This window comes from Gadus morhua, chromosome 23 (genome assembly GCF_902167405.1).
Source record: "Gadus morhua chromosome 23, gadMor3.0, whole genome shotgun sequence".
NCBI classification, from domain to species: domain Eukaryota; kingdom Metazoa; phylum Chordata; class Actinopteri; order Gadiformes; family Gadidae; genus Gadus; species Gadus morhua.
In genome coordinates this window covers 8,907,420-8,978,651 of record NC_044070.1, presented here as the reverse complement: position 1 = coordinate 8,978,651, position 71,232 = coordinate 8,907,420, and the positions used below count along the sequence as shown (strand labels likewise).

The 71,232-nt window shown below is 42.1% G+C and overlaps 2 protein-coding genes across 2 annotated transcripts; both read left to right on the top strand.

Moving 5' to 3' along the window:
* The first annotated feature begins 17,708 nt into the window (after positions 1-17,708).
* Positions 17,709-18,965, top strand: LOC115537655 (N-acetyllactosaminide beta-1,3-N-acetylglucosaminyltransferase 3-like). The gene has a single exon (XM_030349700.1). The coding sequence runs from the start codon at positions 17,709-17,711 to the stop codon at positions 18,822-18,824; it is 1,116 nt and encodes a 371-aa protein (XP_030205560.1). The 3' UTR covers positions 18,825-18,965.
* Positions 18,966-31,074: 12,109 nt separating this feature from the next.
* On the top strand, positions 31,075-33,963 carry LOC115537417 (N-acetyllactosaminide beta-1,3-N-acetylglucosaminyltransferase 3-like). The gene is made up of 2 exons (XM_030349339.1): positions 31,075-31,211; positions 31,990-33,963. Exons 1-2 carry the CDS (start codon positions 31,193-31,195, stop codon positions 33,108-33,110), a joined length of 1,140 nt encoding a protein of 379 aa, XP_030205199.1. The 5' UTR covers positions 31,075-31,192; the 3' UTR covers positions 33,111-33,963.
* The last annotated feature ends 37,269 nt before the right edge of the window (positions 33,964-71,232 follow it).

Below are 71,232 nucleotides of genomic sequence, written 5' to 3'. Positions count from 1 at the left end.
AATAAAAACAACAGTGTCACCCCCTATGTTTTATTTCATGAAGACCAATAAAAAACAACAGTGTTACCCCTTATGTTTTTTTTCATGACGACCAAGAGAAAACAACAGTGTTACCCCTTATGTTTATTTTCATGATGACCAATAAAAACAACAGTGTCACCCCCTATGTTTTATTTCATGAAGACCAATAAAAAACAACAGTGTTACCCCTTATGTTTTTTTTCATGACGACCAAAGAAAAACAACGGTGTTACCCCCTATGTTTTATTTGATAAATATCGACAGTTTCACCCCTCATGTTTCATTTGATAAAAACGACAGTGTTACCCCCTATGTTTTAATTGATAAATATCGCCAGATAAAAAAGAAAAGAAAATTGCAATTTTGTTATTACCTTCAATCTTGTCAATCTTGTCCCTCATGTTTTTTCCCTGTTGACCAATAAATAACGACAGTGTTACCCCTCATATTTTATTTGACAAAGACAACAGTGGTCGTCATGTTTTTTTTCATGACGGCCGATAAAAAACAACAGTGTCACCCCTTATGTTTTTTTTCATGAAGACCAATAAAAAACAACAGTGTTACCCCTTATGTTTTATTTCATGACGACCAATTAAAAAACAACAGTGTTACCCCTTATGTTTCATTTGATAAAAACTACAGTTTTACCCCCTATGTTTTAATGGCTAAATATCAACAGTTACCCCTTATGTTTTTTTCATGACGACCGATAAAAAAGGACAGTGTTACCCCTTGTGTTTCATTTGATAAAAACGACAGTGTTACCCCTTGTGTTTTTTTCAGTGACGACCAATGAAAAACCACAGTGTCACCCCCTACGTTTTATTTGATAAATAAAACATTTATCAAATAATAAACGTTTATTAATAAACGACGACCAATAAAAAACAACAGTGTTACCCCTTGTGGTTTTTTTCATGACGACCAAAGAAAAACCAGTGTCACCCCCTATGTTTTATTTGACAAATATCGACAGTGTTACCCCTTATATTTATTTCATGATGGCGATAAAAAACGAAAGAGTTACCCCTCATGTTTTTTCCATGTTGACCAATAAATAACGACAGTGTTACCCCTTATATTTTATTTGACAAAGACAACAGTGTTACCCTTTATGTTTTTTTTCATGACGACCAATAATAAACAACAGTGTTACCCCTTATGTTTTTTTCATGACGACCGATAAAAAACAACAGTGTTACCCCTTATGTTTTTTTTCATGAAGACCAATAAAAAACAACAGTGTTACCCCTAATGTTTTTTTTCATGACGACCAAGAGAAAACAACAGTTTTACCCCTTATGATTTTTTCATGACGACCAAGAGAAAACAACAGTGTTACCCCTTATGTTTTTTTTCATAACGACCAATAAAAAACAACAGTGTTACCCCTTATGTTTATTTCATGATGGCCGATAAAAAACAACAGTTATTATGTTTTTTTCATGACGACCAATAAAAAACAAAAGATGTACCCCTTATGTTATTTTTTTCATGACGACCAAGCGAAAACAACAGTGTTACCCCTTATGTTTTTTTTCATGACGACCAATAAAAAACAACAGTGTTACCCCTAATGTTTTTTTTCATGACGACCAATAAAAAACGACAGTGTTACCCCTTATGTTTTTTTTCATGATGACCAATAAAAGACGACAGTGTTACCCCTTGTGGTTTTTTCATGACGACCAAAGAAGAACAACAGTGTTACCCCTTATGTCTTTTTTCATGACGACCAATAAAAAACAACAGTGTTACCCCTTATGTTTTTTTTCATGACGACCAATAAAAAACGACAGTGTTACCCCGTATGTTTTTTTTCATGACGACCAATAAAAAACAACAGTGTTACCCCTTATGTTTTTTTTCATGATGACCAATAAAAAACAACAGTGTTACCCCTTATGTTTTTTTTCACAAATATCGACAGTGTTACCTAGGGGTGCAACGGATCAAAAAACTCACGGATCGGATCGTTCCTCGGATCAGAGTCACGGATCGGATCATTTTTCGGATCAGCAAAAAAAAAAAAAAAAAATAGCGTTTGTGATTGCTTTAGCCCGGTCTGATTGTGGAGGAAGGGGCTGCTTAAATGCCGCGGTGATGAGCGGTTGTTGAGCCGCTTTCGGTTTCACTCCTGTCAGTGAAACACAGGGGTGATGTCGCTGTAAATGCGTGGCCAAGCCATGCTCTATGTGTTTTTCTTTATGTTAGCAATCGCTATGTCAGCTACCTGTTACGTCTGTGTGGTAACCTAGGCGACAGGTTTGTGTGGCAGCGCGAGTATATGGAAACAGACGTAGCACTGGAGGCAGCAGTTATCGCGTTACAGTAGTCACCGAAGTCTAGCCTACTTTTATTTTCCATGCCCACTGTTCTTCATGTTGTACGCTGAGGACAATAAATCACAACGAGCCATAGGACTGTTTGCTTATTGAAAAGGGAACTGTTGCAGACTTTTACCCAGAGCGTGTTAGCTCTGTCCCTGGAACTAGCAGGAATGGTTACGGCTGTTTGTGGATTTTTCATAGATCAATCCGCGGATCATGCGTGTGCCGAACCGAAATAGTTACCCCTCATGTGTTTTCCATGTTGACCAATAAATAACGACAGTTTCATGACAACCTTATATTTTATTTGACAAAGACAACAGTGTTACCCTTTATGTTTTTTTTCATGACGACCAATAAAAAACAACAGTGTTACCCCTTATGTTATTTTTCATGACGACCAATAAAAAACAACAGTGTTACCCCTTATGTTTTTTTTCATGACGACCAATAAAAAACAACAGTGTTACCCAGTGCTTAATTTGTCAAGTTGGAGCTCCCGGAGCGCTGGGGGGGGGGGGGGGGGGGGTGATTTGCCGCCCCCCACAAATATGCCGCCCCGGGCAACTGCCCGGTTCGCCCGTGCCTAAAACCGCCACTGCACACACACTCCAGCTGGCGGAGCGCCCGTCGGAGCTTCCGGAGCGCCCGTCAGAGCTTCCGGAGCGCCCGTCAGAACTTCCGGAGCGCGCTCCCCCTTGCTCCCCCTCAAATTAAGCACTGGTGTTACCCCTTATGTTTTTTTTCATGATGACCAATAAAAGACGACGGTGTTACCCCTTGTGGTTTTTTTCATGACGACCAAAGAAGAACAACAGTGTTACCCCCTATGTTTTTTTTTTCATGACGACCAAGAGAAAACAACAGTGTTACCCCTTATGTTTTTTTTCATGACGACCAATAAAAAACGACAGTGTTACCCCTTGTGGTTTTTTTCATGACGACCAAAGAAAAAAAACAGTGTTATCCCCTATGTTTTATTTGATAAATGTCGACAGTGTTACCCTTTATATTTATTTCATGACAGCCGATAAAAAACAACAGAGTTACCCCTCATGTTTTTTCCATGTTGACCAATAAAAATCGACAGTGTTACCCCTATCAACATTTTTCCGGGGACACGAACCTGAGCAGTTTAGAGTGTTAACCTCCTAACTTATCAATGCACCATCAAGACACTGAATAATCTCAACACAATGGTTATACTGGACTTTATAATTAGCATGAAATAGAGATAAGATTCTTCCTTGAGGTGACATCAAACTTGACTTGAACCCCGGTCTCCAGGGGGTTGGCTCACAGCTCTCTCCACTTCCCACTGAGATTCGTAATTTAAATGTGTCTGTGGTTATATATGACAACAGTGTTACCCCTTATGTTTTTTTTCATGACGACCAATAAAAAACAACAGTGTTACCCCTTATGTTTTTTTTCATGACGACCAATAAAAAACAACAGTGTTACCCCTTATTTTTTTTTCATGACGACCAATAAAAAACAACAGTGTTACCCCTTATGTTTTCTTTCATGACGACCAATAAAAAACAACAGTGTTACCCCTTGTGTTTTTTTTCATGACGACCAAAAAAAACAACAGTGTCACCCCTTATGTTTTTTTTCATGAAGACCAATAAAAACAACAGTGTACCCCTTATGTCTTTTTTCATGACGACCAAGAGAAAACAACAGTTACCCCTTATGTTTTTTTTCATGACGACCAATAAAAAACAAGATTGTTACCCCTTATGTTTATTTCATGACGACCAATAAAAAACAAAAATTGTACCCCTTATGTTTTTTTTCATGACGACCAATAAAAGACGACATTGTTACCCCTTGTGGTTTTTTTCATGACGACCAAAGAAGAACAACAGTGTTACCCCCTACGTTTTTTTTTAATGCCGACCAATAAAAAACAACAGTGTCACCCCTTATGTTTTTTTTCATGAAGACCAATAAAAACAACAGTGTACCCCTTATGTCTTTTTTCATGACGACCAAGAGAAAACAACAGTTACCCCTTTTGTTTTTTTTCATGACGACCAATAAAAAACAACATTGTTACCCCTTAGGTTTATTTCATGACGACCAATAAAAAACAAAAATTTTACCCCTTATGTTTTTTTTCATGACGACCAATAAAAGACGACATTGTTACCCCTTGTGTTTTTTTTCATGACGACCAAAGAAGAACAACAGTCTTACCCCCTATGTTTTTTTTTAATGCCGACCAATAAAAAACAACAGTGTTACCCCTTATGTTTTTTTTCATGACGACCAATAAAAAACGACAGTGTTACCCCTTGTGGTTTTTTTCATGACGACCAAAGAAAAACCACAGTGTCCCCCCTTATGTTTTATTTGACAAATATCGACATTGTTACCCCTTATATTTATTTAATGACGGCGATAAAAAACGAATGAGTTACCCCTCATGTTTTTTCCTTGTTGACCAATAAATAATGACAGTGTTACCCCGTATATTTTATTTGACAAAGACAACAGTGTTACCCTTTATGTTTTTTTTCATGACGACCAATAAAAAACAACAGTGTTACCGCTTATGTTTTTTTTCATGACGACCAATAAAAAACAACAGTGTTACCCCTTATGTTTTATTTCATGACGACCAAGAGAAAACAACAGTGTTACCCCTTATGTTTATTTCATGACGGCCGATAAAAAACAACAGTTATTATGTTTTTTTCATGACGACCAATAAAAAACCACAGTGTTACCCCTTTTGTTTTTTTTCATGAAGACCAATAAAAAACAACAGTGTTACACACTAAGGTTTGTACGTTTCTAGTTCTTTGAAAGTATGAAAAACGTCTCATCCGGCAGCAACTTTAGCTTTTTCCCTTGTGTTTTTTTTCATGACGACCAAAAAAAACAACAGTGTTACCCCTTATGGTTTTTTTCATGACGACCATTAAAAAACGACAAAGTTACCCCTCATGTTTTTTCCATGTTGACCAATAAATAACGACAGTGTTATCCCTTATATTTTATTTGATAAAGACAACAGTGTTACCCTTGTTGACCAATAAATAACGACAGTTTCATGACGACCTTATATTTTATTTGACAAAGACAACAGTGTTACCCTTTATGTTTTTTTTCATGACGACCAATAAAAAACAACAGTGTTACCCCTTATGTTATTTTTCATGACGACCAATAAAAAACAACTGTGTTACCCCTTGTGTTTTTTTTATGACGACCAAGAGAAAACAACAGTGTTACCCCTTATGTTTTTTTTCATGACGACCAATAGAAAACAACGGTGTTACCCCTTATGTTTATTTCATGACGTCCGATAAAAAACGAGTTATTATGTTTTTTTCATGACGACCAATAAAAAACAAAAAACTTACCCCTTATGTTTTTTTTCACGACGACCAATAAAAATCAACAGTGTTACCCCTTATGTTTTTTTTCATGACGACCAATAAAAGACGACATTGTTACCCCTTGTGGTTTTTTTCATGACGACCAAAGAAGAACAACAGTGTTACCCCCTATGTTTTTTTTTAATGCCGACCAATAAAAAACAACAGTGTCACCCCTTATGTTTTTTTTCATGAAGACCAATAAAAACAACAGTGTACCCCTTATGTCTTTTTTCATGACGACCAAGAGAAAACAACAGTTACCCCTTATGTTTTTTTTCATGACGACCAATAAAAAACAACATTGTTACCCCTTATGTTTATTTCATGACGACCAATAAAAAACAAAAATTTTACCCCTTATGTTTTTTTTCATGACGACCAATAAAAGACGACATTGTTACCCCTTGTGGTTTTTTCCATGACGACCAAAGAAGAACAGTCTTACCCCCTATGTTTTTTTTTAATGCCGACCAATAAAAAACAACAGTGTTACCCCTTATGTTTTTTTTCATGACGACCAATAAAAAACGACAGTGTTACCCCTTGTGGTTTTTTTCATGACGACCAAAGAAAAACCACAGTGTCACCCCCTATGTTTTATTTGACAAATATCGACATTGTTACCCCTTATATTTATTTCATGACGGCGATAAAAAACGAATGAGTTACCCCTCATGTTTTTTCCTTGTTGACCAATAAATAATGACAGTGTTACCCCGTATATTTTATTTGACAAAGACAACAGTGTTACCCTTTATGTTTTTTTTCATGACGACCAATAAAATACAACAGTGTTACCCCTTATGTTTTTTTTCATGACGACCAATAAAAAACAACAGTGTTACCCCTTATGTTTTATTTCATGACGACCAAGAGAAAACAACAGTGTTACCCCTTATGTTTATTTCATGACGGCCGATAAAAAACAAGTAATTTTCAGTACACTCACACCAGCAACAAAAACATCCGCTCCTTCTGGTCCACTGGGCCCCGCCCCCTTCCTCGTACAGCCCGTACGGTCAGTCCCGTCAATCACAGTGTCCTGTCCCCTCTGCTCAAAGCAACCTGCTACACTCCACTCACCTGTCTGAAACTCTGTCTGCTGAACACCAGATCCCTCAGTAATAAGGCCCTTTTGATAAATGACTTTATTGTTGACCAGAGCCTAGACATTCTCTGCCTCACTGAGACCTGGCAACAACCAAATGACTTCTCCCATCTAAATGAAGCTGTCCCACCAGGTTTTTCTTTTATTAGCAAACCCCGGGTTAATGGGAGGGGGGGTGGCCTCGCTCTCCTCCATCGTGATAACATCAAAGTCACCACTGTCACAGTCCCCCTTCACTCCTCCTTTGAATGTCTAGCTGTAAAACTCTCCGGCCCCAAACCCACTATCATTGTCACCATTTACAGACCACCAAAACCCTCCGCCGTTTTCCTCAATGAATTCTCATCACTACTTACATCTGTATGTGCAATGTCCCCCACTGTTATCCTCCTTGGTGATTTCAACATCCACATTGACAACCCATCCTGTACTTTTGCTAATGACTTCACATCACTTCTGGACTGTCTTGGCATCACACAACATGTCAACCTCCCAACCCATAACAAAGGTCACATTCTGGATTTAATCTGCTGCACTGACATCACTCCCACTAACCTTGATGTCATTGATTTCCCCATCTCCGACCACAAAGCTGTACTTTTTGACATTCATACCCAACTCCACAAAACCAAGGAACAACGGACCATCTCCTTCAGAAACATCAAACTTATCAACACCACAGACCTCTCCACCATGATCAGCTCCTACCCCAACCCTCCCCCAGCTTCCTCCCTGACTGACCTGGTGACTCACTACAATAACTGCCTCTCCTCCTCCCTCACCACCCTGGCCCCCCTGAAAACCCGCTCAGTCTCATTCACCCTCACTGCTCCCTGGTTCACTCCTCATCTGCGCCAGCTCAAAGCCACTGGTCGTCGACTGGAGCGACTCTACAATAAGACAAAACTCACTGTACACCGCCAAATGTATTCGGACCACCTCCATCACTACAAGAATGCCCTCACCACTGCCAAAACCTCATACTACTCCAACCTCATCAACACTGGTACAGGCAACAGCAGAGTCCTCTTCTCAACAGTCAACCACTTACTTCAGCCTCCTAAATCTCTCCCTCCAGATATTTCCACCACCCAATGCACTGCGTTCCTTGACTTCTTCAGCTCTAAAATCAACACCATTCACCAACAACTGGCCTCATCTCGCACCCCCTCTGATGACCCACCCTGGATGATCACCTCTGGCCAACCTCTCATCAGCTCCCTCTCTGACTTCACCCTAGTAACAGAACAGACCGTCTCAGAACTCATCCGCAAAGCCAAAACCACCACCTGTCAGCTCGATCCTCTTCCCACCTCCCTTGTCAAAGCATGTCTTCCGTCCATCTCCCCCATGATCACCAACATAATTAACTCCTCCCTCACTACTGGTACTGTACCCCTCACTCTCAAGCTGGCTGCCATCACTCCCATCCTGAAAAAACCTGGTGCTGACCCATCTGACCTTAACCATTACCGGCCCATCTCCAATCTCCCTTTCATCTCCAAAACACTTGAAAGGGTGGTTGCCGCACAACTACAGTCCCACCTCGACATTAACAATCTCCACGAACCGTTCCAATCTGGCTTCCGTCCAAAACACAGCACTGAAACAGCCCTAGTCAAAATCACCAACGACCTCCTCCTTGCAGCCGACTCTGGATTACTCACCATTCTCATCCTCCTCGATCTCAGCGCAGCATTCGACACCATCTCCCACCCTCTGCTCCTGGACCGCCTAGCCGGTATTGGGATCACTGGTGCTGCACTCTCCTGGTTTACATCCTACCTCACCGGCCGTCAACAATTTGTTCAACTAAGCAACCACAAGTCTGGGTGTTCAGATATCTCACTGGGTGTCCCCCAGGGGTCAGTCTTGGGTCCACTCCTCTTCACCACTTACCTCCTCCCGCTGGGCACACTCCTCCGTCACCATGGGGTCCATTTTCACTGCTACGCTGACGACACACAGGTCTACATCTCTACCAAACCCACCGCTGCCATCCCCCCCACCTCCCTCATCACGTGCCTGGAAGAGATCCGGAGCTGGTTGAGCAGGAACTTCCTGAAACTCAATGGAAACAAGACCGAGGCCCTGCTCATCGGATCCAAATCCACCCTCACTAAATCACAACACACCCCAGCTCCACTCATAATTATCGATGGATTCCCAGTACCCTTCTCCTCCAAAGTCAAGAGCCTCGGTGTCATCCTGGACAACACCCTCTCATTCGCACCCCATATTCACAACATCACCCGGACTGCATTCTTCCACCTCCGCAATATCGCCAGACTCCGCCCATCACTGACCCAATCCAGCACTGAAATCCTAGTTCACTCATTTGTCACATCACGCATAGACTACTGCAACGCCCTCCTCACCGGACTCCCCACCAAACTCATCAACAGACTGCAGATCATTCAGAACTCAGCCGCCCAGATCATCACCCGCACCAAATCATCTGACCACATCACCCCTGTCCTCATTCAACTTCACTGGCTCCCAGTACACTACCGTATCCAATACAAAACCCTACTCCTCACCTACAAAGCTCTCCACAACCTAGCCCCCAGTTATCTCTGTGACCTCCTCCAAGAATACACTCCCTCCCGCTCCCTCCGCTCAACCTCTGCTGGACTACTATGTATCCCCACATCACGACTCACTACAATGGGTGCCCGGTCATTCAGCTGTTCAGCACCCAGGCTCTGGAACTCCCTCCCCCCACACATAAAACAATCAGACACCATTACAACCTTCAAGTCACAACTCAAAACTCACCTGTTCAAACTCGCACACAACGTCTAACTGATCACTGTTTTGATTGTTTTTTTGTTTTTGTTTTATTTATTTCTTATTGCTTATGTTTATTTATTTTTACACAATGTCTTGTTTTTTTTTAAATAATGTATGATGACTATATGCTCTGTAAGGTGACCTTGGGTGTCTTGAAAGGCGCCTCTAAATTAAATGTATTATTATTATTATTATTATACTGGACTTTATAATTCTCATGAAATAGAGATAAGATTCTTCCAAGAGGTGACATCAACTGGACTTGAACCCCGGTCTCCAGGGGGTTAGCTCTCAGCTCTCTCCACTTCCCACTGATATTCGTAATTTAAATGTGTCTGTGGTTATATATGACAACAGTGTTACCCTTTATGTTTCTTTCATGACGACCAATAAAAAACAACAGTGTTACCCCTTATGTTTTTTTTCATGAAGACCAATAAAAAACAAGTGTTACCCCTTATGTTTTTTTCATGACGACCAATAAAAAACAACAGTGTTACCCCTTGTGGTTTTTTTCATGACGACCAAAAAAAACAACAGAGTTACCCCTCATGTTTTTTCCATGTTGACCAATAAATAACGACAGTGTTACCCCTTATATTTTATTTGACAAAGACAACAGTGTTACCCTTTATGGTTTTTTTCATGACGACCAATTAAAAACCAACAGTGTTACCCCTTATGTTTTTTTTCATGACGACCAATAAAAAACAACAGTCTTACCCCTTATGTTTCTTTCATGACGACCAATAAAAAACAACAGTGTTACCCCTTATGTTTTTTTTCATGAAGACCAATAAAAAACAAGTGTTACCCCTTATGTTTTTTTCATGACGACCAATAAAAAACAACAGTGTTACCCCTTGTGGTTTTTTTCATGACGACCAAAAAAAACAACAGAGTTACCCCTCATGTTTTTTCCATGTTGACCAATAAATAACGACAGTGTTACCCCTTATATTTTATTTGACAAAGACAACAGTGTTACCCTTTATGGTTTTTTTCATGACGACCAATTAAAAACCAACAGTGTTACCCCTTATGTTTTTTTTCATGACGACCAATAAAAAACAACAGTCTTACCCCTTATGTTTTTTTCATGACGACCAATAAAAAACAACAGTGTTACCCCTGATGTATTTTTTCATGACGACCAAGAGAAAACAACAGTGTTACCCCTTATGTTTTTTTTCATGACGACCAATAAAAAACAACATTGTTACCCCTTATGTTTATTTCATGACGACCAATAAAAAACAAAAATTTTACCCCTTATGTTTTTTTTCATGACGACCAATAAAAGACGACATTGTTACCCCTTGTGGTTTTTTTCATGACGACCAAAGAAGAACAACAGTGTTACCCCTTATGTTTTTTTTCATGACGACCAATAAAAAACCACAGTGTCACCCCCTATGTTTTATTTGACAAATATCGACAGTGTTACCCCTTATATTTATTTCATGACGGCGATAAAAAACGACAGAGTTACCCCTCATGTTTTTTCCTTGTTGACCAATAAATAATGACAGTGTTACCCCTTATATTTTATTTGACAAAGACAACAGTGTGACCCTTTATGTTTTTTTTCATGACGACCCATAAAAAACAACAGTGTTACCCCTTATGTTTTTTCATGACGACCAATAAAAAACAACAGTGTTACCCCTTGTGTTTTTTTTCATGACGACCAAAAAAAACAACAGAGTTACCCCTCATGTTTTTTCCATGTTGACCAATAAATAACGACAGTGTTACCCCTTATATTTTATTTGACAAAGACAACAGTGTTACCCTTTATGGTTTTTTTCATGACGACCAATTAAAAACCAACAGTGTTACCCCTTATGTTTTTTTTCATGACGACCAATAAAAACAACAGTCTTACCCCTTATGTTTTATTTCATGACGACCAAGAGAAAACAACAGTGTTACCCCTTATGTTTATTTCATGACGGCCGATAAAAAACGACAGTTATTATGTTTTTTTCCTGACGACCAATAAAAAACCACAGTGTTGCCCCTTTTGTTTTTTTTCATGAAGACCAATAAAAAACAACAGTGTTACCCCTGATGTATTTTTTCATGACGACCAAGAGAAAACAACAGTGTTACCCCTTATGTTTTTTTTTATGACGACCAATAAAAAACAACATTGTTACCCCTTATGTTTATTTCATGACGACCAATAAAAAACAAAAATTTTACCCCTTATGTTTTTTTTCATGACGACCAATAAAAGACGACATTGTTACCCCTTGTGGTTTTTTTCATGACGACCAAAGAAGAACAACAGTGTTACCCCTTATGTTTTTTTTCATGACGACCAATAAAAAACCACAGTGTCACCCCCTATGTTTTATTTGACAAATATCGACAGTGTTACCCCTTATATTTATTTCATGACGGCGATAAAAAACGACAGAGTTACCCCTCATGTTTTTTCCTTGTTGACCAATAAATAATGACAGTGTTACCCCTTATATTTTATTTGACAAAGACAACAGTGTGACCCTTTATGTTTTTTTTCATGACGACCCATAAAAAACAACAGTGTTACCCCTTATGTTTTTTCATGACGACCAATAAAAAACAACAGTGTTACCCCTTGTGTTTTTTTTCATGACGACCAAAAAAAACAACAGTTACCCCTCATGTTTTTTCCATGTTGACCAATAAATAACGACAGTGTTACCCCTTATATTTTATTTGACAAAGACAACAGTGTTACCCTTTATGGTTTTTTTCATGACGACCAATTAAAAACCAACAGTGTTACCCCTTATGTTTTTTTTCATGACGACCAATAAAAACAACAGTCTTACCCCTTATGTTTTATTTCATGACGACCAAGAGAAAACAACAGTGTTACCCCTTATGTTTATTTCATGACGGCCGATAAAAAACGACAGTTATTATGTTTTTTTCATGACGACCAATAAAAAACCACAGTGTTGCCCCTTTTGTTTTTTTTCATGAAGACCAATAAAAAACAACCGTGTTACCCCTTGTGTTTTTTTTCATGACGACCAAAAAAAACCAACAGTGTTACCCCTTATGTTTTTTTTCATGACGACCAATAAAAAAAAACAGTCTTACCCCTTATGTTTTTTTCATGACGACCAATAAAAAACAACAGTGTTACCCCTTATGTATTTTTTCATGACGACCAAGAGAAAACAACAGTGTTACCCCTTATGTTTTTTTTCATGACGACCAATAAAAAACAACATTGTTACCCCTTATGTTTATTTCATGACGACCAATAAAAAACAAAAATTTTACCCCTTATGTTTTTTTTCATGACCACCAATAAAAGACGACATTGTTACCCCTTATGTTTTTTTTCATGACGACCAACAAAAAACCACAGTGTCACCCCCTATGTTTTATTTGACAAATATCGACAGTGTTACCCCTTATATTTATTTCATGACGGCGATAAAAAACGACAGAGTTACCCCTCATGTTTTTTCCTTGTTGACCAATAAATAATGACAGTGTTACCCCTTGTGTTTTTTTTCATGACGACCAAAAAAAACAACAGAGTTACCCCCCTTGTTTTTTCCATGTTGACCAATAAATAACGACAGTGTTACCCCTTATATTTTATTTGACAAAGACAACAGTGTTACCCTTTATGGTTTTTTTCATGACGACCAATTAAAAACCAACAGTGTTACCCCTTATGTTTTTTTTCATGACGACCAATAAAAAACAACAGTCTTACCCCTTATGTTTTTTTTCATGACGACCAATAAAAAACAACAGTGTTACCCCTTATGTTTTATTTCATGACGACCAAGAGAAAACAACAGTGTTACCCCTTATGTTCATTTCATGACGGCCGATAAAAAACGACAGTTATTATGTTTTTTTCATGACGAACAATAAAAAACCACAGTGTTGCCCCTTTTGTTTTATTTCATGGAGACCAATAAAAAACAACCGTGTTACCCCTTGTGTTTTTTTTCATGACGACCAAAAAAAACAACAGTGTTACCCCCTATGTTTTATTTGATAAATATCGACAGTTTCACCCCTCATGTTTCATTTGATAAAAACTACAGTGTTACCCCCTATGTTTTAATTGATAAATATCGACAGTGTTACCCCTTATGTTTTTTTCATGACGACCGATAAAAAACGACAGTGTCACCCCCTATGTTTTATTTGATAAATATCGACAGTGTTACCCTTTATATTTATTTCATGACAGCCGATAAAAAACGACAGTTACCCCACATGTTTTTTCCCTGTTGACCAATAAATAACGACAGTGTTGCCCCTTATATTTTATTTGACAAAGACAACAGTGGTCGTCAAGTTTTTTTTCATGACGACCAATTAAAAACAACAGTGTTCCCCCTTTTGTTTTTTTTCTTGACGACCAATAAAAAACAACAGTGTTACCCCTTATGTTTTTTTTCATGACGACCAATAAAAAACAACAGTGTTACCCCTTGTGTTTTTTTTCATGACGACCAAAAAAAACAACAGTGTTACCCCTTATGTTTTCTTTCATGTGGACCAATAAAAAACGACAGTGTTACCCTTTGTGTTTTTTTTCATGACGACCAAAGAAAAACATCGGTGTTACCCCCTATGTTTTATTTGATAAATATCGACAGTTTCACCCCTCATGTTTCATTTGATAAAAACGACAGTGTTACCCCCTATGTTTTAATTGATAAATATCGACAGTTTCACCCCTCATGTTTCATTTGATAAAAACGACAGTGTTACCCCCTATGTTTTAATTGATAACTGTCGACAGTGTTACCCCTTATATTTATTTCATGACGGCGATAAAAAACGACAGAGTTACCCCTCATGTTTTTTCCATGTTGACCAATAAATAATGACAGTGTTACCCCTTACATTTTATTTGACAAAGACAACAGTGTTACCCTTCATGTTTTTTTTCATGACGAAGATGCGATAGGTCCGCATCTTGGGACGAAAGCAGCGTCCCTAGCAACCTGACGTCGTTGAAACATGCGAGCGAGCCGATGAAATCTTCCTAATAACTATAAAACTAAAGATCAGAGACAATCACTGACTGAAGATTATGCAAGTAAAAGTATATTTCTCGCTAGAAATGTTATTAGAAACACGTTTAACGGTGAATCGGTCCTAAAATATTGCATTTCCCATTCAGATAATAAAGATTAATAAAGATCATACACATTCACTGACTGAAGATAATGCAAGGAAAATGTACATTTCTCGCTAGAAATGTCATTCGAAACACGTTTAATGGTGTATCTGTCCTAAAATATTGCATTTCCCATTCAGATAATAACGATTAATATAGGCTACGTAACAATGTCACCAAATGCTAGGAGAACGTATCGCCCCCTGTTGGTGCTATTCCCCAATTCATTTCGAATGGAGAAGAAAGTGTTTTCAGGGGGACGCTTTGCTCGAGCAAAGCGTGACCCTGAACACGCCTTGCGATGTGGACAAACTTATCTATTTTACGCCGTGGGGTGATACCGGGTTGCATTAACACACCTTAAAACAAATACGACAACACCCACTATGCTAAAATGAGATTGACGAGTAAACTATGAACAATGCTGATAAATGACAATAAAGTCTGAATCTGAACTAATCCTTGTTCCCTGTTGGTTTGTGGCTCCAGTACGAACCCACATATCTCTACTACAAGAAGGGTAGGACATTTAACATTTCTACATATAGTTTGGGTGATCAACAGGAATATAAATCGTGGTATTCAGTAGGTACAATTTTTTTTCCTATAGGTACAAAATACAAAAAATAAGTTTAAGGCTTAATGCATTTAAGTATTTATGCATGAGTTGCATTTTGCAACTTAATACCGAAAAACACAGTGTAAGCAAACACCTGCATTCTCTGCCACATCATATCTTGTGCCATTCTGTTTTGCAACACCATTTGACTTGTGTAGCATGTAATTGCTCTCCTAAAGCTTTGAAGGTATCTTTTGGATAATGAACAACGATCTTCATTTGTATTACTTGTACACCATAGGCATATTAATGACTCAAACCTACCACACTTTGTGACTAAAACATCTCAAAGTTGTAGATGCTGTTTCATTGTTGGCTCTATTAAAGGTGCTTATTTTGTCCTGGGGTATCAACATCTTTCCATACCAGCTTTTCCTGCTGAATCTATTGGTCCAGTTGATTGGGGTCATACAGTCCCAGGTGCAAAGTTTAATCCCCTACACAACCCAATCCTCCTGTTTGTATGACCACCGTATTACTTATTTGAGTAACTTTTTTTTGCTGGGTAGGGTGGCAGTATTATCCGTCTTTCTGGTCTTACCATTTTGCGTGCCAATGTAACTCAATACATTGCAATCTTTTCTCTTTGAAAAGCTTATTACCTAGGTTAAGTGTTCATATTTACACTTCACTCAGGGGGCCCGCAGATAATTTAAAAATAATTTAAAAAAAAAAAAGAGAAAAAATATTTTTTTTCTCTTTTTATTACAGAAAACTTGATCAAGAAAAACAAACTTTTCAGTCAAGATGAGAGTATCTGTTCATAGAATTCAAAGGAAAACCAATGTCCTGAAAGATTTAGACTTAGGGCGCCACTATAACTACTACAACTGAACTGAATATGATGCTAGTTATTGCACTTGGGCCACTGTTTTTCAGTTTTGTGCCATCATTGAATGATGATGTATTTGAGCCCTGGCACTGAAAAACGACTAATCACTCATCAGGCTGTTGTTGATTCTTTCCAAACAAACTTGTTGTATTTGTCGTAACAAGAGTATAGACATGTTAAAAATGCATTTGAACATGGAAAATATGAAATTAATGTATGTTGGTTCAATTAACATATATATACAAATATTTTGTTCTTATTTAGAATTATTTTGTAGTTTCTCTCATATCCCATTTCTTGTAGTGGGCGGTCATGTGGCCCCCTGATGGTGATGATGAAAAGTTGCCCATCCCTGATCTAGAAACTATGGCTGCACAATATTAGTAAGGATTGGGTATCTGTTGTACTCTCGTGCATTTCCCACTCCAACTGAATAGTAAGGCAGCACGCAGGAGCTTATGTCCACAAAACAAGGAAATTATTTTAATACTATATTGTTTCCTAAATGGTCCAACAATTAATTAATTTTGGTGAATGCTTTCATCCACTGGTAATATTTCTGCCTTAAATCCTAAATTATTTTACACATTTTCCGCCTATTACTGCTTTTACACATTCTAGTTTTCTAGTTGGTTCTAAGGCTGCATGAATTAGAGAAGCCTTTTACTAGCTCATTTGATCCATGTGCTTTTTCACAGATATTCAAAGCTATCTGGATTTGGCAAGTGAGGATAAAGCTTCCGTTGGATGTTCTTTTGCAAAAGTAAGTCCTATTGCCACGAAATTGTTTGTTTTTAATGTTGTGCTCTGCATTTAATGATGGCTAACACAGCCACTAATTGCATGGCATCAAACAATGGGAAAATCACCGGGCCGTGAGAGATTTGTGTGCAGTCCTTATCCTTAACACCAGCCAATGTAATGCAAAAAGAGATTGCAGCTAGTAAATCCAAAACCAAAGTTGTATGGGACATGGGTTTACCATCAAACCACCCTTCTGAAACCAATGTTGCCATAGTTTACCAAAGGCATGTACGACACCGAACATGTTAAACGAGTCAGTATACAGTGAGGGTTTTCATAGCATGAAAGGCTAAATGCAAAATCTTTCTATGATGGTTTCATCCAAGTGAGTGAGTCAACACTCAGTGGCTGTGCCTCGGCCAAGTAACCGTGGCGGTAGCTGCTGTTGTAATTGAAAGTTATAATGGTTGGTGTGCAGCTGACAGATCTTGCAGATCATTTAATCAGCAGTATGATGATCAGTATGATGCGGTCAGTATGAGAAAATCCTTTTTATCTATGCATCAATTTGTGTGTGTAATGTTATTGTGTTTCTTTCTCTGCTAAAGTGATATAAAGATGACTAAGAATTAGCTCATCAATTGCAGTTATATGCCTTTATTATTATTTACGATGGTTTTCCACGTTTATTCCATTGCAGTGAGGATGAAAAGGATAAGAAAATATCTGATCCTGATCGTGGCCCCGTGCCTGATAGTGATCCTTCTCTGGACCAGCCAACATCCTCCCCCTCCACCCTCCAACGATGTTCAGCTCCTCACTCAAGACCAACTGAGTCCCAATATGCCACCCGCCGTCTCGAGACGTAGCCTCCACCTCTGGCCCCCATGCCATCGGAACCGGTCCATGGTCAACATCACTGGCTTCTCCGACCTCCCTGTGCGCCTCCAGAACTTCCTGTCTTACCGGCACTGTAAACACTTTCCCTTGATGCTCGACCTTCCCCACAAATGTGGAGTGACAGATGGATCGGACATTTTCCTTCTGCTGGTCATCAAGTCCCCGCCGGAGAACTACGAGCGGAGACAAGTGCTCCGTGAGACCTGGGCTGAGGAGCGGAAACACAACGGGGCCTGGATCCGCAGGGTCTTCATCTCGGGGACATCGGGTGCTAACTTGCAGAAGCAGAGGATGAACAAGCTCATGGAGGTGGAGAACAGGAACTATGGTGACATTCTCCAATGGGACTTTGAGGAGTCCTTCTTGAACTTGACCCTGAAGCAAGTCCTGTTCCTTGAGTGGCTGGAGGACCGCTGTCCCCGGGCCCACTTCCTGCTCAACGGTGACGACGACATCTTTGCCCACACAGACAACATGGTGGAATACCTCCAGGGCGTCAACGGAAGCCGTGACAGTGACGAGCACCTCTTTGTGGGAAGCCTTATGGAAGGCACTGGGCCTGTTCGAGAACCAAGCAAGTACTTTGTTCCCGTTCAGGTGCAGGAATCGGACACCTACCCTGCGTACTGTAGCGGAGGAGGCTACCTGCTGTCCCGCCATACGGCCAAGGTGCTATTCGAGATGTCCAAGTCGGTTGCTCTGCATCCCATCGACGATGCGTACATGGGGATGTGCCTGGCCAGGGCAGGACTCAAACCCTCCTCCCATGTGGGCGTGAATCCCGGAGGACTTCGCCTCCCGACGAAGGTGGACCCTTATGACCCGTGTTACTTCAAGGACGTTCTGATGGTGCACCGCTTTCAGCCGCACCAGATGTTCGTCTTGTGGGACCAAGTTCATGATCCTGGACTGAAGTGTTAAACTGTACAACTGAACTGAACTCTGCTGGGCCGTCAGAAAAGGATGACAATACATGGGATGACAAGATTTGGGAAGGTGTGTGTCTAGGTATGTGTGTGGGAGCTTGCATGTATGTTTATGAATGTCTTTCATATTGGTGTACACTGTTCCCCTATATTCTTGTTCATGAGTGGTGGTACACACCAAAAAGAACAAAGTCGAACGAGGTGCGCGGGAAGGCATATTGCCGTTGTCTGCTTCGATCAGATGGCGCAGCAGGCGGCCTGCAATTGATTCCCCTATAATCCCATTCCAATTTCATTGGTAATTATTTATATATTCTAATTATATTCGATTTTCCCATAAATGTTTGGCCTGTTAAGCCCTTTGAGATTGTAATGGTGATTAAGGGCTATGCAAATAAAATTGAATTTTTTGTTGAATTCAATTGTTGAATTCAACAATTGATGCAAAAATTGTGCCTATTTTTGATACTTCCTATGTACCTATACAATGTACATACAGGTGTATGCATGGCCAATGCCACTATTAAACGTTCTGTCCAGTAGAGGGCATCCTATCAATAAACATATTTTTCTTATGTTGATAATGTGTTACAGTTAGGATTTAAGATAAATGAAAAACTGATGATTTGTTTGATCTTGATTTATATATTTAAACTCAAATTCATTCATTTGCAATGATGTCGAGTGAATACATTTGAATACAAAGTACAGGGGAATACAAAGGATACATAGATTTAGGAATTTAGCAGAAATAACAGGATAAAAAATGTTAAGAGCAGAAAAAACAAACCAACAGACAATTAAAAAAAAAAAAAAAAAAAAAAAAAGATTACGTGAATGAGACAGGTGGTCCTTGAGCAATGTCTTAAAAAGGTTAAATGGAACCAAAGTGATGATGTTAGGATGTTATGCTTTTCAGGATCTTTTTACTTAAATAATTTAGTATTTTTCTCATATATATATAATTATATTAGAGATGAAGAGAGTATCATGCCTTCTCCGTCAGCTAGTATGAGTGGCTGGTAAACTCCAGCCCACCAGATAAATTGAGTCCAACCAATCACACAACGACATACTGTAGACATCAAGATAAAACACTCTTTTAAGCAATATGGCCATAGTCTCCTTTGCAAATGTAAATGAGTTTTTTATTACTGCTATTATTTGTACTAGAGCTGTCAGTTAAACGCGTTATTAACGGCGTTAACGCAAACCAAATTTAACGGCGTTAAATTTTATATCGCGCGATTAACTCAATTATTTTATATTAAAAAAAAAAAAAAAAATTTTTTTTTTTTTCTTTGGCTCAAAACAAAGAAGCAGTAGCCTGACTGCTATGTTCAAATTACATTTTTTCAAAGTCGTTTAATTGCACTATAGGCTATTTTTTTGTATCGTCCTGTTTTGATCAGTGTATATGCCAATGTTGTTATCAACAAAAAATAATTTGCACAAGGCAAGCCGATGCACTTCACCATGTTGATAAGAGAATTAAAATGAGAAGAATTATGGGACAAAAAAATCAAGGGATATTTAGCATAGAAAAATAATTTGCGATTAATCGCGATTAATTAGAGTTAACTATGACATTAATGCGATTAATCACGATTAAATATTTTAATCGCTTGACAGCTCTAATTTGTACATAATTAATTTGTCCAAGAGTCAGTCTTAGGTCATGAATTCCTATCCACAGTATGGCAGACATATATTAATTGTGCCATCTGTGGCAAATATAACAATCAGTGTCCCAAACTTAGTTGAACTCATAGCCTTAACTGTTATTTTCTTCTATTGCTAGACACCATCAACAGAGGCAGAATGGTGAACAATAGCCTTGGACTTACAAATGAAATGCGGGGTGCGCTTGAAGGAAATCACATTCAACCTCAAGGAAAAAGTGACAGCCTTTACCACATCCACACTCTGTGATAATGATGGCTGCTCTGGATGCAAACCACAACTACATCTATCCCAGTGTGGGTACCCAAGGTAGGGTATCAGATGCTATGCTGTACACTCACTCTAACCGGCGGGAGGCAAAGGACCTGAATTTTCCTCCACCTGAGCCGTTGCACCACTCTGACGTAAAAATGATGCCATACATGTTTGTGGGAGATGAGGCATATCCTTTAAGGCCTGACCTCATTAAGAGGAAACCATGCAGGCTGATGTTCCACAGACAATGGCTACTACCGTCAGTACAAGGAGAGTGGTGAAAATACATTTGGCATTAATGCAAACAGGTTGAGGGTTGCAACAGTGAAAAACCCTATAACTAATTTCGATGCAACGTGAACTTGATGGAGGGGTGTTACACCGAATTCTGCGACCCACCGAAAAGTGTGACCCCAGGGGGCGCTGTTGTACATTTTCTACAACATGCATGCGTGCATTATAACAAAAACATAAATAAAACATAAGATCTCCCCCCCACCGGTGGGTTTTTCTTTTCTTGATAGTAACATTAATTCTAAACAGCATTTTACACAGTAGTCTACAATAGGAAATGTTCAAAGGTAAATCAGCGTAATTTAACACTGATTGTAGCTTTTTAGGGGTAAAGAAGCAAAGGTGAAGGACCGTAATAAACGCCCTATCCATTGAATGGGTCTGTCAAGTGCTAATCAAATGTATTTATTAAGCACCTTTAATAAAAAGGTAATTGGTAGGGGGGAGATCTTATGTTTTCTGCATGTTTTTGTCATGCCTGTAAACTCCTACGCCACTAAGCTTGAAACTCGTGCATATTGCAGATCCCAGTCACCAGAGCACGAGGTGCACTCATGCACCTTCATGGACGGTACCAAAGCTCTCACACACCTGCACAGCATCATCCCATCAGTCAAGGTCATTCCCATCACCTGTTTCACCCATAATCCAATGGTTAAATAACAGCAATCCGCCTGCCGGGGACCGGCCATAGAACACAACTGTTACCTTGTGGTCTCCAGACATCTTTTTATCTTGGTGCCATCGTTGCCGAGTGGATCCAGCACAAGGCTCCTCTGATCTGAGGGGAAGATGACCTAGAGAAATTTGGATAAGCACATTGTGCATGTTGCACATTCACATATCCTAATAAAATCATGGATGTGCCTTGGAAATTAAAATATGAATACATAGGGTAAGATAATGCTTAATTTACTGTGAGTATCCAATGATTTGGCTCATTCACTACCCCAAGAATGACTCCATACAATGATGGATTACATTTCTAAAATAACACACAATTCACTGTTAAAGAAACAACCACAATATACAGTAAATCATCAATCAGTAAAAAAAAAACACCTGTGCCTACCCTTAGAATTGCAGTCTTTACGTTCCAAAATTTTGTCATTGTGTAAGTATCAATGGCAAGTGCCTTTTTGCCCCCTTGGCTATTATGCTTTTGGACCATCCTAAGGAGGGTGGCATTAATCACCTGGGGAAATCAAATCCATTTGAAAATGAAGTCAGTTAACTTATGGTGTACTAGCATTTGAAAATGTCCTTGTTATATATGAGTTAATTAAAGGAGAATAAAATACTGAAGCTTACCTCACTCTCGAGTTCCTGACCCGGAGTTGTCCTACAGATGTCCCAATAGAACAGCTTGTAAGGACTGATTCGGAACAGCAAGACATGAACATTTTTGCCGTCCCAAGCCTCTGTAACATCTTACATGAAAAAAAATAAAATGTTATAATTATTCAATCGATTCAATATTTTCTTTACAGAACAGCTGTTTTGTTTGAGTTACTTGAACTTTTACGGTTAAACATTTACATAAAAATTTACAATATCAGAGTGAGCCTCATAGCGTTACAAACATTTCTCTGAAGTGGAGGTGGCAGGTGGAGCTGAGCTGGCAGGTAGAGTGGAGTTGGCAGGTGGCGTGGAGGTGGCAGGTGGAGTGAACTATCCACAAGATCAACACTTTTTTCTTCAATGTTCACCACTGTGAATGGCCCAAGAAACTCAGGATTGAGCTTTCCCCCTTTCCGCTGCAGGCTACGGACATTCTTCCTCCGCACCTCCGCTGCAGGCTACGGACATGTCCCCCACCTTAAAGCACTTTCTCTTTTGCAGGGATTGCATTCTCCCTCTGGTTCTCTCCTGAACCTTATCCACATTTTGCTTGACAATGTTGACAATTTTGCCACCTTCTCTTCATTGAACTGCTCCTCAAAGGATCGACCTGTAAAAAACAAAATTGGTTATTTAATTTGATTACAGTTCATAACTATGTGACGTCATTCAATAATTGTTCAAAATAGTTTCTTGAAGAACAAGAGAATATATATAAACATTCCAACTCACCTCATAGTTTTATTGCACCTGAGATGGATACCTGCTTCCCTCCCAAACATCAGGAAAAATGGAGAGAAGCTGGTTGTGAGCTTCCTTTTGGTGCGCAAACCAAACATGACAGCATCCAGGTATCCATCCCATGTGTTTTTCTTTTGCGAGCTTCCCCAGAGCTCTAGACAGTTGAAAAAAGTTTAATGTTACCCTTTTATTTGAGTATGTTAAATGCTGTTTCTTCGATTTTTAACAAGGTAATTTGGTCATTTGATCTAGTTGTAAAGTATATCTCTTAACTTCTGTATAGTGCCATTTAATCTCCACCAACCCATTCGTCCAGGGGTGGTATTGGGAACAGAGACTCGTCCTTATCCCCAAAATGTGGCACACATAACGGTGTTATGCTGTATGAATGGTGCAGAGAACAAATTAACCCCACTGTAACATTGAATAAATAAAACATAGTAATTTGAAAGGTCAAATGTTTGTTAAAATAGCGATAAAAATACATACTTGGTTGACAAATTCTCTTCCTTGGTCAGTGAGTATTCTCTGTGGCACCTCAAATTGATATACAAATTTCAGAATGCACTGTGTGACCTCGGCTGCAGATTTGGATTTGATGGCATAGGCCTGTGTTATGACCACATGGCTCAAGCATGGCATAACAAATTGGGAGACACGCACTGACAAGCTTTTGGTATATATATTTAACAATAAAAGGCCCTAACAAGGAAATTAAGTATCAGTATAGATGGCAGCATAACTATGTGTAATGTGTTATGGACTGGTATAATGAGAATATACAACAAAACCAAAATAAAGACGATGAGGTTTGGCAGCAGCTTCAGTCACCCAGCACCGAGAGAGCGACAGGCTGGATGTCTTCCTCCTTTTATAGGCCAATCAGGCCAATCAGGTCAATCAGTTGCACCTGCTGCAGAAAGGGAAGAGCCACAAGCACAGACAAAATCCATACACACTGAACAATACACATACGACCCTGGGTCGTAACACCTGTGACCATCGAGTGAAGTAGTCTACCATTACACAAATGTACTGATTTCCCTGATCAGTCATCACAAGGTTGCCAATCAGTTCAAAAGGAACTTTGGTCTGTTTGAAAACGAAGAAAGACAGAGAAAGAGGTAATTGCTTTGTTATTCAAACATGAAATATGTTGAAAATATGATGAATGATTGAAACGTTTACCTCTATTGGTTTATACTCTGTGCCAAGCTTGAGGTCATGTCGATTTTGCTGACACACAGTGCATTCTGATACCTATGGAAGATATTTCCATGTGATTTGCCGATTTTTGTGCTGAATAAAGTAGAAAATTGTTAAATATGAAAGCAAAAACAAACCCAATTATCAATGTCGGTGGACATGCCAGGCCAGTAGAACCTTTGTGAAATCACTGTCCTGGTACGAATTTGGCCGCAGTGTGCACCAATGTCGCTGCAGTGAAATTCTTTAAATAAGGCGTCGGCCTCAGCTGCCCCACAGACCCATTTCGCCTTTTCCTCCTTATCCGAGCCCCTTTGTCTGACATAAAACAATTCGCCGTCTGGAAGAGGATTGCAATTATTGAGAACTAGAGCTGTCAGTTAAACGCGTTATTAACGGCGTTAACGCAAACCAATTTTAACGGCGTTAAAAAAATTATTGCGCGATTAACACCATTGGTTATTTAAAATTTTTTTTTTTTTTTTTTTTCCTTTGGCTCAAAACATAGAAGCAGTAGCCTGACTGCTATGTTCAAATGACATTTGTTCAAAGCAGTCGTTTAATTGCACTATAGGCTCTTTTTTTGTATCGTCCTGTTTTGATCAGTATATATGCCAATGTTGTTATCAATAAAAAATCATTTGCACAAGGCAAGCCGATGCACTTCACCATGTTGATAAGATAATTAAAATTAGAAGAATTATGGGACAAAAAAATCAAGGGATATTTAGCATAGAAAAATAATTTGCGATTAAATGCGATTAATCGTGAGTTAACTATGACATTATTGCGATTAATCACGATTAAATATTTTAATCGCTTGACAGCTCTATTGAGAACCCTTTAAACCTGTATTAATTTGGCCTACAGGCCTCGCATGAATTGCAATGCATAACTGCATCATTTATTGATAAATTATTTATTGTTATTACACGGGTGTTGCGAAAATGTGCATGTTGCAGAAAATGTGCAACAGCGCCCCCTGGGGCCAAAGATTTCGGTGGGTCGCAGAATTCGGTGTAACGGTTACACCGAATTCTGCGACCCACCGAAAAGTGTGACCCCAAATTTTTTTTTTTACAAGTAGTGGGTACAAAATCAATCATGACAAAATCTGGTGAGGACGCGTCCCCGGCGTAATCGTTGCCTATGTGTATTGTATACAGTGCATTCTGAAATTTGTATATCAATTTGAGGTGCCACAGAGAATACTCACTGACCAAGGAAGAGAATTTGTCAACCAAGTATGTATTTTTATCGCTATTTTAACAAACATTTGAACTTTCAAATTACTATGTTTTATTTATTCAATGTTACAGTGGGGTTAATTTGTTCTCTGCACCATTCATACAGCATAACACCGTTATGTGTGCCATATTTTGGGGATAAGGACGAGTCTCTGTTCCCAATACCACCCCTGGACGAATGGGTTGGTGGAGATTAAATGGCACTATACAGAAGTTAAGAGATATATTTTACCTATTGCCTATGGTGTTGTACCACACCGACGTGTGCAACCTACTCACTAGTGCCTGAGTTGTGCCCACCGACGTGGTCAATGCACTCACCGGCGTTGCCGCTGCGAGTTTTTTGATGTTGTGCCACCATCGTGTCAACGTACTCAAGAATGTTTTCTAGATGATCCACCGACGTGGTCAACTCACTCGCCGGGGTTGCTGCAGGTTAACCTTGAGTTATATAGCCAGATTTTACGCTAGAAGTTTAGTACCTGATAACCACCACACCAGTAGTTGCAAACATGTTAAGAATGCCGTTACCGACGTTACGCTACATGCCCACTGCACCTTCAGTCAACGGACGTGGGAAGGCGTGGCTGACTGATGGGGGAGTAGTCTTTGCAGAGGCATCCGTCAGCCAATCAAATCGCTTCGCCGGATTCTTCCCGCTTCTTCCTGCTTATTGCGAGGCAAGATTACCCGATTTCCCGCTTTCCAGTATCGTCAGAGCCCGAATCGCGTCACAGTGCTTAAATTTGCATACGTGATCTGATTTGATGACGGATCCGTCGCTGCCGAAAAAGTTGAAAATTTTTCAACTTCTTGACGGAGCCGAAGGCTCCAACGGAACGGACGGATCCGCAATGCATTGCGCGTCCGTCCCCATTCAAAGTCAATGGGGATCAGTCAACGGACGGAGGTAGTGGGCACGGGGCGTTAGAGTGCATCGTGTGCGCTAGAAGAAAGAACCTTGAATTCAACAGGATGTAAGATTCGTATGCTGTGGAAGACCACCTTCCCAGCCGTTTGATAGAAGCGGCTGTGGTTCGGTGGCTGTGGTTGCGGCTCCTATCCGGAAGGAGTGGCCAGTGTAGAGGGGAGATGGTAGGCCGCACCCTTCTACCACCTTAGCGAGATGGACTCTGAACCACTCTTTAGTCATTGGCAGGCCGTTGGGCAGAATAAACAGAGGTGATTCGGGGCATTGGCCGATTGCACGCACGCATGGCCGGTATCAGTGGCGCAAATAGTGGGTATGCACTATATGCAGCGCATAGGGGCGCCGCACCAGATAAGCACTGATAAGCACTGATAAGGCGCCCCCCCGCTCCTTCGCCTCCCTCCCCCCCTCCTCCCCACACGGCGCTCCAGTGGGCGCCCCCTCAACCATGCCCTGGAGGCGAGCGCCAGAATGTCTTCATTTGAACCGTATTGTCATCTGATGACACGTACCTCAATGTGGAGAGGCAGAGAAGAAGCCCTCAGGGTCACAAAATAGAAAAATAAAGATTGGGATGGAGAAAGGGTGCGCAGGGATGAAAGAAAGCTTTTCAAAGTGGTTGAAAGACAGTCGTTTTTATGTCAGTGTATCAAGAGGAGGCTTGTAAACATTCAGGTTAGCTAAATCTACTACTAGTAAAACAACAGGTTACTGTTGTCTTGCAACTGTGTGCTGATCAGAATGGAGACTACAATATAACGGATCATAACAAGAAAATTAAAGGAACTTGTTTGTGGTTATTTTGTTTTACTTCAATCTCTATGTAAGTCTTTGTTTTATGTCAATAGACCCAGCAAAAACGGAGTTATAAAGTTGATACTTTATAACTCCGTTAATAATCCAAAAATTAATAAATTAATAATCCCCAAAAAAAAAAAAGATTATTATCGTATCTGAATCGTTCTACACAGTGTTGCGATGCATCGAAGAATCGATTATTTTCCCACCCTTATTGGTTATTGTACATTGTACTCCAACAGTTCTAACAGAGTTTATTGTTTTGCATGTAAGCTTTTTGGTGAAGCTAGAGTTGCTGACACGCGCCTTGTGGTGGGGTATAATAACTGGCAGTGTCATTCAAAGATACTGAAGCACCATGAAACAAGTGGTTACCACATGAATGCTTATCTGATGTGGAAAGAATTGGCATCCGGCTTATGCTTATAGGTAAAACTATTGATAGGGAATTGCAGAGAGCCTGTTGACTAGAGTGATCGACTGCATACTCTTCCTTGCAGAAAGAAACCTGCCACTGAGGGGGACAAAATGCACAGTTAGGAAATCCTAGAAATTGAAATATTCTGGGTATCCTTGATCTCAAAACGGTATGATGTTACACTGGCAGAGCATCTTAGAAAGGCTGCCTCTAAAAAAAACACCGGATATCTGTCCTGGTTCACTCAAAATGAATTGTTTGATTCAATATCAGAGTGTGTTTTAGGTCAAATTTGTGCCCAGATCAAAGAGGGGGGGGGGGGGGGGGGGGGGGGCTTGCTATGTGTCTGCATACCCCCCATAAAGTAGGCAGTTGCGCCCCTGCACAGCACAACGAAAATGGTTCTGGTGGGATACATTCGTTAACGCTAACGATAGAGTCAGAGTGAGGAGAGGACGTATCAAAAATGCGACGTTATTTCCCTGAGTATCTCCGGGTAGCGACGCCGAGAGAATTTATGCGGAAAAAGAAAAGGGGGGAGAACTAAATGGGCCAATATCGTAGTTTTTGAGGAGCTCTTTAGCCAGAAGAGCAGACACTATTTCTGGTTCTGCCAGAGCTGACTGGAGATTTTTTTTCCACGTATTTAGTGGACAACGGAGAAAGGACTCCCACCCGGAACCCTTGTGAAAGGCCCGTGATGAGATGAGAGGGTGTTGGGTAGGGCTGTCACTTTTTATTCGAAGTTCGAATATTCGTTCGAAGGTGGGGTGAAAAGTTTGAATTCGAAGTGTAATTCTCCATTCGAACTGTGTGTGCTGCCATCTCATAAGAACTTCAGACCATTTTAAGTAGTCTGCTTTCGATCCAGCAGAGGGCGCGCTAAAATTTTATATCAGTTTGACCTGTTGCCGACCCTCTTGGCCTGGCTATCTGTATCGAATGTTGAATCAACATTCGATACAGATAGGCCAAGAGGGCTTTGAAACAAAACGTAACTGAAGAGAACGCGAACCGAGATACAGCTATTAAAAAATTGCTATTAAAAATGGAGAACTGCGAGGAGTACAATGCTGAGCGGACCATAACGACACCATCACATTTAAAAAGCAGCGTATGGAAGCATTTTGGCTTTTACACCGTGGGTGGAAAAGTCACAAACAAAGACAAGGCCGTTTGTCGTCTTTGTAAAAGAGAGCTGTCGTACTTATCGACAACATCAAATTTGCGCACTCATCTGCTAGCACTCATCTGCTAGTCGAATGTATTCGAATTAATTATGGAAATTCGAAATTCGTTCGAATTTCATTTTTGGAAAAAGTGACAGCCCTAGTGATGGGTGAGTTTTACTTTGCACTGTGTAGGAGCGATAATGTTGTTGTGGTACTTTCATTAATGACGCATTTTTTTTAATGGTTTGAAACACAAATATATTGCTGGAATTTGGGCAGTAGGCTTAATGGTAATGCTTTGTGTGGATGCCGCTTAATAAGCATATTAAATTAACCGTTCACTACTACTCCTCTGGGCTTAATATTCTGGCTGGAATAACTGTTGTAAAATATGTGTCATAAAGGCCTACTTGTATGTTATATTTTTGTTAATGAAATGGTGTTGCACTTGTAATATTGTCGCTTTAGACTACTTTATTGAATCCGTTGAAGTTGCGAAAGCATCCAGGGAAAATAAAAAATAACTGTGAACACTGGTTTTTGTGTCATGTGTGTGATGTGCAATCTGGTTGCGGAGTGACAAAGTGGTGTGAGTGTGCGCTGTTGTTGTTGCTGAAGATCAACTGTCTTGTTGTGGATGTTATGCAGTAGCGCATATTGTGGCTGTGTTGGCTATATTGGCATCTAATATGAAATTTGTGTGCATGTCTGAGTGTTTGTGGGTTGACCGTTGGTGGAGTTTGTTACTGAAGGCCGTGACTTAAACCCCACGGTACGCTACTGATACTGGCTCATTTGCATAGAGTTGAGCTGTTTACAACTCTGATTTAGAGCTTTAAAGCTATAGCTCAAGCATGTTATCGATCCTATCGCTTTATAGCTTTACGTGTGAACGCACATAAAGCTATAGAAATTGCAAGCTCATTTCACTTCTCATCTATCAGCTCACCTGACCTTTAAACGGGACACCATGCAAGGGGTGATTCAGTGTACTGGCTTGCTCCTCCCACGACCAAGTGTGTGAAGGTGTTTGCCAAGTGTCTTTTGAATTATCTTAAATGTAAGATTCCTTTCAGTACTGCTCCAGTACAAACCCACATATCTCTACTGCAAGAAGGGTAGGACATTTAACATTTCCTCACACAGTTTGGGTGATGAACAGGAATGTAAATCGTGTTGTTCTGTATTTAGGTACAAAATAGAAAAAAAAACGTTAAGGCTTAATGTTTTGAGTTGCATTTTGCAACTTAATACCGAATAACACAGTGTAAGCAAACACCTCCATTCTCTGCCACAGCATATCTTGTGCCATTCTGTTTTGCAACACCATTTGACTTGTGTAGCATGTAATTGCTCCCCTAAAGCTTTGAAGGTATCTTTTGTATAATGAACAAAGTGCTTTGGTTACATAATATGCAGTTCATCCAATCTTCATTTGTATTACTTGTACACCATAGGCATATTAATGACTCAAACCTACCACTAAGTTTCATATTTGTTCGGGAAGCCCCAATATCATTGATCCACCCTTTGGGATCCTAAGAGAACAACCTTTTAATGTTTTTTTCTTTTGGTCTTTATAACCAAAACAATTCTGATTGCTATTGTCTGATTTATTGTACGCTGCTGAGTCGTAAGTGGAGCCTGTGGTGGTATCATTACTGTTTGTTTATTGCCATCCATTTTGTTCATGAGTTATCAAATCTAGCAGTGAGAAAATGTCCCTTAAAGTTTCCCACCCTTGTCACTTTTGTCACACTTTGTGACTAAAACAGCCAGCAGCACCCCCACAGCCAAAGGTCACTTTGTGACTGTTGGCTCTATTAAAGGTGCTTATTTTTTCCTGGGGTATCAACACCTTTCCATACCAGGGTTTTCTGATGAATGTATTGGTCCAATTCATTGGGGTCATAAAGGCCCAGGTGCAAATTGGTCCATTTATGTGTGCCGCGGCTGTAATTTGGGCTGCGGGCACTGGCGGCCGCTGTACTGTAGGTCACGCGAACGAGCAATCGCGAAATGCACGAGAGATCCCCGTTGGGGCCCCTTCGCTGTGTTCCTACTTACACTTCACTGAGTGGGGCCAGCAGATAACTTAAAAATAACAATAAGAAAATAAAAAAGTACTTTTTTTCTCTCTTTTTTACAGAAAACTTTATCAAGAAAAACTTACTTTTCAGTCAAGATGTGAGTATCTGTTCATAGAATTCATGTGCAATTTTCACAGATATTCAAAGCTGTCTGGGTTTGGACAAGTGAGGATAAAGCTTCCGTTGGATGTTCTTCTTTTGCAAAAGTAAGTACTATTGCTACAAAAGTGTTTGTTTTTAATGTTGTGCTCTGCATTTAATGATAGCTATCACACCCACTAACTGCATGGCATCAAACAATGCGGCAATCACCGGGCCGTGCGAGATCTGTGTGCAGTCTGCTTTTTGCAGTCTTTATCCTTAACACCAGCCAATGTAATGCTGCAAAAGGAGATTGCAGCTAGTAAATCCAAAAGCAAAGTTGTATGGGACATGGGTTTACCATCAAACCACCCTTCTGAAACCATTATTGCCAAAGTTTACCAATGGCATGTACGACGCCGAACATGTTAAACGAGTCAGTAATTACAGTGAGGGTTTTCATAGCATAAAAGGCTAAATGCCCTGGTTGAGTCCACCACTTCCGCTGCTTTAGCCAACAATTCCGAAGCCTCCCCTTATTAACCTAAATGGCTTTCTATGATGGTTTCATCCTAGTGAGTGAGTCCACACTCAGTGGCAGTGCCTCGCCAAGTAACCGTGGCTGTAGCTGCCGTTGTAATGGAAAGTTATAATGGTTGGTGTGCAGCTGACAGATCTTTCAGATCATTTAATCAGCAGTATGATGATCAGTATGATGATCAGTATGATGCGGTCAGTATGAGAAAATACTTTTTACCTATGCATCAATTTGTGTTTGTAATGTAATTGTGTTTCTTTCTCTGCTTAAGTGAGATAAAGATGACTAAGAATTAGCTGATCAATTGCAGGTATATGCCTTTTATTATAATTTACAATGGTTTTATCACGTTTTTTCCATTGCAGTGAGGATGAAAAGGATAGGAACATATCTGATTCTAATCGTGGCCCCGTGCCTGATAGTGATCCTTCTCTGGACCAGCCAACATCCTCCCCCTCCACCCTCCAACGATGTTCAGCTCCTCACTCAAGACCAACTGAGTCCCAATATGCCACCCGCCGTCTCGAGACGTAGCCTCCACCTCTGGCCCCCATGCCATCGGAACCGGTCCATGGTCAACATCACTGGCTTCTCCGACCTCCCTGTGCGCCTCCAGAACTTCCTGTCTTACCGGCACTGTAAACACTTTCCCTTGATACTCGACCTTCCCCACAAATGTGGAGTGACAGATGGATCAGACATTTTCCTTCTGCTGGTCATCAAGTCCCAACCAGAGAACTACGAGCGGAGACAAGCCCTCCGGGCGACCTGGGCTGAGGAGCGGAAACACAACGGGGCCTGGATCCGCAGGGTCTTCATCTCGGGGACATCGGGTGCTAACTTGCAGAAGCAGAGGATGAACCAGCTCATGGAGGTGGAGAACAGGAACTATGGTGACATTCTCCAATGGGACTTTGAGGAGTCCTTCTTGAACTTGACCCTGAAGCAAGTCCTGTTCCTTGAGTGGCTGGAGGACCGCTGTCCCCGGGCCCACTTCCTGCTCAACGGTGACGACGACATCTTTGCCCACACAGACAACATGGTGGAATACCTCCAGGGTGTCAACGGAAGCCTTGACAGTGACGAGCACCTCTTTGTGGGAAGCCTTATGGAAGGCACTGGGCCTGTTCGAGAACCAAACAAGTACTTTGTTCCCGTTCAGGTGCAGGAATCGGACACCTACCCTGCGTACTGTAGCGGGGGAGGCTACCTGCTGTCCCGCCACACGGCCAAGGTGCTATTCGAGATGTCCAAGTCGGTTGCTCTGCATCCCATCGACGATGCGTACATGGGGATGTGCCTGGCCAGGGCAGGACTCAAACCCTCCTCCCATGTGGGCGTGAATCCCGGAGGACTTCGCCTCCCACCGAAAGTGGACCCTTATGACCCGTGTTTCTTCAAGGAGGTTCTGATGGTGCACCGCTTTCAGCCGCACCAGATGTTCGTCTTGTGGGACCAAGTTCATGATCCTAGACTGAAGTGTTAAACTGTACAACTGAACTGAACTCTGCTGGGCCGTCAGAAAAGGATGACAATACATGGGATGACAAGAATTGGGAAGGTGTGTGTCTAGGTATGTGTGTGGGAGCTTGCATGTATGTTTATAAATGTCTCTCATATTGGTGTACACTGTTCCCCTATATTCTTGTTCATGAGTGGTAGTTTGCGCCAAAAAGAACACAACATAGTAAGTAACATGTTTTGATACAATATCTGTCTCTAAATTTCACTGTATAGTTTGAAAGTCTTCGGAATGCAACCTTACCCACATGGAAAAGCACGGTATTATTAGCTAAGAATATTATTCATGCTCACAATCTGTTAGAAACTGCAGAAACTTTATTTTGGATCCAACATTTTACAAGATCAACATAATATATAAAACCAGAATAAACATAGAACTTGAGGTAGTAAGCCCTCCAAAAATAAATATTAGGGGTGTAACGATTCACCGATACGATACGGTATCCAGATGGATTTACAAAGATGCGACTACATCGATACACGGGGCCCTGAATCTATTTAAAATGACCAAGAATCTGTCGATGCACCGATTTAAACATTGCGAATCGGTGGATTGAGCTTTATCCTGATATCAAGACAGCATTGTCAACTCATTTCATTCCGTTTCCATACGGATCCGGAAAATGAGACCGGTTTGATAATCATTTTAGCACCGGAACCGTTTGAAAGGCACCGAGTAGGCACCGGTATTGGATAAAACCCAAACGATACCCAACCCTAATCATAGCACATGTATCTAGATACGCATCGGATCGTCCTGGGTGCTGAGAGAGAGTCTATATATTGCCTTCATAATAAATGCTGCGCAACATCCATTGTTTACAGAGACGAGATGACGGGTGACGTCACATTCAGGGCTCCGCTCCTGATAAACACTCTACTGGTGTGTAAAAAGAGTTCTGCCAACTAGCCACTGTTATTCACAAACGCAAGTAAACAATGTGGAAATTAGAGTCAACTCGGCTGATACTGTGCTGAATTTCACACACTAACAACATGTAGACAAGCTGTTGCGGTCCGGGATTATACACAGCGTTATAACAAGGATTCAGGAGGTTATTTCTAAAGGTTTACAAAGGAAAGTGACAATAAAAGAAAGCCTTCATTTTCAACCAGAGTTACGAGTTGTCTGATATGAGGAAAGTGACGGTTTCTCCGTCAAGTGAACCGTCTGTCTTTGCTCTTTTTTTGCCAACCAGTTTACGTGCGGGATTCCAGAATGAAAACAATAACATTCAACGTGTCTATTAATATGGCAGCAACATTTTACACCAGTTTTAGAATGTTCACTACAACAGATTTTGAACACCAACATGCTTATGTAAAATCAGCATAGTATCATATTCAGCTATGGACAGTTCTGCGTTGTGAGTCATAGCCTACGTCAGCCTACACAGACAATGTTCTAAATAAAATGAAATGATAATATCATAAAAAGGGTGGATGTCAATAATTTTATGAAAAATCATGTTGCATGATACAATTATATATATATATATATTAAAAAAAAAAAAAGTATTGATTTGTTCAGAAAACTTTCTCACTTGCAGGTACCGCCAGGGGCCGCCAGGGGGGGGGGGGGGGGGGTGCTGCAACACCCTAGCACCCCCACTTCCCGCGTCCCCCCTAATATCTATCATACAAACAAGAACCAGTGATATAATGGAACTAATATTGCACACCTACAAAAAGGCATCAACCATCACATTTTATCAATAACTTGGTTGGTTTTAAACCTACTACACAGCCAGCCACTATTGATTGATTGTATTTATAGATTGTAAAATCCTGTCAACAAAAAAATTATCATCTTAGACAGTGTATTAAATGTTTTAAGTAAGCTACTCTTCTATGAACATGTACTAAAAGCTTTTAAAATTTGAGTTGATTTAAAAGGGGATTTTTTTTGTGTTATTCTCAACTTCCTTTATCAAAATTGTAATTGTTTACATTCTTTTTCTATTGCTCTCCTTACCCCAATAGTCAGCCGCATAGAAAGTACATATCTTGTACCCTATAATATTTTGGGTATTTGCTGCTGTAAAACACACAATACCTTGGGATTAATGAAGTCCTTTCTGATCTTTCTGTACTTTATGTGTAAACCGGACATACCATAGTTAGTGTTGTCTCCATCCAAATGTGTCTCCATCCTGTATTAACACTTCAATCCGATTGTGCACTCGTCACGACGCCTTCCTGGTGATGGGAAAGTGATTATCCACCGATGGGTGCTATTCTGTGATAAATATGAGGTTGATCTTGATGGCTTAACCACCACCACAACTTCATATTGTACATCGGCATGCATCATGGGCCTTTTTTTGTTTGCGATTCTCCACAATTGTGTGATGATTTGAGAGAGTTGTAATTTAGTCATGTAAAAAGTCTAAATAAACGTCAACAAACGTAAAAAAACCCCGTTGTTTGCCATTTCTCTAATGTCAAAGGCCATGGCTGCTTAAAACACAACTATGTCAACCTGCTATGACAAATAATTGCACGATTATTGCTACAAAATGACCAAAACACCATTAAACCAGACAGTAACATTCCTATTATTCTAAACTTGGGAAATGCAGGCGGATGTCTGGGGGTGGTCTATTCAGACGCCTTTTAGAAGAACATCAGGACATGCATTGAACAACTTCAGACTTATCACCCCACTAGTTAAACTTTCAGATTTGTTTTAGTTTGGCATTTTGTTTATTACCAAAATAAGCGAACAGTCTTTAGTCTTTATCCTAAGCGAAAAGCCTGGCCGTTGGATGTTCACACCCTTAAAATCATCTCTATAGCTGCTTTCACACATACACGTAAAGCCTGCTATTAGCCCGCTATTCTCCCGACAGGCCGTATATGTGAACAACATATCCTGACATTGGTATCCTGAACACATCCTGAAAAAAGACGGTGGAAATGTAATTACGTTATATGTGAATGAGGAGTCAAAGTGACACAAAAAAGTTAGCTGAACATTATAGGGTCCCGGCCTTCCACTCCCTTTTTTCTCAGTTAAACTCAGAAATGAACTACATTTGTCCCAGTGTTTGTAAGATGTGAAATTAAGCAAAAAAATATGCTCTCTTTCTCCGGTAATCGTTCGCGATGCCTTTGTTCTTTGTAGTTTCTTCTATTTGTCTCTAACTCATGCTCCAATCTTTCATCGATCGATGCGGATGTTGTGGATGCAACATGGAATATATGATGCATCGCTGCAGCAACATTTAGGATGATCGCGATTCACGAGGAGTTTTGCCCGTTCTGCCTCCCTGCTGTCTGCGGTCAAACCAAAACAAACCAGAGTGACAGGGGCCTTCCTTATCCCGCCTCTTGCGAACCTCGACGCTACGTCATATCCCGCCCCTTGCAAGCCCACCCCCCTAAACGCCCCGTTGATTCTACTGATGTCTGAGCGACACGGATGTCCATTTATCGGGTATCAAGTGTAAATACAGGGTATCTGCAGGTTTCAGCAAGTCAAATTTAAGACTTTTTAAGACCTTTTTAATACCACCTTGAATGAAATTTAAGACCTTAAACCCGCGATGGTGGGGGGGATCCCGCTGTATTACAACCCAAAGCATGTGCGTCACTCAATGAGACTCATTCAAGTTTACTTTCTGTCTGTTTATTGAACATAAAGTGATACTCCAGGGCTCGCGACTAACTTTTTCCTTGGGTGCACTGGTGCGCCCGCCTACATTTTTAATTTGGGTGCACCAGCACGTATTCATGGTGCACCCAAGTTGTAAGTTGTTGATAGGGGGGTGACAGCGTCTGGGCCCCCGGGCAGCTGCACCGGTTGCACCGTCGATATTTACGCCACTGATTAATAATATTTTCACCATTAAATAAATGCCTTCAGTAAGACCTGGGGGGTATACCACGAACCTCGTTGAACATACCCAGGCTTTCTTGGGAAAACCTGGCTCGACAGAGCCGCAACTCGCAATCACAGTTAAATGGTACCACGACGCTCACTTTAGATTCAATTAGTTGAACCAGGTTTTCCGCTTTAGGTTCAATGCGCGTTCACATAAAAGGGGCGTTTCTCGCGTCATTCAAAGTTCAAATCACAGCCAAGGGGAACACGGTTGCCCATAATATGGCTAGGGTGGCGTGCTGGCAAAAATAGCCGACCGTGTTAATTCGTAAGTGAAAAGATTCTGCATATTGCCTAAAAAATATTATGTATCATCATCCCTTTTACCCCCATATATGTGGGGCCCCATGAATTGCGAGCCCAAGTACCGGGAATGCACTCGTATCCGACCCAATATCGGACGTGCACGTCAAGTTGCTTGCTTTTAGTGGCGTGGTTCAACGTCTCAAATATCAAAACAAAAGCCTTGTAGACGCTGCAGATTCGCTCGTTTCGGATGAAAGGCGCTGGTCCGAAGTGAGTCATATACGCCGTTTTGTCCCTTCCAGCAGTAAAGGTGCTCGCGATTTGAGAGTCGGGGAACATCAAACCGAAGAGATCTCCTATCCCCTCATTCGAGTTGTAGGACTGGTGCTTGACCACTGTGTTTAGAATCCACAACACCTCCGCTTTCAGTGTTGGTGTCGCACCAAATGCTACCCTCAGGTCAGTGCTAGCAGCGCGGACCGTCTGCGGCGGTGGCGCCGGGGCAGAGATGCAAAATGTAGAAATGGCTGGGGTCTGTGTGTGGCTCCTGGCAGAGGTTTTATGTTTTTGGCTCTGCATATGGCTGACGACAGCCTTAATCCCCATGGTGCCGAGCTTGAATGTAGGCTACTTTTGCACGGAATGCATCTGGCCTGTTCTGGGTTGGCAACGGACGCTAGCCAAACGGTCTTCCAGCCAACTGACGTTGAACTTGCATTTACCCATTGTTGCAGACTAGCTAGCAAGAAAGTAGCCCCTCGTACATCTCCTTCCCGAAAAGTCCCGCGAGAAAAATAAAAAATTAAATAACCCTGCCGACAAATTTAAGACCTCCGAGTTATAAATTTAAGACCAGCATATGACATTTTTGACGAATTTAAGACTTTTTAAGGCCTTAAATTTAGAAAAATTAATTTAAGACTTTTTAAGACTTTTAAGACCTCCGCGGACACCCTGAAATAAGTGTGCATGACCCTAACGGTCAATCCTCCTGATATACAAATGCGGAGAAAAGACGGAGGACATGTGTGAAAACGGCTAACGGCTAATGATTGTTATTGTTTTTTATTCAAACCTGTAAAAATCACAAAGACCTTTAATTCATCCAAAGATGTGCCTAACTCTTAAAAAGTCAGAAAATGCGAAATACATTCATGTCTAACCACTTGGAGTCTATTACAGACAACTGACTGTTTTTCATGTTACCATCCAATGTCCTACATCCCAGAATCAGCACCACCTCTGCTAGCCACCGGTGTCACTAAGTAGGATGTACCCAACTGTAAAGTGTAAGAAATACAGTAATTCATTGGAAAACCTAAAAAGCAGCCGTACGTTTTATTCAAAAGAGTATTACCTCTATCTCAATTAAAATCTTTTTTTGTAAGAAATACCCATTAAGGGTTGGTTACCCTACAACCTCTGAGATATACCTCCTTTAGTCCGTCCTTCACCAATAGAATATTTGATTATATGATATATATGATTGTATATATATATATATGTATATAGATTAAATTGTTATTATTAGTATTACATTCTTTAACTCGAAAAACGTCTGCTTTAGTCCTTGTCAACAACATCAACCCACACACATGTTGTACACCAAGATAAGCAAGCAGCCTCATGTGCATTTATTGAGTAGGATGTGCATTGCGTCTGCTCAGAGGAGGAGTCCTGGACCTGGGAACCGTTGAATCTGGGAATTTATTGGCTGTTGCAGATGATTGCCAGCAGATGGCGAGAAAGGCAAGGAAACACACGGAAAGCCGCATTGCAATGGCAGGCAAGAGCCGCAGTTTTTATAGGACCTAATGACTTTTTGTGACACGCTTTCCAATATTTGGAGAGGGGGACGCATGCTCCCGCATGTGACAGACAATAAGAGAGGGAGAATATACAAAATATAAAAGCTACGTAAGTACCATGAATCAGTGAAAGTTTAAACCGCTGTTAGAGAGAGAGAGAGAGAGAGAGAGAGAGAGAGAGAGAGAGAGAGAGAGAGAGAGAGAGAGAGAGAGAGAGAGAGAGAGAGAGAGAGAGAGAGAGAGAGAGAGAGAGAGAGAGAGAGAGAGAGAGAGAGAGAGAGAGAGAGAGAGAGAGAGAGAGACACACACACACACACAGACACAGACACAGACACAGAGAGAGAGACACTCATGCTTGAACTAACACAGATGCCCCAGGCTGACATTTTTGGAAAGTGTTTTGTTTACAATTTCAGTTTTAAATCAAAGTGATTTTTCCTCCCGGGGCTCTTGTGAAAGAGTTTAGCCATTCAAATATGAACTCTGAAGGTAGCAGGGAGTAGGAGTCAGAGTAGAGACTGCAAATCACACACATAATACAGAACTGGACTGGGTCCGTCATGACATTTTCTGTCCATTCAGGAGATGCAACATTACTCTTGACTTATATCACATAACATTGACATTAAAGGGCCCCGATTTCATTAAATATGACCTTTTGTGACATCACAAATAGAAGTGTCCACTCAGATGGGCTGGTGAACTCCAGCCCACCAGTTAGATAGAGCCAACCAATCATCTGCCTTAAGCTGGTTAAACACAACCTCATTACGATGACACAAAGGGATGGATTTTCGAATGGCTCGTAATGGTGTATCATTTATGAAATATGGAACCATTAAATTACATTTAATTGATTGACATTTAATCACTTGGCAGATAGTTTTATCAAAACCACTCAGTTCACCTCCAAGGCAGGTGTGAGTTAAGATGAACTTCAGCTTGAAGCTAGTAAATAAGAACTACTTAGGTGATATCAACCAGGGAAGCTGGTTAATTGAATATTCACCGGCTGGGTCGTGTGCGAGATGATAAGGAGACTGTTAAAACGACCTTGGACCTTCCCAAGGGGATGGGATCACTCTCACAAAGGGCTCTCTCTCTCTCTCTCTCCCTCCCTCTCTATCTCTCTCTCCCTCTCTCTCTCTCCCCCTCTCTATCCCCTCTCCTTCCCCCCCCCTCTCTCTCTCTCTCTCTCTCTCTCTCTCTCTCTCTCTCTACCTCTCTCACTCCCTCCCTCTCTCTCTCTCTCCCTCTCTCTCTCTCCCCTCTCCTTCCCCCCCTCTCTCTCTCTCTCTCTCTCTCTCTCTCTCTCTCTCTCTCTCTCTCTCTCTCTCTCTCTCTCTCTCTCTCTCTCTCTCTCTCTCTCTGTCTCTCTCTCTCTCTCCCTCTCTCTAAAGGTCACACTTCACACACTTCCCTGAAACTTTGCGTTCCACTTTCATCCATACACCTGAGACACTACCCCCCCCACCCCGTCCATTACCGAAGGTTCAAAGGTCATGCCGATTTTTTTTCTAGGAGACCTGGAGAGAGCTGTGGTGAGTCATCCTTTTATGAAATTCCTAAGCTCTCCCGCACTCTATCAATTTTTTTCAACTAGAAAAAACAATTATGGACCTAGTTTTAAATACAATACAATTAAATGTGTCGTTTGTTTATATTGAATGGACAGCCATTATATAATTGGTTATAAGTCTGATCAAATCTTCCCGAGATCTCAGTTCTGAAACAGGCAAAGGAAGAAAGAGAAAGAAAAATATAGTAAAGAGAAAGTGAAGAATAAATAAAAGAATAAAATATTAAATGAAGGAAGTTAAAAAAGACGAAAAGAAGGAAAAAAAAAAAGAACAAAGAAACTATACTCTAAGAAGGAACACACAGGAAGGATCTCTCCTTCCAGGGATGGACAGGAGTTCAATAAATGCAGAAATGAAATAATCAATGAAGTTTTGAAACAATGTCAAATGAACAGTGAATATACAATCAGCCCTCAAATGAGGTTATTTGGATCGGGGAAAGGCTAAAGTAAGAGTCAAAGGACATGACCCACTCGGTCCCTGTTGGTTTACTGACTCCGACGTCATCAAACGCGCACACACACACACACACACGCACACACGCACACACGCACACACGCACACACGCACACACGCACACACACACACACACACACACACACACAAACACACACACACACAGAACCTGCCATGTCCCCACGAAGCATAATCGCGTTAATGGTCATTTTCTGCTGCCAATATGCCACCGTAGCTCCGGCTCCTGGAAGGACACATCAATAATTTACATTTGCAACGTTACATCCATAAACAGCCCAGATTTGATGGCTGAAAGCAATGCCGTATAGCTTAATGCTAAATCGATGCGGCCGTCAGCTATGTAGCAGCAAATTTAATTTTGATGCTCTTGCCGTGTGTGTCAAGCTATGAGGTGGTTTGAATTGTCCTTACATTACTCTCCCGCTTAGTTAAAAGTCTGTGGTTTGAGGTTCCTCTCCTATCGCTTCCCCTTCCAGACAGACTAAACAAACTAGATAGGATCTCAATTCTGACTAGAGATGGGGCATCTTGCTCAAAGATTGCTCCAGATCATCTGGGAGACGAACACCCTTCTACACTATTCACCACCTGTGACCCAAGTTTTACATTGGTTTTACTGCTATAAGACTACAAAGAAATCGTTCAACATGATCAATCAATCTGTATTGTCTAAATGTGGAACATGTGGTTCGGTGGTGAGTCCGCGGTGCCCTGGGTGTAGTCTGCTCAGTGTACAACCACGTATTCTACAGCCATACTGTTAACGACAAACCATGGCTTGTCCTCATGAAGTGACGGCCCTCTCTCATCGACAGAAGAACACGTCCCTCCACTCGGTTATTAAACTTGAGGGCGTGAGCAAACAAATATATTTCTGTAAATGCACGGGGAGGAATAGGAAATCAAGCGTGAAATGTAAGAAATTGTACTCTAGGAAATGAATGTGGTTGAGATCGAAACAGCACACAGGACGGCTGTGTACGGCTTTGTGTGTGCTTGTGCGTGCTTGCGTGCGTGCATGCGTGTGTGCGTGCGTGCGTGCGTGTGTGTGTCCGTGTATGTGTTAGAGAGAGGGGGAATTCGTCAATAAGACCACTTGTTTCTTATTGGTGGCTCATCTTATTCAACTCTGGGCTCAGTCTGCACTTCTGTCTTAGACTGTATCTCCTCCCACACGACTAATACGCAATTACTGCTACACGATAACTATTACACAACGCTGCACAATATACCCAACACAATACAAATACTACACAATAAAACACAAAGATTACACTTGACATTATAGCAAAACTACTACTCAATTTATGCCAGTCGACTACTATACAACACAATATAACATAAAACACACACAAAACACGTAACACAAACGCAGCAACCCAATACAACAAACAGTATATATGACAGTGTGTGTATAACAGTATCCAAGACTTTCTTAGAATCTAATTGTATAACTCTATAAGTATCTAATGTTTACAAGTATGTACGCTTGTATAAGTGTGTTTTCTGTTCCTCCTAGAAAACTATAGGAGCAGGTCCATCAGTAGTATCTGAACGTAATACTTGGTATGCTTGGTTGAACCCCTGCAAGGTCAGCGACACACAATGTCAAGCGTCTTTTATTCACTGTGCTGGCGTTCTAGCAAATTCCACACTGCCTTCAAGAAGGACGCCTGCCTCGGCAGTCTAGGGGTCACCATCTTTTGACAGAGTCTCCCTAGGAGGTGACTTTTATAACCTTAGGAACCTAGCGGTCGCCTTGGCTCCATCTTGGAAACACTAGCTGGGTAGAACCAAGGTGGCCGCAAGGTGAGTAAGGCCCAATCCCATTTCTACCCCTTACGCCTTCCCCTTACCCCTCCCCCTTGTTTTGAAGGGGTAAGGGTAAGGGGTAAGGGGAAGGGGTAGGGGTAAGGGGAAGGCGTAAGGGGTAGAAATGGGATTGGGCCTTAGGCCCAATCCCATTTCTACCCCTTACCCCTTCCCCTTACCCCTTCCCCTTACCCCTCCCCCTTGTTTTGAAGGGGGAAGGGGAAGGCGTAAGGGGTAAGGGGTAAGGGGTAAGTGGTATGGGGTAAGGGGTAAGGGGTAAGGGGTAAGGGGTAGAAATGGGATTGGGCCTAAGGCCCAATCCCATTTCTACCCCTTACCCCTTTCAAAACAAGGGGGAGGAGTAAGGGTAAGGGGTAAGGGGTAGAAATGGGATTGGGCCTAAGCTTCACCCAAAACTTATTCATCAGGATTCCTTCATACTCTTACTATTTCCTGTCAGAAAACGTTGATTTCAATACATTGATCCTAAGCAAAAAACTAATTTATAGATCAAACATTGATTTGCACACAAATCTCATTACGTTTAGATGCATATATTTTCGTCCAAACCAAGCACGTGGTAGGTGGTGTTTGTCATCAAAAATATACGCAACCCATATGGAATGCATTCTTCAGAATGTGAGTTTCATAATTTTATATCGCTTCATAAGAGAAGACATTACTTTCATATGACGCAAATAAAAGCCTTTGACTCGCATACTCTCCCAATCGAACAGTGTCTTAGATATAAATATGCACGGTAATATGTCAGGCATTCTCACTGACCATGTCTCTATTCATCTTGGTGACCTTTATTTGAAGGCATAACAGAGGTGGTAACTCTCCACCAGGTTCTGCTGTAACAACAGAGTTCAGGTGGTTAAACCAACCGGCTCCGTGGTCCCCATCAGGGGGGAAAGGGCTGATCTAATCCCACACATTAACCTTTTCATCTAATGAAACTCTATCAACTCGCTGTCAGGAACTGAACTTAACAAAGTAAAAGTCCACCGGTATTTGGACTGCGGATGGATCGTCTGTTTGCAAACGAGCCCCGAGACAGATTTCAGAGCTTTGACCTGCTTCACATGGCTGTACATTGAACCAAACAGAAACCTGCATTGGTATTGCGCTTGAGCCAAGTGGAGGCCTTGCATTGCTAATTGAATCAAAAATAAAAGGACATTTAAGATGAGGAACCATTGAAGAAGTCATTTTCTACTAAAGGGCGTCTGATTCCCTAAATCCTCTGTAAGTGACCAGGATGAGCTATGAGGAGACTGTTCCAGAGTAGCTTAACAGGCTTATGGGTGAGGGGTCCCTCATGTGATATTTGTACGAAAAAAAGAATAAATGGAATGCATCCACTATTTCTCATCCCAAAACGTGTCTCCACTCTCTCAACGGATGAGAACAACTTCCAACAATGTACAGAACGATAATGGACGACCAACCCCAAACCTCGCCTTTCTGCACGATGTATCCTCCCGAAAGTCACCGCAGAATCGTTTGATGTATCTGCTGTCACTTTGTGCATTACCGCCCTGACCTTTTCTCCCCAACGCCGTCTCCGTGACAACGAGGGGACCTGGGGACGAGCGACCAAGACGGATGGATGCGGAGAGAGAGAGAGAGAGAGAGAGAGAGAGGGAGAGGGAGAGGGAGAGGGAGAGGGAGAGAGAGAGAGAGAGAGAGAGAGAGATGGAGAGAGGAATGAGAGAAAGGAGAGAGAGAATCAAAGAGAGGAGAGATAATTAGAGAAAGAGAGACAGGGTGGGAGAGGAAGAGGGAGAGAGAAATGAGAGAAAGAGAGAGGAGAGATATGGGAGAGCGAGAGTCTCGCTAGTCACACAGGCGATAAAGAGCGTTTGTTGTATTTATAGGCAGTTTTGGGGGACCAAAGTGGGCCCCGTTAATAAACAGCATAACAACTGGATGTGGCCAACTGGAGTCGGAAGATATTCCAGCATGAAATATAACAATACATTTAATAACAGGAAAACATAACTTACACAACAGCTAAAATGTGATACAATTTAGATAAAATAAATAGATTTCCGACGCTAAATTCCCGCTCCTGTTAAGTCTCAGCGTGATAGACGGGTTAGAGTTCCTCCCTTTCTCGTCAGGTCATGTCAAGGCAGTTCGGGGACATGACATTACATTTCTAACCTTTCCTCCGCCAGAACCCAGAGCCAACTGAACAAAAAACTTCAGATGGAACAGAAAAGGAAATGACAGGTGGAAGTATTTCCTGTCTGTAGAATCAACCAGAGGCGGGGAACTGAGTGAAAGGCAAAATAATGAAACAAAATAGTGGGTAGAAATATGACAGAGAGTATACAGAGAGAAAGAGGCAGAGGGACTGACCTCTTTCTGTTTTCCTGCGGTGCTCGGTCTCCCGTCAGTTGCTGTAAACATCGTAGATCACAAACAAAACGGCAGCTTATTACTTTTTCCCCGCAGCGGACTGTGTTAGAACAGGGGGGCTCAGAACAGGTCTGATATGATTTACTCTGATGTACCTCCTCTCAGGACCGAGTGAGACTGTGATCTGTCTTGCACTGGCCTCACTCCAGTGCTAATGATAACATTGAGAAAGAACCAGCTTCATTTGAGATATTAGCAGCGACATTGACGAAGAAAAGGTATAATCAAGGTCGACAATAATCCCAGTGGAAAGGGATACATCTGACAAACAAACTGCTAATTTGCAACTTTGCTATTTGCCTATTTCAACTATTTAACCACAATATCACAGATAATGCAGGGAAAGTCGACTTGTGGTTAGGATAGTCGACTTGTGGTTAGGACAGTCGACTCGTGGTTAGGACAGTCGACTCGTGGTTAGGACAGTCGACTCGTGGTTAGGACAGTCGACTCGTGGTTAGGACAGTCGACTCGTGGTTAGGACAGTCGACTCGTGGTTAGGGGTGTTTGACCTCAGGCAGAAGGGTCCTTGGTTTGAACCCCGTTGTCTACTCTACAGTTAACCTGTAGGCAAATTTGAGGAAGATGCCGTCAACGTTTGGTTCAATAAAGCTTCTGCTAAATAACTACATCATAAAACTGTGCACTAAAGGTGGAATTACCATTGATAAAAGGACAGAACCAAACAGAAGCATTTGTTGTTTCCACAACTCTCTCTCCTCAGCTCTCTCTCTCTCTCTCTCTCTCTCTCTCTCTCTCTCTCTCTCTCTCTCTCTCTCTCTCTCTCTCTCTCTCTCTCTCTCTCTCTCTCTCTCTCTCTCTCTCTCTCTCTCTCTCTCTCTCTCTCCCTTCTTGACCTCAGGACCAGCAGATTACAAGGCCGTGTTGTTCTGTCAGCATCCTAGAAACACAGACGTCTATCACAGCTTGACACCTCCTCCTCCCCCTCCATCTAAACCTCTTCCCCCACCCCCTCCACCCGTCCCCTCCACCCCTCTCCTCCCAACATGTCCTCTGGACCACCGTCACCTCCTCCACCCGCCCATAGCCACCCCCTCCACCCTCCCCCCTCTCCTCCTCAGGCGTGTCCGGCCACAAGGTGTTGACTGACTGACACACAACAGCACAGGACGTCTAAAGCACAGACACAAACACACACACACACACACACACACACACACACACACACAAATACACCGACGTATATGTACAGTGGCAGGGAAATCTAAAGCATACGCAAACACATGCACGCGTACACACAGGTACTCTCTCTCACACACCCACACACCCACACCAAAACACACATACACATACAAATCAGCAGTAATTAATTCTGTGTTGCTGGGTATTTTCGGGATCAGAGCAGATTCATGAAAGAGAGACAGCATAAAATTGGACAGAGAACAAAGACAGACATACGCACACACACACACGCACACACTTACACGTGCACACACACACAGACACACACACAATTACACATGCACACACACACAGACACACACAGCGATATCAGGCATCTTCCAGTTGGATTGATTGGACGGCAGATTCTCCAGCTATCACGCCGGACGGCTAAAGAGAGAAAAACAGAGGAAAACAGAGCCGTGAATCGATAAGTAGGGCATCGCAGGCACACACCGCCCACAGACCACACGTAGTTCATATTGAATCTGCTGCTCGAGCGTTTTGAAAATATTCCACCAAACTCAAACTAAACTCTCCGAAAAACACACAAACAAGCAACAACTCTGGATGACCTGCTTCTGCGTGGAGGCTCGTCCTCGTTATGAATGATTCATGTGTTGTGATCGACTCGCGCCTCACACGGGAGGCATGCTGATATGTCTTCAGATATGACTCTAGGGTATATTCATGGGAATACGTATATACAGTACATTGTAGTTGTGGAGAGATTGATGCTGATTGGCTGTTTCGTTTTTTTAATGGGTGCTTGCCAAGCTCATTGAACTCCAAGGACATGGAGAGAAGACAGCCAGTCAGTCATCATGCCACTCAGTCAATCAGACAGTCAGCATGCCTCTCAGCCAACCAGTCAGTCAACCAGTGAGTGACACAGCCAGTGAGTCAGTCAGCTATTCAGTCAGTCAGCCAACCACCCAGCCATTCAAGGGAGAATTAGTACTTTACTAATTGTTTGAGAGAGCGAGAGAGACCTCTGATGGGGGGTTGATCCCCTGGGGATGAGGAGGGTCGTTTTAATAGACTCCTTATTGTTCCACACAACACACACAGGTAGAAATACACCCACACATCCACCCACACACACACACAAAGCTAGAGTTACACACACACACGCACACACACACGCCCGCACGCACGCACGCCCGCACGCACGCACGCACGCACGCACGCACGCACGCACCCACGCACGCACACACACACACCGACACATCATTAAAAATATGTGAGGAAATCCTTGGTCTCTTAGACATGAATGAAGACCTCCACACAATGTTCATCAAAGTACTTTAACCGTTCACACATTTTAAACCTACTTTAAGGCCCTTGTGTATCTGTTGTACTATGTTGTCCATGAGCATCGCTGCTACACCTTCAACAGGCGCACAAGGTGAAAAGCAGCCAAACTACTCCAATTCCTGGTTGCTTAACTGCTGCCAGAGTGAAGTCCTAGAATATCTATATCTATTTATAACCATGGGGACGATTAACAGGCCTGTTGTCATGACGCACCAGCCATCAGCTCTAATCCAGGAAGATAGACATGCACGCAGACAATAGTGCCTTATGGGAAATATCTACCTAACAGCTCTTTCTCACCTGGAGAGAGAGAGCTCTCCAGCTCTCTCTCTCTGATGTAATACCGTTGACAGATAATACAATTAAACAGGTTTAGGAGTTTTACTGCCAGATCAAGGCTGAGCATCGTAAGAGTACTCGGCGGTTTATATGCTGTGGTTCTTGGAGGGCGGCCATGTTGGTTTGGCTGCTGTCGACCGAGCAGCTGTGTCTCACCGTTACTTTCATGAGAAAATGCCCTAATCAACCCTTTTTATAATCACAATCACTTTTTATAATCACAACACTTTTACAACGTCGTTAAATTAGCAATGCTAAGTAGGAACATGTGTCCTGCCTGTTGACATAGGCCTATATAATATGAAGTAATTTGTAGTTTTTTCAATAAAGTTTCCTTTTTATTATTTCAGCTCATTTCACAAAACCAATTATCAAATAACTTAAAAACACTTACAATGTTTCAAAACAACCTGAGGTAAAAATTATTCAGTAGTAATTGTTCAAGTTAATGTTTTGCAAAGGTTTTTAATCAATTTGAAGTGTAATAACAAAAGCAAAAAACATAGCTAGAAGAATGTGCTTATTTGTATTAATTTTATTCAAGGATTGATAAAAAAAAAACAGGTTAAGAACAGGTTTAGAGTTGAAGACAAAGGTGAGGGTGCTATTCTAGGAGTCACCATTCCACCACAGAAACAGAAACATAGACCCTGCTGAATAACGAACCACCGCGGTGCACCAAGGTTGTCATGTTTTCGTATTTATCTGAACAGGAATTTAAATGTTAAGCGGTGAGTGACTTCCTTTGAAACCGACTGTCACACAAACACTTGTGTAGCTGCAGCTATGCTAAACTAAAGCCTTCGGTTGTCTCTACAACTTGCAACAAAAACTTCCGACAAAAAATAGCGTAAGAAAACAAAGAAAATAAGTTTCTTTCAAGTTCCTACAGAGTTCCCCTTTGCTTCATAGAAGGTGGAAAGCAGTTCTGTCTTGTCCTCCCCTCAGGGACTGAGAAGCTAGCTAACAGACAAACGCTGCGTGTTTGTTTGATCCTTCAGAGGAAATTCACTGATAAAAACACACGTTTCATGTTAATCGTAACCAAATAAACCGGAGCGTCGTGTCTAAAATACTGAGACGTGTTAGGGATAAAGGTGCACCCGCTTCCACTTTGTTGCGATGGCTGGCGAGCCTTGGCCCTGTCCTGCCTGCGTATGGCTATATTTAAGATGGAGGCTGCAGACGCCTTCAGAACAGGCCCTGTGGGGCGAGGGCAAAGCCTGCAGAGGAGAATGTGAGGAGACTGACGGGGTTAAAAGACAAGCACACACTCAAGGCAGCCGAGGGTGCGTACAGTATATCTGATGTTGTGTTTCAGTTTCATGACGGGGGAACTATCCTGGAGTCCGTTAGGGGATGCGTCCACTGCTCCACTCGGTTGAATCCTATTTATTCCTTAAACCTCTGGTGGCGCGCCGACGGCCAAACTAGAATCAATACAACATTAAATGTGAGTTCTCTCCTGTGAGTGACGTTAAAGTTTTCAAACCCCCTCCCCTTTTTATTTTCCGCCAGAAGTTGCCGTTTTTTTTAAGTGGCTAAAAGGGCGAGGGTGTCGGTGTGAAGTGAGGGTTAGGGAATTGAACCGACAACCCCCGCGTGATGCACTGAGCCAGCCTAGTCCTCCTCCTCTTCCTCCTCCGTTGCCACGGAGACCGGGGGAGGTTGGCCAAAGATAGACAACTTACAATCACCGGTGACTCTAACGGCTTAGTCCTGATTACACATACTGTACCTCCAGTTGATAAAACACCTCCTCCCCCAACCATTATGTATATTGGCAGGCCCTTCAGAAAGATGCCTGTGCAGTTAAAGCATACAAACACACCACAGCCCCCCCCCCCCCCCCCCCCCCCCACACACACACACACACACACACATAACCACAGTCCAAACACATACACACAACCACTTTCCATACACACACTCACACACACACACACAAATATATCCAATTACCCTGGGGGGGTGCTCAATTATACGCGGCTGGCGGTAGTTCAAGGTGCGGACGGCCAACCGCCCACGCATCGCCGCTGGTCAGACTGCCCAGGACCTCCACCAATCAGGAGGGGCAGGGGGGGTTGGACAGCAGCTGTGAGCGGTGAGGACACGGAGCTCCTCGCTGTTCTCCACGCGGTCCGGGCTCCATCGCTATTCACTATTCATCGAGTCATTAACGTCACCTTCTACAGATTGGTCAGGGGCAGGCGCTTCCTGCTCAGGTTAGGCCCTGGGCCTTGGGGAGACCAAGACCTATACACCTTTCAGCTGGGAGTCAAATACCCTAACCCCTCGAAAGATTATTTTGCGATTTGTGAAAAAAAAGTAGGGGGGGGGGGGGGGGGGGGGGTTGTTTTGACATGTTTTTATTCATGAAAATGAATCACGAATTTCAGAACTTTAATATTTATTTTCGTATCTAACTCATCAAGCAGCCTAAAGAAATATTTTTACTCTAATAGCAAAAACATGCAAGAATTAAAGCCCCCTTCCAACACAGTAGATAGTGCATTATTCCTCTAGTTATTCTTTTTTGGGGGTTGATTTGTATGTTTTTCTGCTTGTTCTACATTTCAAATTGATTAAAAACCTTTACAGAACATTAACTTGAACATTTACAACTGAATATTATTTACCTCAGGTTGTTTTGAAACATTGTAAGTGTTTTTAAGTTATTTCATAATTTTTTTTGTGAATTGAGCTGAAATAATAAAAAGGAAACTATTGAGAAAAAGCACAAATTACAAAATATTATATAGGACTATATCAACAGGTAGGACATGTGTCCATACTTAATCGTTCATGTTACAGCGCTTTATTGAGTTACTATACTATGAATTCTAGTTAATTAATGGTCTATTGGTGAAATTACATTGATCAATTGAGTAGGGGATACATTTGGACCGGCGTTAAAAACAATTCATCAGAGGCAAGGATATATGAACCAGATAGGGGGAAATCCCACACCCCCCCGCCCTTCTGGCTATGTCCTACCGGTCTCGTGGCCATTGTTTTACGTACTCTAACGGAAACTGCAATGTTGTTTTCCCTTGGTATGTTGATCGAGATGAACTCTCCACTCAAACACACACGCTTCAAAAGGTTTCAAAAGACAAAATAGACGCTTGGGGATGAACCCGATAGTGCTGACCTTCCAGTGAACTCTCTGTTCGCAGCAGCTGATGAAGAAGGGGAACGTTTGTAGTAAAATGGCCTGACGTCGATATTGTGCACGAAGAGGATATGCACAGAAATACAAGATAGAGGGAGGAAGACCTGGGGAGAGAGGAGTAGGGAGAGAGGAGGAGGATGAAAGAGAGAGATGTAGGGATGGACAGAGGAGGAGACAGACCAGGAAAGAGAGAGAGACAGAGTAAAATAGGAAGAAAGGGAAAGATAGAGAGAGACGGTAAGAGAGGAGACAGGCAAAGAGAGTTAGAAAGGGGCGACGGGGAGAAGAAGGGGGAAAGAGTATATATTCATAGAAGGGTAAAGAGGACAAGAAGGTGAGAAGGGAAGAGAGAGAGAAGATGAAAGACAGGCAGGGAGGGAAATAAAATTCCTGGAAAGTGTCAGATCTTAAGTGCGATCGCATGCCGTCCGAGCAAATCTTTTTAAGACATCCTCATTGAGACGTGAAGAAATATTTTATTCTTGATACAGAAGTTATGATACTTGTGACGTCGATTTCCATTTTCATTATGATTCAAGTCACATATTTCGTTCGTTGAGAGAATATAATTATGTTAAAATATATTCTTAAATCAATTTACGGATTTCATTAAAATGAAAAATGTAAAGATGTAAAGTATATTATCTATATAATGTTGAATAGACCCTTATTATGGTGGTCGGAAGAAAACGGGCAGATTGAAAGTTTGCTGAGGCTAAAAGAGTGTGGTCACAATCAAGAATGAGTTGATTTGCTGCTAACTCGAGGGGCCTGAGACCACCTGCTGGACGATAACCCTGATTGGATGAGGAGGTCCTCCTGACGACCACCTGACCACGGACTCATGCCCCAAACCTGGATCTACCAGCAGCACTGATTACAGAGAGAGAGCGAGAGCGAGCGCGAGAGAGAGAGAGAGAGAGAGAGAGTTGATGATCTCCCTAGGATTCTCTCCCAAAAAGAGGGAGAGACACACAGAGAGAGTTGCAGAGAGACAGAAAACAAGAGAGAGACACCACAGAGTCTTTTCTACATGTTTATAAACTCATATTTCTCCCTGTACTGTTTTTATTTCATTCTTAAATATTTATTACATTTTTTCATCCTATTTTACTCCTTTCGGTTTTTGGCATTGTTCCAAATGGACCGAGAGTTACACGCATACACACCCAAACACTCTCACACACACACACACACACACACCAGGAGCCTGTCTGTCACTAAGAGCGAACTGCAGAGGACATGCCAGGTCAAAGTTCCCGATGAAGCCGATGTGTCATAAAACACGGCCGCTGGAGATGCTTGGAATATTTTAAACGACAGTGAAATACAATGAGCCACTTTTAGGACGGAGCTGCCATGTTGCGATGAGGTTCTTTGACCAGCTGTTAGGAAAACAAGCCTATCCAGCCCCCTGACCATCTGGACGTCCAGTCGCTGCCTGTCCAGAATCAACTGGACCCCTGCCTGTGCTGGCCGGTAGGATGAACCCTTGTTCCACCAGGTGGAGAATTCAACTTTATTCTATCAGCTTGAAGGTGGAAAAATACACTGTAGTCTACCAGCTGAGAGGAGGATAAATACACTATATTCTACCAGCTGAGAGGTGGATAAATACACTATATTCTACCAGGTGAGAGAGGTGGAGAAATACACTTTATTCTACCAGGTGAGGGACGTGGAGGAATACACTTTAGTCTACCAGCTGAGAGGTGGAGGAATACAATATATTCTACCAGTTAAGAAATGTGGAGAAGTACACTATATTCTACCACATGAGAGGTGGAGATTTAACCCATCTTAACCAGGTGAGAGTTTATCTGGTTCATAACCCTTTTGTCTGTTCGGACAGAAATCAGTGCGTTGCAAACCAACATTTTGTTAATTTTCTTACGCTTAAGAAGAGATAGAGACTAGAGAGAGGGAATAACAAAAGAAATGGTAGGAATTGATTCTATATTCGAATGAAGACGGGAGCACTTTGGATGCTAAAGCGGTCTTGTGTCGATCGGCTAATGAAGGCCTTTAGTAACGCTCCCAGATTCGAGACATCCTGCGGTAATCTTTTCCTTTTGTTCAGCAGACCCTCTCCCTCTCAGACCCTCCTCCTGCAAGCGGATTGCTCTATGAATTCCCCTCCCATGTTCTGATTGGTGCGCAGGCTGTGTCAACCAAAGAGCAGCCGCTACTAAACCACTGAAATACGCTGTAAGGATCTATAGCTTTGTGAATCTTTTGAAAAACACAGAGCCGGCAAAAAGTACCGGAAATGCAATAACAGCAAGTCTATAAAAGATAACACAGCATTTGAATAATACATTCTGTAAAGACCAATAGATCCCTTCTTCTGTGTTTCAGAGAGTTTCTAATTCTTTTAACGGGTGGGGATCAGGGGTTGCCATACCATTTGGGACTTTAAACCCTATAAGTAACTTGGATTGAACATTGTACCAATTAAAAGTAATTGACATCACCAATCGTATTTATACATAAATGTCCCATATATATCTTAAATCCTCTATATTGAGCAAGCCAATTTTGCAAATGCCACGGGTTGCAAGAGATGTGTACACCAGCCCATACACATGCATGTTCTAGTTGTGTACAGCACATACCTTCTGTGTCTGTGAGCGGACGTCTATATATAACGCCAAACACTTTTCCAACACATTTGGTCTCTCTCTCCATCTCTCACTCTCTCCCCCTCTCCATCTCTCTCTGTTGCTCTTCCTCTCTCTATAGGAGCTCTCTTTCTTCTCACCTGGAGCAAAGCTTATTTCACTGGAAAATTGACTCTTCCATTCTGCACACCTCATCCCTCCACCACCACCTCTCGAAACCCGCCGCTATTGTAGTGCCCTCAGCGCTAATCCAATTAGCTACAGGAAGAAAATGGAACTAGCTCTCATTTTAGCTTGTCTCCTTCTCAGGGCGTGGGGAGGTGGAGGTGTTAGTGGTGGAGGGGTATAAATCAGCGTGCTTTATGGAGGATTGTAACCAGGGGGCAGGGTTAGCGAGGGAGGGGGGAACCTAGCATGCTAATCTAGCTATGGCCCATGAGAACATAGTCTTGAAGTTGTGACACAATGTTGAAAACAATCCACCAGGCTCCAGACATTGCCGTGATGGAGCATTAGAAGAAGATTGGAATACACACAACCACGTAAACACACACACACAAAGCTCTACCCTCTAACGGGATTTCTGATCCAAGTATAGACATTATTTGTCATGTGCACGTGGGATCGGCGAGCAGCAGTCATTAACGGCGATGAAACGCTCGGGTGCCAGTGTTCCTCAACAGTGCAGAACGACAAACAGACAAGGAGCAAGCAGAAATGTGGTATTTTTACCCACAAGCTGGTGATGAATTCACCTAAGTGCAAGTCAGTGCATGCCTTCTGCTTGTGGCGGAAGGCAGGCCAGTCCAACCAGGCTCATTGGGGTTTTGAGCCTTGAACTGGCTGTTCAAACCGCCAAATCTCATTCGACTTACCCTGCTCTCTGGAAAATTCTGTATGTCTACTTGTCTGCTGTATGTCAACTTGTGTATCTGCTTGTCTATCTATCCCTCAGTCCATCTCTAACCTATCAAAAATGTGTTGGTAGTGCCAAGCATAATACAAATAAACCCTTATCTATCTCCATCAATCCATTTATCTCTCCCTCTCGCCATCCATCCACATCCCTCCCTCCCTCCCTCCCTCCCTCCCTCCCTCCCTCCCTCTCTCTCTCTCTCTCTCTCTCTCTCTCTCTCTCTCTCTCTCTCTCTCTCTCTCTCTCTCTCTCTCTCTCTCTCTCTCTCTCTCTCTCTCTCTCTCTCCCTCTCTCCCTCCCTCCCTCCCTCCCTCTCTCTCTCTCTCTCTCTCTCTCTCTCTCTCTCTCTCGCTCTCTCTCTCGCTCTCTCCCCCTCTCTCTCTCTCCCCCTCTCTCTCCCCCTCTCTCTCTCCCCCTCTCTCTCTCTCTCTCTCCCTCTCTCTCTCTCCCTCCCTCCCTCTCTCTCTCTCGCTCTCTCGCTCTCTCGCTCGCTCTCTCGCTCTCTCGCCCCCGGCCCAGCCTCAGCATCCGTGCGGTGGCCATATTTACCCAAGCGCTTCAGCCCAGACCAGATGGCAGGGAAACATCGTCTGCATCCCTCGACCGTGTGGGTGGCAGGGAGTTCAGAGGGGAGCGGCAGGCACCGTCAGCCCAACAGACGGACGGGCTGGCTACCACTTTAAAAACCCGTCGGCGTGACAACTGTAGCAGTTACAGCGGGAACATTTACTGTCACCGTCCCACGGTTCAACTTTTGACATCACATCTCTCGCATTCTCTGGGTTTGTGAGTCTGGGTTGGTGGAAATGATGATGAATGAAGGGGAATAGGGAATAAGGAGAGAATGGAGAATGGAGAATGAAGCGTGACTTTTGGTGCTTTTGTAAGTTAACACTAAACTGACTGGTGATGAACAAACGTTCCGTTACTATCTACATTTGAACAACACAGAAGTTTTAAATGTATTAAAAAACAAACTCGTTTTGTAGGGTTTTAAATAAGTAGTTAGTTTGAAATAACTAGTTGGGTTTAAATATCTAGCACGTTTTGTACAATTATTTTTGTTTTAAGTAAGTAGTTTAAAATGACTTGCTGGGTTTTAAACAATTCCCTTGTTTGAAATGACTGACAAATTCTGATATATATTTGACACCCCTGCTACTAGCTAGCACCCTAGGGTGCTGCCAGTGTCGCTGACCTTGCCCAGCCCTGACCTTCGTTGTGACCCAAGATTTTGAACATATAGCGGAAGTAGCCCCCCAGCGTTTTAGCGCCTTGCCAACCCTTGTCGAAGCAGAGATGTGTGAGAGCCTTGCTGGGTGTTTGGTAGCCGTTGGTGGGGTGGAACATGATGAGATCGACACGCAGAGGACACGGGCTCCCTCGAGGTTCTGTCGAGTAGCTAAGTTGTCAAGAACAGTCCGTCAGTGTTTGTATGTTTTTCTGCAGTATGCAACAAAATGAGCACTTTTGTTTCTAGCTCAAATAAACAGTATGTATGCATGTAACTTAGATATATGTATGTATTGATCTCACATTTTGATGTTGTTTGGAATACTTCTCTTTGCATATGGATGGTTGCACATGGATGCTCTATTCCATTAAGGAGACAAAGAAAGTATTTAAAATGTTCTATATTTTATTCTATATCTAATTTATATAGCTATACACAATTTGTATATCTATTGATGTTGTGTGTGGGGTTGGACTTTTTTGATTACTTTGAGACAGTGTACCTGCGCCCATGCCAGCTGTCTTCATATTTAGCATTAATAAAAAACAGATGTAAACACTAACGGCAGGAAAGGACAAATTAGTCTTAAGTGACTTATCAAAAAGCTGCCAGCGAAATCAAATCCCCATCAGTGTCGATCCGCCCATGGAAGCTAGCAGATGTTGTCATCAAGATGGAGCCCATTCAGATGGAAATTACACATTCAGCGTCGCCGCCTCGACACGCCAGACTTTCCAGAGACGTGTATTTAACTTCAAAGAGGGATCTTTTTAAAACCGCCTTCCATTGGCATATTCCGGTCCCGCCAAGGACAAGATGTAGATTGGGCCTCTGTACGCGCCGCAGACATTACCCGCTGCCGCATATCAGCGGTGGCATGTGTTTGGAGAGGAGATGGCGGAACAAAGCAGGTTAATTGAGACGATGACAGGGGAGCCTCATGTCCTTGTGAAACTGGGCTCGTTCTCGGTATGGACACCGGGGTAATTACAGTGCCACGGAGTGCCATCCGTCACGCAAACGTGCAATCACCGGGCAGAAGTCTGACAATTAAAGAGAAGCTAACGATATTTGGTTTTCATTAGTGTCGCCGAAGGTGTATCGAATGTCATTTCTCTCCTCGCCCTGGCCGTGTTCCCAACACCCAGAGCTGGTCACCCATTGGACAAGGCACACCGTGTTTGGTGGTCATTCGGAAATTGTGTTTGGTTGCTATGACAAAGGGACCCAAATGCAATGGGGCCCCTCGAGAAAAATAAGCTTGTTCTAATGACATTATGTGTATTTTTATATATAAAGTTGTTTAGTTATAAAAGTTCATGCTATATTTAGTAATGGTGTAATTAAACAGATGCTGTTATGTCTGATCAGGTACGGGGTTAGGTCATCTTTCTCAAAGATACCTAAAAGTAGACTGTGGACATTGGGGTACAAACCCAGAAACTTTGTCAGGGAGTCAAAGTCCCCCACTATCTTGCCCTTACCTCTCAGCAGTGGAAGAAGCTGTTGGTATAAAGACCAATTGTTTTATTCCTCTTCATCCCTTCCTTTGCCTGATATGTAAAACAATAGATCGGTTGCTCCTATTGGATCAAAAGAAATGCTCATTTCAGTAAACATACATCATGCCGTAAGCCCCCGAAAAACTTCATACGCTTCCAATCATTCTCCGAAGTGTGTGTGCTGCGCACCAATTTCAGGAGGGCCATCAATATTTGATGTGTTCTTGGACTAAAGATCCAGTTACCGGCTGTGTGAATAAAAAATGTCTGAGAAGGAAATCATTGCCTTTAAAACACTGGTTATCAGTATTCAACCCCATTCATAATTTATACCTATAGGCCTACTTCACTTTTACTTCATAAAGCAAAATCTCTTTCTTGTAGGCAAATGTTCCCTACTTTTGTTGTATTTTTATGAAATGACCCAATTGCCTTTTCATACAAGTTTTAATCTGCAGAGTGAACATGTCATACTGCACATTTCATATCATAACACTTTGACTTTGATTCCTAGTCTTCAGCTATAAGGTTACATTGAGGAAACGGTTTAAAATGGGATTCTGTGTTTGACAGCAGCATCACTGAAGGAGCATTGCAGTAAAATGAACGCCCTGTCCGAAAGTAATTGAGGCCACTGAAATATTGAGATGAAAGGCGAAGGAGAACCGACCTGGACATTTTAATCGGACCAAAGCGAATCAGCACCTCAAGAGTGCGAACTGCCATATTGTCAACACGGTGGTTTGGGAGCGTGCCTATGTTCCCACAGCCCTATGTTCCCACATTTCACTGGCACCGTTGGATCCTGCCTCACTTGAGCCACAACATCTTGTCAGAATTGAGCTAGGGTTAGCCCTGATCCTAACCCTAACCCTGTCTGCTATGCTTTTCACCAAATATTGGAGAAAAAGTACTCATTAAATTATAGAGTGGAAGTGCTTCCAAAAAAGCGACTTGGAGGATAGGAGGATCAATTGAGGGGAAATATAAGGAACACAAGACCTCATTTTGAAAATGTCCTAGAAATGTGAGACCGTAGTGTTTCATTCTGAGAAAAATCGTAGAAATAAGAAAAATCTTAGAAATGTGGGAACATAGGGCTGTGGGAACAAAGGGCTGACTGCAGTGGCCTCCTGCAAGCTAGAAAGCTAGCTTATTTAGCATTTGATCAGCAGCTACGATTGGCATCAGACCTATGATCAGTGTAGGGTGGATGCATGAAGGGAATTGTAGTGTAAATGTTTAAGCCACTTCCATGAGGATTAAACAATGCTAATGCAGCTAGCCTTAACCGATAGCATTGCACTAGAAATTTAGCCTGGGAAACCAAACAATTCTGCGAGCACATGTCTCAGGTCTAGGTCAAATATCAAGTCATGAATACCAAGTCAAAGTCAAAGTCAGGTCAAGTCTTCTATCATTGTTTGCCAACCAAGTCTCAAGTCTCAAGTCTTCAAATTTGCGACTTAAGTCACGGTATACTCGAGCCCCCCTCCCCTGAAAATAGCACTGTACGCCTTCATTGGATCATATTCACACACGCACGCACGCACGCACACACGCACGCACGCACGCACGCACGCACACACGCACACACGTACACACGCACACACGCACACACGCACACACACACACACACACGCACACACACACAGCCTTATCTATAACAGGAATAAAGTAAGGTATTTATTCATTTTATCCCACATTTCCTCTCACTATGGGTAAGGACAAAACTGTACTGGCGGCTGTATGGCATCAGCACAGTAAAACTGGACTATTATTACACTTAAAACGAGCAATTATCACTTACAACATGACTTATTTAATTGAACATAAATTATCCCAGAACTCCCCCGGCATCAAACTTCATTCATATTCAGCTCCTGCTCCCTCATAATGAAATGGCCGCTTTTGAGTAGAAAAAAATAAGTGGTTAATGTGACAATTAAATTGACATGTAGGCTTACTTAAAATTGCAGTAAGAAGGGCAATTTTAATCGCAAAATCTTTTTCTTTTGGGCTGTTTTCTGATAGCCTAGCTGAGTATAGTTGATGACAGGGACAATATGAATTGCAGAAGTGTACACACGCAAAGACTTCAAAATAGTCACCCAACCCTCACTGCTCCCGCTGGCTGTCGCAGTGCATGGTTGACACCACCGTCGGTGTGTGAATGTGTGCATGGATGGATGAATGTTAGGCAATATTGTCAACCACTTTGAATGGCCACGGGTTAGAAAAGCGCTAGATACTGTAAATGCAGTCTATTTGCTAAAAAGGAGCATAGAAGATAGAGCGATGCACTCTTGATACTGAAAAGGATATCACCTCAGATGATGTGTGTTCTGAGCATTTATCTGCGTGCGTGCAAGCCGCACAATGTAAGGCGTGTTGGTGACCGAAATGGATATGAAAAGCCTGATTTGACTGCCGTCCATTCAGAGTTTGTATAGAAGAGACAGAAGTTTTCAGCGATGGACAATATGGAGGGAACAATCTAACCAATGACTGCTGTATGCCAGAAGCACTTCAACGACCGTAGCTCACACAAAATGACCTCTGCAGCAAGGTTACCCTTTGAGTACTATAAGTCCATGATTAAAAAAAAACAACTGTCTGTCAGCAGTTAAATCTGCCGTGATTTTGCATAAATTATTTCTGAATGCTTGTGAACCCTGAGCTGTCAGATGTGTCACAGGAAAAGCCTGTACCCTATATACTGCATGTTCAAGTCGAGGATTTCATACGAGAATCATGTCTGCTACTTATATCCCGCATCAGGAAAACACATTTGTCTGGTGCCACTCAGCTACAACACATTACACATCTGTGTCGGAACAGGAGTGGAACCAAGGTGGAGGTGGAGGTAGACATGGCATGGGCATCATTGTTATATCTGCCAAACATCAGCCAGGCTTCTTATTCTACCGATAAAGAAAAATAGTTATCAAAACCACTTCCTTTTCCTGCTGCCATGGCGACTGTCGAGGCTTAGAGAGGATGAACGAGTGGGAGAGTGCAAGAGAGAGAGATAACATCACTGTTGGAAACCGTTGGTTTAAAACCGCTTCCTTCGCTGTGCTTTATTCGCTCCATTCTCAACAGCAATTAGGAGAAAAAAAGAAAGTAAAGAAAGACTCAGAAATGTTTCCTCAAATCTAAAATTTTTTTAATACCGACCAGAGACAAATAAGTAGGAAATCTTATCCAAAACGCATCTTCACACTAAAAGCCTTCTTTTATGCATAGATGAAAATCAATTTAATGGACAATCGCAATCACTTCCACAAAGCCATTTCTAGTCTTTGGTTTACTCTGCCAATTTCATTGATTCGGAAATTGCCCAGAATTAGCTGAAGGCTGTTTGTCCATCTGAGTGGAACAGGGTAATTTGACAGTTCCATTTGAAGCTTTTCCATCTATGCAAATGGAAATGTCTTGATAAAATACTTTTTTTTTTATCAAAATCCGGCCGTGAAGTTTTTCCTGAGATAAGGCAACACTGTTCTCTATCCATCCTGGCCTTACACTCATGCTTGGTAATGCAAATCATAGAGTTGTAACGTTAAAGATCAATATGTAACACCGACACAGAGTGTCAAATAGGCACTGTGGTCCAATTCAAGATTTTGGAGAGAGTTGACAGGTGAGGACACCGAACAACCCAGACAAACTGAGCGCAACATTTGGTTTTGATACTTTTATTATTATACTATTGATAGATTGATTGATTGCACTTTGATAATAATAATAGCCATTAATAATCTTTAGTTTGTGCAGTAATAAGCGCTACTAATGATCATAAGCATAGGGGTAAGGGTTAAGGTTTTTGTATTACACTCAGTTGTTGTTAGACCCTCTCGTTGCACTGGCACACAATCTTTCTTTATTAATAGGTCTGAATAAGAGGACAAGGGTTAGTCGATTAAGGTTAACCCTGTAATGTATCAGTTAATAATTTAGTTAACATTAACACAATTCAATTCAATTCAATACAAAGTGTTTATCCTCATATGCACAATAAGAAACATGTTCCCAGTCGTACAATGAAATTTTTCCTTTGTTTTCCACAGACTGAATGCCAAGAAAGAAATAAAAAGAATATGCAATATACAATATACAAATAAAATAGAAAAAAGCTGCAGCTATATAGAATATACAATTTACAAGATAAATAGACGATCAGCAACTAGATGAAATATTACATTTAAGTTAAAATAAATAAAATAAAACGGAATGGTGCGAATATCCAAGAAAGTTTGCAGTAGTGCATGAGCCAAATGTTAACAATAGCGGCAGTCCTGAGGTACAATAATAACAATAACAACAGACCCAACCGCCACCGTAAACAGTCCATGCTGGGGGTGGGTGGGGTCCTTTAGTATGGAGGCAGCTCTCCTGTTGACTCTGCGGTGGTGGATGCTCTGCAGAGAGGGCAGTGGGGTTCTGATGATCTTCTCTGCAGTCTTCACCACTCCCTGCAGTCGTCTGCGGTCCAAAGCAGAAGTGCTGCCGTACCAGAAGGGGATACAGCCGGTCAAGATGCTCTCAACAATGCAGCTGTAGAAGTTTCTGAGGATCTCAGGGGACATGCCAAACTTCTTCAGCCCCCATAGGAAGTACAGCCGCTGTTGTGCTTTCTTAACCAGCTTTGTGGTGTTGAGTGTCCAAGCAGCTTCAAGGTACTTGAAGCTGCTCACCCTCTCTACTTCAAGCTCCCCGATGAACAGTGGCCGGTGAGGACTCCTTTTCTTCCTCATGTCCACTTTCATCTCCTTGGTCTTTTCCTTGTTGAGGGTGAGGTTATTGTCCTCACACCATGACACCAGACTGGCCACCTCCCTCTTGTAGGCCGCATCGTCCCTGCCCGTGATGCGGTGTCGTCCGCAAACTTCAGGGTGGTGTTGCATATGTGGGAGGCGACACAGTCATGAGTGAACGGTGTGTAGAGGATGGGGCTGAGCACGCAGCCCTGTGGCGTGCCAGTGTTTCAGATGATGCTGGCTGATGTCCTATTTCCAATCCTGACATACTGGGGCCTGCCAGTCAGAAAGTTCTGGAGCCAGTCACAGATGGTGGGGTGCAGACCTAGTGTAGACAGTTTGTCTACTTGACTTGGGAAACTTCTTGACTTGTATGGTGGGCACGATGCTGTCAACACAAGTGCTAATATACCCATTCACATACTCAGCATAGTCCTGTATGCTGACAGAAGAGTCCTCCAGTGTGGCTGCAGCTTTAAACACATCCCAGTCTGTCTGAGCAAAACAGTGTCCAGAGTTTGACTTAATAAGTCACAGGGTTTGTCTGTTTCAGCCTTTGTCTGTATGCTGGATTCGGGAACAACGAGATGTGGTCTGAGTGCCCGACGTGGGGGCGGGGTGTGGCCCTGTAGGCAGCACGTAACACCATTTGCAAGTGATTACTAAACGCATAAATTAACAGTTAATGACCTGTTAAATAATGCGTATTACGGCATTAACTACTGCATGTTAATAAATGTTAACTGAATGAGCCCTTTTTGTGAAGTGTTACTAGCTCATGTGGCATGCTTCTTGAAGTCCTTGTGGGATCTACGCTGTCTCCAACTTTAAAATGTAACTTCTAGATTTACCCCTGTTGTAGCACGGCTCTGTCTTGGATCTTTTCTGAAAGAGGACAAGGCTTTTTAGGTTTGGTAGAGTCTTGTACAATCTCAGTTGTTCCAGTTCATTTAGGTGCTTCAATTGCTGCAGGACGCCTTGTTTTGTGTTCCAATTTGTTTCACATCTGGCAACCCCGGATACCCAGAGAATAGGTAATCAACACACAGAGCAGAAACAGACAATTCAGACGAAATTTATATATCAAGGGGGACACAATGGCTGTAGCATTGTTTATTGAGAAGCCAGTATTTCAATTATGCCTGTTTCCTTAAACTCTGAAGAAATAACATAGTTGTCTTATGATTTAGTACAGTACAAGTGTGACATTTGCAAGATATTTGTTTCAACAATGCGTTGAAACCTTATCAGCCCAAACCCCTTTTGTAACCTAATGTCGATAACTTTTACCATATTGAAACGTAGACCAAAACACAACCATCTCCCACAATGTCCATCTCAAAATGTATAACTAAATCTCCCTCTCCTTTATATAAAATCCAAACTCATCCATCTCTACCCCACTACCCCAAACCCTTCTCCGAACAAATGCCTAAACCGAACCATTTCAGAACATACACCTCAGCTTCAACCTCAATGCAGCACCTCTATTAAACTCTTTCCAGCGCAACATGGGACATAATAACAAAGTAGCTGTGTCTCGCTGCTGCCAGGGCCAGCAGCCGCTGAGCGAAGGTAAGAGATGAGAAATGTGTTTCAGCGCTGTTAGCTTGCCGTGTAAACAGGGAGCCACGACGCCACTCACACTCTCCCAAAGTACTGCTCTAAAAGCCTGTTGTGCTGCTTATTACGGCCACTGCTGGAGCTCCCTAAATAGCATGATGCTGGGATGAGATTTTAAAATGGCAGTTCGGGAGATGCCAGATAAGCTATTATAACCCTAGCTGCTGAGATGCTTTTAAAAACAGCCAAATGGGTGCAGTCCAAAGACCGGTCTGCACCATAGCCTGGGTGAAATACACGGTCCTGATGGAGTTGTGCTGCCAAGGTTCCCATGACTGACAAAAGCTGAACCAGATTTCAAAGATAAATAGTAGCAATAGCCTGCTTGTATTAAACACTAGCATATTATCAGCTTGAACGTTGTAATACTGGAGAAATTTAATGTCAATTTGGTCAAGTCTATCTAGCCATCTACTAAATTACTCATCAAATATGAAATAATGACTTTGCTATCGGTCTACAGTTATTTATCGTGGGTTAATTTGTGGTTAAGTGCATGTTTAGTCTTTTTTTAATACTGTCCAGGGTGTTAAAAGTTTGTCTGCACCATGGTAGGTTGATTTGGTGTAGGTGCACGGGACATTGAGCACCTCGTTTTCAGTTTATTAGGCTGGTCTCACTAGTGTTCACTCACTGAAGTTCACTCACTGAAGTCCTATACCTTAAGTCCACATGGTCAGTGGCCTCTGGTAGGACTGTTATGGTTTCAATTCAGAAAATGATTTTGACAATCCACTGTGTGGGACGGACAGAAGTGTCTTTGATTTGACGTTGACGCAAAGTATCCATTCACTTACAGAGCTAGGAATTAGGAGGGGGAGATGAGGGATGTATGTCGTGTGAGGGGCTTCCAAAAGATTTTTTGTTTTCTCCAGCACGTTTCCAATGCCACAAGTCATTAGATTAGTAGAAACACAAAGTCCCGATAGGAACCACGCTCCTGGCCCATCCAATATAACTTCTCTGTTCAACCTCATCAAGACTCATTAGCACCTCTATGCATCGTTAAAACTCCAACTCGTACCCAAGTATCCCGGTGTGTCGCTATGCAGATGTGTCTGTGCCTTTGTGTTTCTCTCGCTGTGGTAATTATCACATGTTCAAACACGGGAATAAGTTATATTTATGTTATATTAGAACTTAGCAAACTAGGAAGAGCGGGTGGCTTCAAAACTAGCTCTATGCCTACGCTTCAATTTAATTACGAACAGAGCGACATTTGTGGCATGTTATCCCACATGAAAGAAATGAAAGCAAACTAAAGGCACGTACAAAGTGACATGTACATGGAGAAAATAATGCGCGGCACATTCTTTTCATTCATCAGTTGGGAGCTGGGCTTTTGCCACAACTACTTTAGCTTATTTTCAAACAATTACATGAAAAACACCTAGCAAACACACCCTGTACATGTGATTGAATTAGTTGATGTTACTACCAGCGGGTTACCTGACCTTGGGGTTCACAGGAACCTCATTTACTCCTTTGTTCCACTTTGTTACCGATCACGATAATAACGGCGTCCATCACAACCGAGGTCAAAGCTCCGTGACCCCGAAGCGGCCCCTTGCTAGTCATCCAATCAGTGAGGGTCTGTTCAGACACAGTAATGACTGCATTGACACTCTGCAGAGCGTCATCCCCGGCGTGAAATGATCCGTCTGCGATACACGCGCTCACAGGTGATTCTATCTATTTATGAACATATTTGCAAGCTGTGCACAAAGCGCTCGCAGATTCAATTAATCAGGACGGGGAAAGCATGCGATGGGTCCCCGTGGCGTTATTAACAACGCCACCTCACCGCCCATTTCCACGTCACAGACAGGAGACGGATGTGTTCACCGTGGAGAAGGTGAGACTGGGGGGATGCGAGGTAAACGTTACCGACTCATCAAGGAGGTGTGGAAGAGGGAGAGAGAGCGGGACTGACAGAGGGACCGACTTTACACTTCGCCCTGAATCCGGGGCCGGGTATTCTTGTTTTAAGGGATTAAAGATGTATGGTTGGTAATCAAACATTTATGAATGGTTTTTCCTCCTGTTGAGTTTGGTCTTCTCCTCGCAGCCGCGCTCATTAACTTTCAGACGAGCAGCTGTTTGGCCGACATCAAACGCTCCCTTCCCCCCGAAGCCATATATCTTGCACGCCTGCGTACGCCATTTTTCCAAAGTACAACTTCCGTGAAGCGACCTCTGTTTTACTTTGAAGTCCGAGAAAAGTACGCCTATGGGGTTGAAATGTGTGTATTTTGACTAATTGGCCCTCTGTATATGTTTCCGATGCAGATGACACGGCTCCTTATGAATAATATGCACCACAGTGGACTCAAATATATATTACATTACCATAGATTATTTATCATCAGGTGATTTACATGTCATTCAAAGGATGACGCTTGATATAATAACACACTGATTGAATCCCTGCGCAATTCCCGGTACATCATGCGTCTGTATTTTCTCTCTTTCTATGAGCATGAATCAATATGAAGCTCGGTCCAACTCAAGAACAAAGCCAGAAAGGAAGAACAACGTTCAAACCAAACACAAAAAGGGATCTTTCTGTTGGTTTTCTATACCATCTATACCTGGCCCGACTGGTTCGCAACATCCTGGGGAAGATAAGACTGTTATTGTCTCTTCCTGTCTCCCCCCCCACCTTCTTTTTTATTTTCTTAGAAAAAACACACTGCTTTGACACAGTTAAACTCACAAACACACACACAACCCCTCCAGAATACACAGGCTGCTGCTGAACCAGTCGCAACTGTATACAGCCCGAGTCAGGGGGAAGTAAATGAGACAATCGCATTGGTCATTATTTATTGAGTTCTGGCTTTGAGCAGACGCACTCGGGGCTGGCGAGAGAGCTGCAATCAATCTCTTAGTTAAAACACAGCAGGGGAGCGGAGGGACGTCAAACGCTTTAGTCTTGTTCTGCTTCACGTCTTGTTCCTTTCACCCGCAAATACAAACTGTCCTCGCTTGTTAAGAGCATTTAATCACATTTCTTGCCAAGCACAATGCACACGTGCACACACATGCATGCATGCACACACACTCACAGTGTGCAAGGATGAAGTACTGGCTCTTGTTTTGCTCGGCACTGATATCCATTGTTGTGTCTCATAAAGGTTTCTTTTCCATTGTAAAATGTTGTTTTCGGTCCTTCAACTCACGAGGGGTCAAGTGAAGCCCAGCATCTTGTTCAACATTAGCTTCCTCCTCAGAATCTCTCATATTCAATCATTTAGTATTGCTACGGGTCTATTTGTTCTCCACTTATTTTTCCAGATTCAGAAAGCCAAACGGAAATGTATTACAACAACAACATCTGATGGTATGTATGTGAGATGTATGTAAAATCAAATTAAATATATGTTTAGAATGTCCACAAATTGTTCAATTCTAACTATTACTTTTTAATAAACAGGAAGGAAGCTCAATACTCTGGTTTGAATCCTGAATCCGAACAATTATGCCATTATATTCCTGTGATTTTGTCCAGGTTAAAACGTTGCCGGAAAGTTCCACATGCAACCAGTATTTCTACATTTTGAGTTTAGCCTTCATAATGAACAGATCCTGAGGCAGGAGATGCAATTAAACTCTGATTTCCACATCAATTTTCTCGAAGAATGCACCGCAGAAAACCTCCACGTCAAGCCATGGCAGCGTAATGGCAATCCATCAAGTCTTTATGAAAAGTGTGCATCAAAACATTAAATAGCATTTTTCCTAACCATCCAGAGATGAAGTTTTAATAGGTCAAACAGCTAATGGGTTTTGTGTGGGCAGTGGCGAAGTAGCCAGTTGTGTTTTTATTATTTTTATTGGGTCATTTGTATGATTAGAGCGTTTCACATTCAAAGCAACACTGTGCAGCATACCAAATAATAATCATTTTTTAAAGTCAGTCGACAACACTTTATTCAAACCGCTGTTGCAACGGTATTACCATCTTTTTTCATGCAGAAGACTAGGTTACAATTTTACTATTAAGTAATATTATCCAAAGTAACACACGGTCAATTCAGATACATCATTATGGATTAGATTAGGCTGCGGACATCTTTCTTAAGGGGGCCTACAAGGAGACTGTGGGGATTGGGAATCGAACCTTGAACCTGTGAATCTAACACCCTGACAAGAATATCTTTCAATGAAAGACATGGCTTGTAGAAACCAGCCTGAGGTTGCCCGTACAAAAACCAACTGAGGGTCGTATTCCTAAACATGGGAGAAATCCATGCAGTGTGTTAAAGACCAAGCCATAATGATAACTCTTAGACATAAAAGATCTAACACAGCGCTCCAAGATATAATCATAAGTAGGGTGTTGATAATTAAATGTTAACTACAGCCTGATAGACGTTAATGAGCATCACTTAGTGAAGGTTGCTACCACTGCTACCGCTATAAATTAGCTAATTATACAGTTGGGGAGATAACGTCTGGCGATATGCTACAGGCGCTGATACTGTAGTGTATATCTGAAAAAGCAGGCTGTTCCCCGTTCTGGGGGACGGGAGCTGAGTGTTATCGGATAGCATCCGTGAAGCTCTGGCACCGCCTAATAGCGAAACACATATTCCGAACTTACTTTCTGTGAGCTGACGCACACCATTGGACAGTCCCTGGTGAAACGCTAACACAGACGTTAGCAAGAACAACAAGGACAATGTCCCTTCTTTTCTCTCGCCGCCATTCCACACCCACTCCCTGGCGTTCTCCCTCCTGAGGACCCCTGGGAACAAGGCTAGCTGTTCAGACACGTACCTCTCCACCAACTACACTTCCTGTTCGGCTCAACTTCCTCTCTCAGCGGTTATTGTTGGGTGAACTTATCGTCAACACATTGAATACGCTTGTTAACTGTTCTTCAACGTGCATGTAAACGTGAATTGGAGAAAGGGGAAAAGCCAGCATGGTGATTAACTCCCGCAAAAACGTACTTTGTCTTTGTGCTGCGTTTGAAAGCAATCAGTATTAGTGTGAGGGGTGCTGTTGCGGTTCTTCCTGTCCCATCACGCTGCACTGCTTCCACCGCCATGTTTGTCAAATACACCACAAAACTACAAAAATGCTAAATCGGTCCATCACAAAGGCAGCAGAGACGACCGGATCATCATCAAGAGGAGATGTACAGACACGTTGACGTACCACTGTCTCCGTCCCCCTGCCCAATTCTCTCCTTACACTGTACAACGGCACACCTGTGACTTCCCCCCACAGAGAGACCAAGAGGCAAGAGAATCTAATCATGTAAATGTATTACAGCGCTCCGTCTTCACTTGGTCGTTCACCCTCCGGGTCACGAAGTCTCGGTCAAACCCCTTCAGATCAGAGGGATCAGCGCCCCCTGATCTGTAGCCTGTCTGACCCCCTACACTCTGACCTGGCTGGTCGAACCACGCTGCAGACGTCTGGGTACGCCGGGAACAATATGTCAGCACCCCCTGGTCTCCGAGGGTCCTCATCCGGGTGGATGGAAGAGCCTGGCTCGCAGCCAAGCTACGGATGGCCTACGGACCGCTCGCCAATGGGGAACAAGAGTATTAATGCGGTTTAGGAACAAAATGCCAATAAAGTGAGTTTAAAAAATGAAACAATAAAATAACAATAGTTTGATAACGAAGCAGTGTTTTTGTGGATGATGGGTTCCTTGCATACGTTTCAGAGAGATATACCTCGTGTCCTACTATCATCCGTCTCGGACTGGATTTAGGCATGCTGCTGATTTCCTATTCTGTGGGCAAAGCCTTAGTTGAAAATAATATGTTTTGACCTTGTGAGATCTCGTAGTGTTTGTTTCAATTTAGTTATGACCTTTGGAGTAACACGTAGCGGATATTCATCTGCGGGAAGTGAACTCAGAAACTATGTTGAACTGTTTGCTGACATTTTGTCTTATCACACATTTCCTATTCCGCATTTCTCAAACACGTTTTTTTGTACCATGGCTACTCGTGAGTTTTTAAAAGCTCTTTACTCTACATAAGACGTAATGTTTCCTTGCAGTGTAAAGAAAAAATAAGTAATATTGTACAAGCAAGGGCTTTCGAGAAAAGCTCAGTATTAAAGGCGTCAGTTGAAGAGCTATTTAGATAAGGGAGTACTTGTGGCAGAGGTAGAGAGCAGTGAATATGTATATATTTATATATATATAGATGTATTTATATAACATCATTATTATTATTTTTGACAAAATGTAAATACAAAAACATATGTTGATTTTAACAAATGCCGAAATATAACATTCTTCATGCTGTTCACTTTACGCTTAAGACTAATACATAATAAATAGCATGAGGACTACTATGTTTTTGATGTGGTTAAGCATGACAGTGGTTTCAAATACTAGATATGATTATAAATGTCCCTGGATCATAACAAGCTGATCAACCTCAAGGTGCCAATCCCCCGGTCCATCATTGTACAATTCTGGTAGCAACATAAGTCCAAATTCTTGTTCAGAGGACGGGGGTGTGTAGCTATATCCTGTCCTTCAAGCTCACCTCGCCTCGGCTTTAACCGGAGCTGCTTCTTGATAATAGGCTCACCGCTCACCATCCCCGTTCAAGACAAGACAGGACCTGGAATACAAGAGTCCATCTTGTAATTGCTCTTGGCGGACACTTGGAGGACATAGTGACTAAATCTGACACCTTGCCCCTCAGGCGCTTAATGTTGTCCCTCTCTCAACCAGGCATCTCACTCGCACCCAGACACTCCTCAAAGTCCAGTTTGAACTGGATTAAACCTGGTTGGAAGGAAACGTTCATACAATAAGTTAGTCTAATGTTGGTAAAGTGGTTTACAGGTGACGCAATCAGAAGTTCACTGTTTGTTTATGCCGCATAGTCCATCTTGTATTTTCTGCTGTCACAAAAGGACATCAGAAAATAAAAACACAAAATAAAAGTGTGCGAAGGTGAGCCAGAGAGATCGTCACAAAAATAAAAAACGTGACGCCAAACATAAAAAGGAATAAACCAAAATAAAATATCATAAAAAAAAGTGATGAAAGGTGCTTTTGTGATATCATATATTTAAAGTGGATGCAGACAATAACGCGTAGCGTCTCTGGGACTCTAACCGTGATGGGTGAAGTCTCTTTGATTAGCTCATAGTCGCAGCATTCGAGTCCATATAAACACACATGCTGCC

What these genes read in the sequence shown, in the direction of transcription:
- LOC115537655 (XM_030349700.1), top strand. Translation starts at nt 17,709, where the DNA reads ATGAAAAGGATAAGAAAATATCTGATCCTGATCGTGGCCCCGTGCCTG.